General features: G+C 40.9%; 2 protein-coding genes across 6 annotated transcripts; both read right to left on the reverse strand.

Annotated features, from left to right (window-relative positions):
• Positions 1-25,899: 25,899 nt before the first annotated feature.
• Positions 25,900-39,312, reverse strand: LOC125962991 (spindlin-2). Of its 4 annotated transcripts, none has more exons than XM_049704646.1 (2): positions 39,174-39,312; positions 25,900-26,848 (listed from the first exon to the last, which is right to left on the reverse strand). In XM_049704646.1, exon 2 carries the CDS (start codon positions 26,844-26,846, stop codon positions 26,070-26,072), a length of 777 nt encoding a protein of 258 aa, XP_049560603.1. In that variant the 5' UTR covers positions 26,847-26,848; positions 39,174-39,312; the 3' UTR covers positions 25,900-26,069. The 4 variants fall into 4 exon arrangements, with proteins under 4 accessions (XP_049560603.1, XP_049560605.1, XP_049560602.1 ...); XM_049704648.1 differs by lacking the exon at positions 39,174-39,312 and adding an exon at positions 39,021-39,131; XM_049704645.1 differs by lacking the exon at positions 39,174-39,312 and adding an exon at positions 27,454-27,884.
• SPIN2B (spindlin family member 2B) lies at positions 37,631-39,313 on the reverse strand. Of its 2 annotated transcripts, none has more exons than XM_033410202.2 (2): positions 39,174-39,313; positions 37,631-38,579 (listed from the first exon to the last, which is right to left on the reverse strand). In XM_033410202.2, the coding sequence occupies exon 2, from the start codon at positions 38,575-38,577 to the stop codon at positions 37,801-37,803; it is 777 nt and encodes a 258-aa protein (XP_033266093.1). In that variant the 5' UTR covers positions 38,578-38,579; positions 39,174-39,313; the 3' UTR covers positions 37,631-37,800. The 2 variants fall into 2 exon arrangements, with proteins under 2 accessions (XP_033266093.1, XP_049560601.1); XM_049704644.1 differs by lacking the exon at positions 39,174-39,313 and adding an exon at positions 39,021-39,131.
• Between the last annotated feature and the right edge of the window lie 32,776 nt (positions 39,314-72,089).

Consider the following 72,089-nt stretch of genomic DNA (forward strand, 5'->3'; position numbering starts at 1 on the left):
GGGATCCCACCTCTGAAGCCCGAGTGTCATCTCTCAGCCCCTGCCCGCCCTGGCTGGTGAGCAGACAAGCTTCATGGGCTGGTGAGTGGTGGTCGGCACCATTCCTCTGTGCAGGAATCTCTCTGCTTTGCCCTCCGCACCCCTGTTGCTGTCCTCTCCTCCGGGGCTCTGAAGCTCCCCCACTCCGCCACCCACAGCCTCCACCCGTGAAGGGGCTTCCTAGTGTGTGGAAACCTTTCCTCCTTAACAGCTCCCTCCCAGTGGTGCAGGTCCTGTCCCTATTCTTTTGTCTCTGTTTATTCTTTTTTCTTTTGCCCTACCCAGGTACATGGGGGAATTTCTTGCCTTTTGGGAGGTCTGAGTTTTTCTGCCAGTGTTCAGTAGGTGTTTTGTAGGAGCTGCTCCACATGTAGATGTATTCCTGATGTATTTGTGAGGAGGAAGATGATCTCTGCATCTTACTCTTCCGCCATCTTGAAGCTCTTCCCATTGGAAGACTTTTGATTATTGGTTCAATTTCCTTAGTAATAATTGTTTTATTCAGATTTTTATTTCTTCCTGATTGTGTCTTGGTAGATTGCTTGAAGATTGCTTGCAAGAATTTTTCCATTTCTTCTAGTTTGTTCAATTTGTTGTTGTAGTTGTTCATAGTAGCTTCTTCAAATCTTGTATTTCTTGCTATTAGTTGTAATGTCTCCTCTTTCTTTTTTAATTTTGTTGTCTAGTGTCCTCTATATTTTTTCTTTTGTCAGTCTATCTAAAGTTTTGTCAATTTTGTTTAGCTTTTCAAAGAATCAACTTCTATTTTTGTTAATATTTTCTACTGTTTTTGTTTCCTCTTTTACTTATTTCTGCTCTGATATTTATTACTTTCTTCCTTCTGCTAACTATGGGCTCAGTTTGCTCTTTTTCTAGTTCCTTGTGGCATAGATTTATGTTGTTTATATGAGATCTTTCTTGTTTCTTAATGTAGACATTTATTGCTGTGAACTTCCCTCTTGAGCTGCTTTTGCTGCATCTCATAATTTTGAGTATGTTGTGTTTTAATTTTCCTTTGTCTCTAGATATTTTTAAATTTCCCCTTTAATTTATTCTTTGATTCACTGGTTGTTCAGGAGATTGTTGTTTAATTTGTATATATATATATATATTTTTAACATCTTTATTGGGGTATAATTGCTTTACAATGGTGTGTTAGTTTCTGCTTTATAACAAAGTGAATCAGTCATACATAAACATATGTTCCCACATGTCTTCCCTGTTGCGTCTCCCTCCCTCCCACCCTCCCTATCCCACCCCTCCAGGCTGTCACAAAGCACCGAGCCAATATCCCTGTGCCATGCAGCTGCTTCCCACTAGCTATCTACCTTACTGCGTTTGTTAGTGTGTATATGCCCATGACTCTCTCTCGCCCTGTCACAGCTCACCCTTCCCCCTCCCCATAACCTCAAGTCCGTTCTCTAAGAGGTCTGCATCTTTATTCCTGCTTTACCCCTAGGTTCTTCATGACATTTTTTTCTTAAATTCCATATATATGTGTTAGCATACGGTATTTGTCTTTTTCTTTCTGACTTACTTCACTCTGTATGACAGACTCTAGGTCTATCCACCTCATCACAAATAGCTCAATTTCGTTTCTTTTTATGGCTGAGTAATATTCCATTGTATATATGTGCCACATCTTCTTTATCCATTCATCCGATGACGGGCACTTAGGTTGTTTCCATCTCCGGGCTATTGTAAATAGAGCTGCAATGAACATTTTGGTACATGACTCTTTTTGAATTTTGGTTTTCTCAGGGTATATGCCCAGTAGTGGGATTGCTGGGTCATATGGTAGTTCTATTTGTAGTTTTTTAAGGAACCTCCATACTGTTCTCCATAGTGGCTGAACCAATTCACATTCCCACCAGCAGTGCAAGAGTGTTCCCTTTTCTCCACACCCTCTCCAGCATTTATTGTTTCTACATTTTTTGATGATGGCCATTCTGACTGGTGTGAGATGATATCTCATTGTAGTTTTGATTTGCATTTCTCTAATGATTAATGATGTTGAGCATTCTTTCATGTGTTTGTTGGCAGTCTGTATATCTTCTTTGGAGAAATGTCTATTTAGGTCTTCTGCCCATTTTTGGATTGCGTTGTTTGTTTTCTTGTTATTGAGCTGCATGAGCTGCTTGTAAATTTTGGAGATTAATCCTTTGTCGGTTGCTTCATTTGCAAATATTTTCTCCCATTCTGAGGGTTGTCTTTTGGTCTTGTTTATGGTTTCCTTTGCTGTGCAAAAGCTTTGAAGTTTCATTAGGTCCCATTTGTTTATTTTTGTTTTTATTTCCATTACTCTAGGAGGTGGGTCAGAAAGGATCTTGCTTTGATTTATGTCATAGAGTGTTCTGCCTATGTTTTCCTCTAAGAGTTTGATAGTTTCTGGCCTTACATTTAGGTCTTTAATCCATTTTGAGCTTATTTTTGTGTATGGTGTTAGGGAGTGATCTAATCTCATACTTTTACATGTACCTGTCCAGTTTTCCCAGCACCACTTATTGAAGAGGCTGTCCTTTCTCCATTGTACATTACTGCCACCTTTATCAAAGATAAGGTGTCCATATGTGCGTGGGTTTATCTCTGGGCTTTCTATCCTGTTCCATTGATCTATCTTTCTGTTTTTGTGTCAGTACCATACCGTCTTGATGACTGTAGCTTTGTAGTATAGTCTGAAGTCAGGGAGCCTGATTCCTCCAGTTCCTTCTTTCGTTCTCAAGATTGCTTTGGCTATTCGGGGTCTTTTGTGTTTCCATACAAATTGCAAAATTTTTTGTTCTAGTTCTGTGAAAAATGCCAGTGGTAGTTTGATAGGGATTGCATTGAATCTATAGATTGCTTTGGGTAGTAGAGTCATTTTCACAATGTTGATTCTTCCAATCCAAGAACATGGTATACCTCTCCATCTATTTATATCATCTTTAATTTCTTTCATCAGTGTCTTATAATTTTCTGCATACAGGTCTTTTGTCTCCTTAGGTAGGTTTATTCCTAGATATTTTATTCTTTTTGTTGCAATGGTAAATGGGAGTGTTTTCTTGATTTCACTTTCAGATTTTTCATCATTAGTATATAGGAATGCCAGAGATTTCTGTGCATTAATTTTGTATCCTGCCACTTTACCAAATTCATTGATTAGCTCTAGTAGTTTTCCGGTAGCATTTTTAGGGTTCTCTATGTATAGGATCATGTCATCTGCAAACAGTGACAGCTTTACTTCTTCTTTTCCGATTTGGATTCCTTTTATTTCCTTTTCTTCTCTGATTGCTGTGGCTAAAACTTCCAAAACAATGTTGAATAATAGTGGTGAGAGTGGGCAACCTTGTCTTGTTCCTGATCTTAGTGGAAATGCTTTCAGTTTTTCACCATTGAGGATGATGTTTGCTGTGGGCTTGTCATATATGGCCTTTATTATGTTGAGGAAAGTTCCCTCTATGCCTACTTTCTGCAGGGTTCTTATCATAAATCAGTGTTGAATTTTGTCAAAAGCTTTCTCTGCATCTATTGAGATGATCATATGGTTTTTCTCCTTCAATTTGTTAATATGGTTTATCACATTGATAGATTTGCGTATATTGAAGAATCCTTGCATTCCTGGAATAAACCCCACTTGGTCATGGTGTATGATCCTTTTAATGTGCTGTTGGATTCTGTTTCCTAGTATTTTGTTGAGGATTTTTGCATCTATGTTCATCAGTGATATTGGCCTGTACTTTTCTTTCTTTGTGACATCCTTGTCTGGTTTTGGTATCAAGGTGATGGTGGCCTCGTAGAAGGAGTTAGGGAGTGGTCCTCCCTCTGCTATATTTTGGAAGAGTTTGAGAAGGATAGGTGTTAGCTCTTCTCTAAATGTTTGATAGAATTCGCCTGTGAATCCATCTGGTCCTGGGCTTTTCTTTGTTGGAAGATTTTTAATCACAGTTTCAATTTCAGTGCTTGTGATTGGTCTGTTCATATTTTCTATTTCTTCCTGATTCAGTCTTGGCAGGTTGTACATTTCTAAGAATTTGTCCATTTCTTCCAGATTGTCCATTTTATTGGCATAGAGTTGCTTGTAGTAATCTCTCATGATCTCTTTTATTTCTGAAGTGTCAGTTGTTACCTCTCCTTTTTCATTTCTAATTCTATTGATTTGAGTCTTCTCCCTTTTTTTCTTGATGAGTCTGGCTAGTGGTTTATCTATTTTGTTTATCTTCTCAAAGAACCAGCTTTTAGTTTTATTGATCTTTGCTATTGTTTCCTTCATTTCTTTTTCATTTATTTCTGATCTGATTTTTATGATTTCTTTCCTTCTGCTAGCTTTGGGGTTTTTTTGTTCTTCTTTCTCTAATTGCTTGAGGTGCAAGGTTAGGTTGTTTATTCGAGATGTTTCCTGCTTCTTAAGGTGGGCTTGTATTGCTATAAACTTCCCCCTTAGAACTGCTTTTGCTGCATCCCACAGGTTTTGGGTCGTTGTGTCTCCATTGTCATTTGTTTCTAGGTATTTTTTGATTTCCTCTTTGATTTCTTCAGTGATCTCTTCATTATTAAGTAGTGTATTGTTTAGCCTCCATGTGTTTGTATTTTTTACAGATCTTTTCCTGTAATTGATATCTAGTCTCATGGCGTTGTGGTCAGAAAAGATACTTGATACAATTTCAATTTTCTTAAATTTACCAAGGCTTGATTTGTGACCTAAGATATGATCTATCCTGGAGAATGTTCCATGAGCACTTGAGAAAAATGTGTATTCTGTTATTTTTGGATGGAGTGTCCTATAATTATCAATTAAGTCCATCTTTTTTAATGTATCATTTAAAGCTTGTGTTTCCTTATTTATTTTCGTTTTGGATGATCTGTCCATGGGTGAAAGTGGGGTGTTAAAGTCCCCTACTATGAATGTGTTACTGTCGATTTCCCCTTTTATGGCTGTTAGTATTTGCCTTATGTATTGAGGTGCTCCTATGTTGGGTGCATAAATATTTACAATTGTTATATCTTCTTCTTGGATCGATCCCTTGATCATTATGTAGTGTCCTTCTTTGTCTCTTTTAATAGTCCTTATTTTAAAGTCTATTTTGTCTGATATGAGAATTGCTACTCTAGCTTTCTTTTGGTTTCCATTTGCATGGAATATCTTTTTCCATCCCCTTACTTTCAGTCTGTATGTGTCTCTAGGTCTGAAGTGGGTCTCTTGTAGACAGCATATATAAGGGTCTTGTTTTTGTATCCATTCAGCTAATCTGTGTCTTTTGGTGGGAGCATTTAGTCCATTTACATTTAAGGTAATTATCGATATGTATGTTCCTATTCCCATTTTCTAAATTGTTTTGGGTTCGTTATTATAGGTCTTTTCCTTCTTTTGTGTTTCTTGCCTAGAGAAGATCCTTTAGCATTTGTTGTAAAGCTGGTTTGGTGGTGCTGAACTCTCTCAGCTTTTGCTTGTCTGTAAAGGTTTTAATTTCTCCATCAAATCTGAATGAGATCCTTGCTGGGTAGAGTAGTCTTGGCTGCAGGTTTTTCTCCTTCATCACTTTCAGTATGTCCTGCCACTCCCTTCTGGCTTGTAGGGTTTCTGCTGAGAGATCAGCTGTTAACCTTATGGGGATTCCCTTATGTGTTATTTGTTGTTTTTCCCTTGCTGCTTTTAATATGCTTTCTTTGTATTTAATTTTTGACAGTTTGATTAATATGTGTCTTGGTGTATTTCTCCTTGTATTTATCTTGTATGGGACTCTCTGTGCTTCCTGGACTTGATTAACTATTTCCTTTCCCATATTAGGGAAGTTTTCAACTATAATCTCTTCAAATATTTTCTCAGTCCCTTTCTTTTTCTCTTCTTCTTCTGGAACCCCTATAATTCGAATGTTGGTGCGTTTAATGTTGTCCCAGAGGTCTCTGAGACTGTCCTCAGTTCTTTTCATTCTTTTTTCTTTATTCTGCTCTGCAGTAGTTATTTCCACTATTTTATCTTCCAGGTCACTTATCCGTTCTTCTGCCTCAGTTACTCTGCTATTGATCCCATCTAGAGTACTTTTAATTTCATTTATTGTGTTGTTCATCATTGCTTGTTTCATCTTTAGTTCTTCTAGGTCCTTGTTAACTGATTCTTGCATTTTGTCCAATCTATTGTCCATTCTATCTCCAAGATTTCGGATCAACCTTACTATCATTATTCTGAATTCTCTTTCAGGTAGACTGCCTATTTCCTCTTCATTTGTTAGGTCTGGTGCATTTTTATCTTGCTCCTTTATCTGCTGTGTGTTTTTCTGTCTTCTCATTTTGCTTATCTTACTGTGTTTGGGGTCTCCTTTTTGCAGGCTGCAGGTTCGTAGTTCCTCCTGTTTTTGATGTCTGTCTCCAGTGGCTAAGGTTGGTTCAGTGGGTTGTGTAGGCTTCCTGGTGGAGGGGACTAGTGCCTGTGTTGTGGTGGATGAGGCTGGATCTTGTCTCTCTAGTGGGCAGGTTCACGTCTGGTGGTGTGTTTGGGGGTGTCTGTGGCCTTATTATGATTTTAGGCAGCCTCTCTGCTAATGGGTGGTGTTGTGTTCCTGTTTTGCTAGTTGTTTGGCATAGGTTTTCCAGCACTGTGGCTTGCTGGTCGTTGAGTGAAGCTGGGTGCTGGTGTTAAGATGGAGGTCTCTGGGAGATTTTCGCCGTTTGATATTATGTGGAGCTGGGAGGTCTCTTGTTGATCAGTGTCCTGAAGTTGGCTGTCCTACCTCAGAGGCAGAGCCCTGCCTCCTGGCTGGAGCACCAAAAGCTTTTCATCCACAGGCTCAGGATAAAAGGGAGAAGAAGTAGAGGGAATTAGTAGAAGTATGAGGAAAGAAAGAAGGAAAGGAGGGTAGGAAGGAAGGAAGAAAGAAAGAAAGAAGCAAAGAAGGAAAGAAGGCAAGAAGGAAAGAAAGGAGGGAGGGAGGGAGGAAGGAAGGAAGGAGGGAAAGAAGGAAAAAAGAAAGAAGGAAGATACAGTAAAAATAAAATAAAGTATAATAAAGTTATTGAATTAAAAAATTCTTATTTAGAAAAAAAAAAAAAAGGGACGGAAAGAACCTTAGGACAAATGTTGGAAGCAAAGCTATACAGACAAAATCTTACACAGAAGCATACACATACACCCTCACTAAAAGAGGTAAATGGGGAAAAATCCTAAATCTTGCTGTCAGAGACCACCTCCTCAATTTGGGATGATTCGTTGTCTAAAGGAGGGAAGGAAGGACGGAAAGAAAGAAAGAAAGAACGAAGGTAAAGTATAATAAGGTTATTAAAATTAATTATTAAGAAAAAGAAATTTAAAAAAAACCATGGACGGATAGAACCCTAGGACAAATGGTGGAAGCAAGACTATACAGACAAGATCTCACACAGAAGCATACACATACACATTCACAAAAAGAGGAAAGGGGAAAAAATCATAGATCTTGCTCCTAAAGTCCACTTCCTTAATTTGGGATGATTGGTTGTCTATTCAGGTATTCCACAGATGCAGGGTACATCAAGTTGATTGTGGAGCTTTAATCCGCTGCTTCTGAGGCTGCTGGGAGAGATTTCCCTTTCTCTTCTTTGTTCTCACAGCTCCAAGGGCTAAGCTTTGGATTTGGCCCTGCCACTGCGTGTAGATCGCTGGAGGGCGTCTGTTTTTTGCTCAGACAGGATGGGGTTAAAAGAGCCGCTGATTGGGGGCTCTGGCGCACTCAGGCCGGCGGGGACGGAGGGGCACAGAGTGCGGGGCGGGCCTGCGGTGGCAAAGGCTGGCGTGACTTTGCACCAGCCTGAGGCGCGCTGTGCGCTCTCCCGGGGAAGTTGTCCCTGGATCCCGGGAACCCGGCAGTGGCGGGCTGCACAGGCTCCGCGGAAGAGGGGTGTGGAGAGTGACCTGTGCTCGCACACAGGCCCCTCGGTGGCGGCAGCAGCAGCCTTAACGTCTCCCGCCCGCCTCTGGGGTCCGCGCTTTTAGCCGCGGCTTGCGCCCGTCTCTGGATTCCGCGCTTTCAGCCGCGGCTCGCGCCCGTCTCTGGATTCCGCGCTTTCAGCCGCGGCTCGCGCCCGTCTCTGGGGTCCGCGCTTTCAGCCGCGGCTCGCGCCCGTCTCTGGGGTTCGCGCTTTTAGCCGCGGCTCGCGCCCGTCTCTGGAGTTCCTTTAAGCAGCGTTCTTAAACCCCTCTCCTCACGCCCCAGGAAACAAAGAGGGAAGGAAAAGTCTCCTGCCTCTTCTGCAGGTGCAGGCTTTTCCCCGGACTCCCTCCCGGCTAGCTGTGGTGCACTAACCCCTTCAGGCTATGTTCAAGCCGCCAACCCCAGTCCTCTCCCTGCGCTCCGGCCTCAGCTCGCAGCCCCGCCCGCCCCGGCGGGTGAGCAGACAAGCCTCTCGGGCTGGTGAGTGCCGGTCGGCACCGATCCTCTGTGCGGGAATCTCCCCGCTTTGCCCTCCGCACCCGTTGCTGTGCACTGCTCCGCAGCTTCGAAGCTCCCCCCCACCGCCTCCCGCAGTCTCCGCCCGCGAAGGGGCTTCCTAGAGTGTGGAAACTTTTCCTCCTTCACAGCTCCCTCCCACTGGTGCAGGTGCCGTCCCTATTCTTTTGTCTCTGTTTTTTCTTTTGCCCTACCCAGGTACGTGGGGAGTTTCTTGCCTTTTGGGAGGTCTGAGGTCTTCTGCCAGCCTTCAGTAGGTGTTCTGTAGGAGTTGTTCCACGTGTAGATGTATTTCTGGTGTATCTGTGGGGAGGAAGGTGATCTCCACGTCTTACTCTTCTGCCATCTTCCGCCTTCTCCTAATTTGTATATATTTTTATGTTTTTTGGTTTTCCTCATATTTGTGATTTCTAGTTTCATAATGTTGTGATCAGAGGAAATTCTTGGTATAATTTCAATCTTGTTGAACTTGCTAGACTTGTCTTGTGGTCTAATATGTGATTTACCCTAGAAAATGTTCCATGTGTGCTTGAGAAAAATGTCTATTCTGCTGTTGTTGGAACGAATGTTGTATATATGGCTATTACCTCCAGTTGATCTATGGTTTTCTTCATATCCATTGTTTCCTTATTGATTTTCATTCTGGATGATTTATCCATTGTCGAGAGGAGGTATTAAATTCCTCAACTATTATTGTATAGCTTTTAATATCTCTTTTGATCCCTGTTAGCTTTTGTTTTATATATTTATGTGCTCCAATGTTTGGTTCATAAATATTAACAACTGTGATATGTTCTTGAAAGACTGACACCCTTATTCTTGGAGAAGGTCATTAAGAGGACATGAGCATTGATTGACCCACAAGGTAGACTCAGATATCAGAGGCTCCTTACTCCAACTCTGTCATTTGAAATGTATATTCCGCCCACTGTTCTCACACTAGGAGACATTTCAAAGGTGCAGCCTTGAGAGAGTAATGTTTTGTTGAGGACATCTGGATTGTATATATGACTGAACCCTATTAAGATCTCTATATAAACTTTTAAGATTTTGGTGCACAGGTATGGAGATCTACTAATCTTGCAGCCATGCAGGACAAGCCTCATATATAAGTTCACTTGTTATTAAATCTGCTACCTACCAATCTGGAGTGGTCTTCCTTTTTCTTCAGCCTCTCCTTGCCCTCTCTGTATAGGGGCCAGTTTTGAATTTTACCTGGGTAATTTCTGAGGATGTGAACCAACAATTGGTGAACGAGTCAGGAAACTGAAAATATGGGTTTTGGGAAAGAGGCGTCTGTGGTGGAAATACCAAGTTGGTTATCAACCTCTATGTGGGGATGAATGACCTGCATTTTTGATGCTTGTGAATATGGGTAAGCCCCAAAATGTCAGTTTATTTAATGCATTATGGAACTGTGCATCACACACTGTGGCAAAGGAGGAAAGTGAATGGCTGCTGTAGTGGACTGGCCTCCACTGTGGACAGTTTGGCTGGCCACTAATGCCCAACTAGATGCTGAGGCTCCAGTTAGAGAGTTGTAAGAAGAGTTGAGGATAGAGAAGGAGGTGTGGTTGTTCACTATTCTGCCAGATTCAGGGTGAGCCGACAAAGTGGGATAGCAACAAATTAAGTTGGAGACCTTAGCATGCTGTTTTGCAAAGCTAGGAGGGTGCAATCTGCTGTGGCTTAAGGTCTGAGTGCTCGTGAGAAAGCCTGATTGCAACACTAGGAGTCAGACTCCCTGGGAAAGTGATGGGAGGAAACAGCAAGATGCTGTGGTGATTAACAGTGAAACGTATGAAATGCCTCATGCCATCAGATCCCTAATACAGAGGAAAGCAAAAGCACAACAACTCCAACCAGTAATGCAGCCCCCAATTCAAGAAACATTCATGATAAGAGAATATATGTACACTGAGCTTATTGATATAGCTGCTAATTTCCAAAAAAAGGCCAGGGATAATATCCAGGCATGGATAGTGAAGTATAGGGTATGGCAGGTGATGGCATTCCTCTGACTAGGCAGGAGGCAGAGAAAATGAACAACATTACCACCCACCCTGCCCACCATGCAGCACCTGTATGGCACTCAGGGAGTTCAAGGGACTCACTCCCTTATAGGTTGGATTATTGTAGCCTGCAGGGAAGCTTGGCCCAATGAGGGGAATCTTTTGGGCATGTGGGATCCTGAAAGTCTATAGAGGAGTTAAAACAAATTCTTAGGGAGTTGGAAATCAGATAGGCCATCTATGCCTCTGTCTTTGAAGGTCCTTATTGAGCCATATTCACTGCAGAAATGCAAGCCAAGATACTCCAGTCCTCCTCCAGTACCTGGTATGGCATACTGATATCCAGGCTGAGCCCAGTCATAGGACAAAACATTTATGATTCGGGGCAGTCCACTGTTGATCTGAGGGACAATGAAAAATCCCAGGAATGCGTAGGGCCTGTGGGAGAGATCTGGGACAGAAATGGAACTCATTAAGCTGATATAACAATATAAAAATTAGCTGTTAAGGATCTGGTAAGAATAACCTGCAAGCAAATGTGGTTTGACATAATTGCAATTAGGATCCCACCTGAAAAGATAGGTTGGCAACCCAACACTGTATTGCCCAGCCTGCAAAGCATTAAAACCTGAACAACAGTTCAGACCTGCCCCACCTGCCCCTACCATCCCTATTATCCCACCTGCTCCAGCAGAGGCCTCAGGAATACAGTCTTATTTGTGGTAAGTGCCTCCCGCACACTGGGTATAGGATGCAGGCCAATACTGCCTCCAAGTGAGGGCTGTTGGGGGCAACTGGAGGCCCATGTTGAGCCCACTATTGACTGTGCGCCAAAAAACAAACACAAGGTGACAGATTTGGGTGATACTGGGGCCAAATATACTCTAATATGTGGTAATCCTCAGAAGAAGTTTTCTGGCCCCCTCAACACCACTGAGTGTTAAGGAGGGCAAATGGTTGTAGTCAGGGAGGTACCTTTGATACTGAGAACTGAGCATTCTCCCGTATGAGAATATAAGGTTTTTATCTTTCTTATACCAGAGAACATACTGATATTCTACATGGTCAAACTCTGTAAATCTTTATCAGTGAATTCTGCCTCCAATTAACAGTAATCAAACCAGTGCTGAGGGGGAAATATCAACCGGGAACCAGAGAAGAGTGGTAACTGTCAAACAATAAAAATTGCCCGGGGGGCATAAAGAAATAGAAGAGATTATCGAAGGACTGCATTGAGTGAGTATTGTACACCCTGTCCATAGTGCTTTCAACAGCCAGATATATTTGTTTTTTTTTAAAAAAGGGCCAGATGGCTCATGGAAGATGACCATGGACTACTGAGAAATGAACAAGGTGGCTGTCCCCAACATTGCCACTGTTTTAGATATGTTGGCTATGGTTCTATGAGTGTACCATGCTCTACTGGACTTCGCAAATGCTTTTATTCAGTATACCTCTGGCTGCTGAGTCACAAGATCAATTTGTCTTCGCATGGGAGAGACAACAATGGACCTTTCAAGAGATGGTAGCCCAAGATTTTTCCCTGTTCTCCTTCCCCACATCTGTAAAATGGGATTATTACATTGATAATATAACATTAACATGTGAAGAATTGCATCTGCTGCAAGACACTCTGCAGACTTCGCTGGAACATCTGCAAGCAAGAAGATAGACAGTGAACCTGCAGAAAATTTAAAGCCCAGGCTCCACCATAAAGTTTCAGGGAGCTGTATGGTCAGATAAGATGTGTATTATCTGAGAAGCTGTGATTGACAAGTTGAAAACTTTTCCAACTCCTAAGAATGTGAATGAGGTGCAAGCTTTTGTAGGGATTTAGGGGTTTTGGAGGACTTTTATTCCTCACCTGGCACACTGCCTCTGTCTTTTATACCTCCTAGTGAAGAAAGAGTATGTGTAGAGCATGTGTGGGACTGGAGATCAGAGCAGCAAGCCACCTTTGAGAAGGCACAAATACTAGTGAAGCAGATTAAAGCTCTGGGCATCTCCCAAGTAGGGTTAGTGTTTGAATTAGCTGTATCTGTGGCTCTGGAAGTCACAGGTTAGTCACTGCAGCAGAGACAACAGAAGGAGAGAGTACCCCTAAGATTTTGGCCCCAGCTCTCAAAGGGGGAAGAAACTTGATATATGCACATATAGCAACAGCTCCTAGCAGTGTATGTAGCTCTCCTCCAGGTACAACCTCTCATAAAGGAACAGCAAATATGCCTTGGTTTTTGTGAACACTGTGTCTGACCTAACCCAAGTTTTCCCCTCTCACCATGCAAACCAGGCTGACATCATTAGGGAATTAGAGAAGCTGAGTACCACGTAAAGATACCCTCACTGACCCTCAGGGGTCACATTTCAAAGGTCATGATGTGCAAGACTGAGCAAAAGAGCATGACATTGAATGGAGGTTTCATATCCCCTCTAACCTGCAAGCAGCAGGGTTAGTAGAAAGGAAGAATGAAATTAAAGTAGCAGATTAAATTACTAACAGGAAATACAACCTTGGCCGGGTAGATTAAAGTATTATCCCAAGCTTTAACACATTAGAATGATCAAACAGTAGGGCCTATTGCCCCATATGCCAGACTGGGAACCCCTGCTCAGATGCCCAATACTGTAAAGGTATTGAAATCACAGGAGATAGCTATTGCCCCAACACTTACCATGGGTCAAATGTGCTATGCTGCTAAGAACACCAAGCCTCATCATGCCTGGGAAAGTTGTTATCTACTGGAATTCACAATAGGATGTTCCATCAGGATGGGTAAATTTATGTGACCCCCCGCGTGAGGAGAAACTACTCAATCTGCACTGGGATCTCTTTGTCCTGCTGCAAGCTGGACATGTTGAAATGCACTATGCCTATAATGGAACATGAACCATTGAAAGAGGGGAGAAGGTGACAGTCCTGGTCTGGCATATCCCATGCCCCAGTCATGTCTTCACACCTCACAGTGCTGGATCCCTTGGCCAACATGCATGGTATGCATAACCAGGCCAAATTCCTAAAGCTTCAGCCACATTAACATCAAGGATTAGGCTACAAATACATAGTCTTTCCTTGGTATCTGCAGGGGAATTTGTTCCAGGACCCCAGGGAATACCTAACTCCACAAATGCTCAAGCACCTTATATAAAATGTTGTAGTAAGTCAGCCCTTTGCATTTGAGGATGTAGAACCCATGAATATGGAGGGCTGACTATAACTTTTAACAGAAGGGGAAGAACTTTCCATACAATATATGCCTTTTCAACCTTACAGTTCTGCTGCTTCTGTGGTTTCCAGTCACAGGATGGACACATGAAGAGAAAATACCTTCCTACAGTGGGCCCACTCATACGCTCAGCAAAGGAATTGATCCACTATTGGGTATGCAGGCAGCCACCCGTCTCTAACCCATCAGGATAGCCATGTGGGGTATCAGCATTCCAGGGAAGGAATTGGAAGGCACTAAAGGAGTGCATTAAGAAAGAACAAGCTAGGACTTGTACCCTCTCTTTATTTTTTTAACATCTTTATGGGAGTATAATTGCTTTACAATGTTGTGTTAGTTTCTGCTGTATAACAAACTGAATCAGCTATATGCATACATATATCTCCATAACTTCTCCCTCTTTCATCTCCCTCCCACCCTCCTTATCCCACCCCTCTAGGTGGTCACAAAGCACTGAGCTGATCTCCCTGTGTTATGCGGCTACTTCCCACTAACTATTTTACATTTGGTAGTGTATATATGTCAGTGCCACTCTCTCACTTCGTCCCAGCTTACACTTTCCCCCCACCATGTCTTCAAGTCCATTCTCTATGTCTGCGTCTTTATTCCTGTCCTCCCCTCAGGTTCTTCAGAACATTTATTTTTGATTCCATATATATGTGTTAGCATACAGTATTTGTTTTTCTCTTTCTGACTTACTTCACTCTGTATGACAGTCTCTATGTCCATCCACCTCACTACAAATAACTAAATTTTGTTTCTTTTTATGGGTGACTAATATTCCATTGAATATATGTGCCACATCTTCTTTATCCATTCATCTGTCATTGGACCTTAGGTTGTTTCCATGTCCTGACTATTGTAAATAGTGCTGCAGTGAGCATTGTACTACATGACTCTTTTTGAATTATGGTTTTCTCAGGGTATATGCCCAGTAGTGGGATTGCTGGGTCATATGGTAGTTCTATTTTTAGTATTTTAAGGAAACTCTATACTGTTCTCCATAGTGGCTGGATCAATTTACATTCCCACCAACAGTGCAAAAGGGTTTCCTTTTCTCCACACCCTCTCCAGCATTTATTGTTTGTAGATTTTTGGATGATGGCCATTCTGACTGGAGTTATGTGATACCTCATTGTAGGTTTGATTTACATTTCTCTAATGATTAGTGATGTTGAGCATCCTTTCATGTGTTTGTTGGCAATCTATATATCTTCTTTGAAGAAATGTCTGTTTAGGTCTTCTGCCCATTTTTTGATTGGGTTGTTTGTTTTTTTAATACTGAGCTGCATGAGCTGCTTATATATTTTGGAGATTAATGCTTTGTCAGTTGCTTCATTTGCAAATATTTTCTCCCATTCTGAGGGCTGTCTTTTCATCTTTTTATGGTTCCCTTTGCTGTGCAAAAGCTTTTCTGAGGGCTCTCAGAGTGTTCTGCGTATGTTTTCCTCTAAGAGATACTGTTTGTTTTTATCTTTTAAACTAGAGTTGTAAATGAAGTACGGACCACCATTACCATATTAGATAATCTAACTTTTACTCTATATTTACGATTACCATTAATTTTTTCACTACTTTATTATGTCTGTGTGATCTTAATAAATGCCCTTTTACTTACACTCAGAGGAATCCCTTTAGCATTTCTTGTAAGGCAGGTCTTGTGGTGATGAGATCCCTCAGCTTTTGTTTGTTTGGGAATGTCATTATCTCACATTCATTTCTGAAGAACTTCTTGCCTGGTAAAGAATTCTTTGTTGATAGTTTTTCTTTTAATATTTGAATATGTCATCCCATTCTCTCCTGACCTTAAAAGTTTCTGCTAAGAAATCCACCCACAGTCTTTGGGGGGGTTCCCTTATGTATAACTTATCTCTTTTCTCTTCTTCCAAAAAAATTCTTTGTCTTCAGTTTTAACAATTTAATTATCATATGTCTCAGTGTAGCTCTATTCAAGTTCAACCTATTTGGGGCCTTTTCGGCCTCATAAATCTGGATGTCCATTTCTCTCCCCAGGTTTAGAAAGCTTTAGCCATTATCCTTTTTAATATCCTTTTTGTCCCTTTATTTTTCTCTTTTCCTTGTGGAATTCCCATAATGTGGACATTGTTTCTTTTGTCTGTGTCCCATAAGTCACACCAGATTTCTTCACTTTTATATTCTTTTTTCTTTTTGCTCTTCTGACTGAATAATTTCAAAAGTTCTGCCTTTTAGGTCACTGATTCTTTCTTTTGCATGTTCAAGTCTGCTTTTGAAGCTCTCTATTGAATTCCTCATTTCTGTCATTTATTTTTGAGCTCTAGGTTTTCTGTTTTTTTAGTAGTGTCTATTTCTTTGTTGAACTTCTCATTTTGTTCATTGTTATCTTAATTTCATTTATTTGTTTGTGTATTTTTGTAGTTCATTAAACTTCTTTATGAGATTTATTCTGAATTTTTTTTACTTGATAGTTCATAAATCTCCATTTCTTGGAAATAAAAACAAAAATATACAAATGAGACCTAATGAAACGTAAAAGCTTTTGCACAGCAAAGGAAACCATAAACAAGATGCAAAGACAACCCTCAGAATGGGAGAAAATATTTGCAAATGAAGCAACTGACAAAGATTAATCTCCAAAATATACAAGCAGCTCATGCAGCTCAGTATTAAAAAAACAAACAACCCAATCAAAAATGCACAGAAGACCTAAACAGACATTTCTCTAAAGAAGATATACAGATTACCAACAAACATATGAAAAAATGTTCAACATCATGAATCATTAGAGAAAGGCAAATCAAAACTACAATGAGGTATCATCTCACACCAGTCAGAATGGCCATCATCAAAAAATCTACAAACAGTAAATATTGGAGAGGGTGTAGAGAAAAGGGAACCTTCTTTCACTGTTGGTGGGAATGTAAATTGATACACCTACTATGGAAAACAGTATGAAGTTTCCTTAAAATACTAAAAATAGAACTACCATATGACCCAGCAATCCCACTACTGGGCATATACCCTGAGAAAACCATAATTCAAAAAGAGTCATGTAGTACAATGCTCACTGCAGCACTATTTACAATAGTCAGGACATGGAAGCAACCTAAGGTCCAACGACAGATGAATGGATAAAGAAGATATGACACATATATACAATGGAATATTAGTCACCCATAAAAAGAAACGAAAGTGAGTTATTTGCAGTGAGGTAGATGGACCTAGAGTCTGTCATACAGAGTGAAGTAAGTTAGAAAGAGAAAAACTAATACTGAATGCTAACACATATATATGGAATCTAAAAAAAAAGTTATGAAAAACCTAGGGGCAGGAAAAGAATAAAGATACAGATGTAGAGAATGGACTTGAGGACACAGGGAGGGGGAAATGTAAGCTGGGATGAAATGAGAGAGTAGCATTGACATACATCTAGTATGTAGAATAGTAGCATACATTTGGTAGTATTTACTACTAAATGTAAAATGGATGACTAGTGGGAAGCAGCTGCATAGCAGAGGGAGATCAGCTTGGTGCTTTGTGACCACCTAGAGGGGTGGATAGGGAGGGTGGGAGGGAGACGTAAGAGGGAGGGGATATGGGGATATATGTATAAGTATAGCTGATTCAGTTTGTTATACAGCAGAAACTAAGACAACATTGTAAAGCAATTATACTCCAATAAAGATGTTTTTTAAAAGTCTCCATTTCTTTAAGTCAGTTACTGGAGATTTATTAGTTTTCTTTGGTGTTGTCATGTTTTTCTGATTGTTTGCGATCCTTGATTCCTTTTGTTGGTATCTGTGTGTTTGAGTTAGCAGTCTCCTCTTTTAGATTTTATAGGTTCTCTTTGAAAGAGACAGTTCTCCTGTCAGTTCAGTTTGGGTTTCTGTATATATATCTGTGGTAATGACCTTGGGCAGGTGGGGCTTGCTACCAAGATCTGTTTTTGGGTGAGCCCACTGCCAAGCTCTGACGACAAGACAGGGTGATGCTGATTGAGAAAAGTTGTATATGAACTCTGGCTTGATTAACTGTCTAAGCAAGGCTGTAGGCTGGGCTCTGCAGTTGCCTGGGTTCTCTGCTCAGGCTTCCTAGATCAACAGGACTGAGTACTATACTCAGTAGTAGGTGGGGTTATGAAGTAGTTTCCCTGCCTGCTGTGGCAGCTGAACAGGCTCCAGGTTCTGCATGGCTCATTGTTTGGGAACCTGAATTAGGCAAGACTGTGCACTGAATTCCCAGGCCAGACATGGCCACCAGTTTTGCTCTGAAGTTGGGGAAAATCACAGGCTGTGGTCTCTGTTCAACTGCAACAAAAAGCAGGGCTGTTGGATGGGCTAGAGAGCTTCCTGTGTGCTCTGTTATGTTCCCTTGCTGGGAAGACTGAATGCTGTATTCAACAGTGGGTGGGGCTATGAATTTGTTTTCCTGCCTGGGCAGAGTGGGAGAACTAGCTCCAAAGCCAGCAAGACTCTTTGTTTGTGGTCTTGACTCAAGCTGACCCATGCCCCAATTCCCTGGCTGAACTGAGACACTGACTGTTCTCTGTGGATGATCAGCTCTGCCTGCTGTGTTCTCTGATCAAGCGTTGCTGGGCTACCCAGCATTCCAGGTGTTCTGGCCAGGCTTTCTTTTTGGGTGGGGCTGGGAGTTACATTCAGCAGCACGTGGGGCTATGAATTAGCTCCTCTGCCAGATGGTGCAGGGAAGCTGGCTCCAAGAAGCCTCCCAGGTGCTCCCACTTATTCTTCCTGGTCAGGGAATGGCCAGGAGCTACACTCAATCATGGGCTGGGCTATGACTATCTCCCTACCTGGGCAGACGGCGGGCAGAGCTCCAGATCCTGCAAGGCTCTTTGTTTGAGAGCTTCAATCAAGCAGTCCTGCACCCAGCCAAGTTCCCTGGCCAGACTGCACTACAGTGTTTTCTGCAGATGAGAAAAGCTGCTTGCCGGGACGATTACATGGGTGCTATGGGAGGAAATCAGTCTGCCAAGACCCATGTGCTGGTTGTTGCAAGCCCCCCTCCTTCTCCATCACAACTAGATTCTCAGTGGCCAAGCCACACACATTCCTCCACAATCCCTGTGAGGCAAGACCGGAGTGGGGACAACCAAGAAGCAACTCATAACGCTGGGACCTGGATGCCTAACCTGGGCTCTCTTTCTCTCCGGAGGAACTGTAGTCTTGGGGAGATCTCTCAGTGTGGTGCAGTGCCAGCCTGGGGGACTGGCAATGCAGTCAGCATGTACCCACTCCTAATCTTCTAGTGTGGACTGTTTTGATCTCTGTGGTACAGGAGGGGTTCTTCAGTTTCATCCCATGTTCTATTATTTTCTCAGTGGTGTTTTGTCCATGACTAGTTGTTCTTCTTGTGAGTGGGAGTGAAGTTAGGACAATCGGTCACCATCTTGGTAATATCACTCCTCTGATTCCATGGTTTGAAGCCTCATAGAGGCGTGTATTTAGTCTGCAAGTCTGTAACTTTCCATGTGAGAGACCAAACAACTAGGCTATTGTCAAAATGTTGAGTCATTAAAAATAGGACAAACTTCATCTAGGGGAGTATTACAAAGACCTGTGAAAATGCCCTTGAGTCTGGACACTGAGGAGTGTGACCACCATCTGCTTTCAATTCTGCTGAGCTGGTAGTGAGATTGAACATATGTAGCAGCACAGCAGACACCCAACATGTTTCAGCTTATCCAAACCATCAGTGAACCAGGCCTAGGGATTTAGTTGAACCTCTAAATGAATAAAGGCCTCAGCCAGTAGTTTTACTTCAGGTGGCAGAGTGGTTGATAGAGTTTCCCTGAAGGTGTAATAACCACTTCTTCACGTAAAGTCCATATGCCGTCAGGGTGAGGCCAGGTAAAGGGAACAAGAGGCTAGAGAGACACAAGGCCTCCATGGTTTAGTTGTTCAGTTTTGAAAATAGATGCTTTTCAATAGGGATATATCTAACATACATATATAACATACATATCAAGGAGAAGATGAGTCCAAAGTCCCAAGGCACATCTTCAGGCAGAGAATGTTCCCCCTTGCCAGAGACTCCAGTTGTAAAATCATCAGTTACAGAGCATTAAATCTCAAATTGGTCAGTATGAATATAGGGCCCTAAAGATATAAAGCATGACACAGCTTGCTGGACAGTTTCCATAGCAGAATGTTGTTTTGGGCCCCACTCAAAAGATGCTAATTTATGGGTTAGCTAATATAAAGGACAAAGCAGAATGCCCAAACAATCACAAACTGTTTCCAATATCCGAGAGATCCAGCTTGGTGACAGACCTCCTTTTTAGTGGTGGGGGACTGAATAGACAACAAATTTTCCTTGACTGCCTAAGGACTCAGTATCGTGAATCTGTCTGCAAAGTCCTAAGAAACATTACTAGGCAAGCAGCCAACTGAATTTTGTTGAAGATTTTCAGCCACTCTTCCTAGGAAATTTATCATAATACCACAACCAACACAAAACTGAAGCTTCTGAAGGTCAGCCATCAGGACATCATGTATATAGGTGAAAACTTTACAAATCAGAGTCTATAAGCACTTACACTAATTTCTGACCTATCTGATTTTCACAAATGGCAATGAAGTTTAGGTAACCCAGAGGAATACTACAAAACATGTATGAGATGCCCTGTCACATAAATGTGAACAGATCTTGATCCTCAGGTGCCAGTAGTATGGGAAAGAAGGTGCTGCCAATGTTCAAAATAGTGTGTGTAATGGATTCAGTTAGAGTCACATTGTATGCAATTGCTGAGACTATAGAAGAAACAATTGAATTTATTTGACAATAATCCACTATAAGCCTCCAGCTCTTCTTAAACTTTTACACTGGGCATACATGGCTGTTCTGTAGAGATCCTGCATTTCTTTCTTCCCCTGCTTCCTTTAAGTATTTAATCAGGGCTGTAAATATCTTTATTCCTCCTGGGATTCTATACTCTTTGTGTGAAACCACCCAGGATGATCCAGAGCGGCTGGTGGCAGAGCAATTCATGTTTCCCACTTAATACTTCTCTACATGTGGCTGAGTTTCATCTAGCACTTATGGGACAGGAAAATACAAACATCTTTTCCTACTATATGTTTAGATGTGGAGGTAACACCGAGATTGCAAAAAATTGGCCCCAAATGTTTCATTCACAAGGTCATATTCAAGTTTTTCCTATTCTAAAGCTGGCCAAAACCTACGTCCCAAATCTGGATGCTGTTCCCCTCCACGGGTCCTGTAGAATAGTGACTTGGGCATCCATATCTAACAGAGCCATAAAAGTTTGATTCTCTCCCTTCACCAAAATTCTCCAGCCTACTCAGATGAATGCATTTGGCATCTGATCTCCATTGGGGACAGAGAGGACTCATTGTCATCTCTAATTATTTTTCTACGTATAGCAGCTGTGGTTGAGTAGCCCAGCTGTTTACATTCTTCATTTACAATCATTATCTGTCCAGTGCTCTCATCTCCCAAGCCAGCTACCAAAAGTTCTAAGGCTTCTCGTTTGTGCCTGGGGTGCTTGTGATTTCCTTCCTTTAACCTGGGTCATTGTGTGTTTCTGTCACTATTATCTGAAAGGATACAAAAACTTTTGCTTACCTAGGATCAATCTTAGTACTATTTGTTACAATGTAGTGGGCCTGAGGTTAATAACCAGATTAAGGAGGAAGTTGTCTCACCAGGAGTTGAATTATCAAGAAATAATGCATGATTCCAGCTTGTCTTTGAAGCTACTTCCTGGTATTCATCCTGCAATAATTTCCTCAATTCCTCCTTGTTAACAGTTTATTATTCACAGCAACAGCCATAGTCAGACTGATAAGCAGTTTTACTGAATCCCTGAGTCCCACTTAACACAGGGTGATAGGAAGTGGGCATGGGACACATGTATACACAGTAGATTGCATTAGAGGAAAGGAAACTAGTTTAATTAACTTAATCTTTTATAATGGGCAGTGAACATGCCTTCCTCTTGTTCTGGAAGGAGACATTATATTTATTATATTGCAGTAAGCATTCCTGCTCATTGCTACAGAGGGAACCACTATCCCATCTCACAAAGATGTTTGTTATTCCAACATCCTTGAAAGGAATGTGGCAAACCAAAACCATTCATTACCTTGCTTGCAAAATGTACAGAGATCCGTACAATACTGTCCTCCAACAATGTATAACAGTCAAATTGTTGGAAATATGCCATCTTCAAACTCACTAGGTAATGGCAAACTTATCTCCAACTGAACTCCCACCAACAGTGGATGGGATCTCCCACTTTTCATCTGGATGACAACAAATATTTTTGAACTTCAACATGCTGTTCATCTGATGCATATAAAAGCGTATGTGATTTCAATTTCCATTTTTCTGATTCCTAGTGAGACATAAAGCCAAGATATATTTACTAAGCAACTACCACGTGCTAGATATTATTTTAAGTATCTGTGATACCTCAGTGAAAAAAAAAAGGAAGGAAAATCAAATACTTATGGACCTTATATTCTGTCAAGGAGAAAAAATGTTATTAACTAAATAAACTATATAGCATGTTAGAAGATATGTGGATGGAAAGGATAGAGTAAGGTAATGGGGAGTGATTAAGATAATGCAGGCTTACTGACCATATGATCTCCTATTTTGGAAATGTCTGTTCATAATTTTTGCTAAGTTCTCTATGGGCTGTTTGTTTTATTCTTATTGAAAATATTTTTATTTATTTCTTGTATTTTCACTATCCAAGTTAGTAGCCTAATCTTATTTTGTCCCACTTTGTATAGCATGATTTTTTCAAATTAGGGGATTCATATTTTAATATAATAATATTTATCAAAATTTCCATCAAAATCTGTCAATTTTTTAGTTTTAAAATAAATTTTCACCAATTCCATTGGAAAAAATACATTCTATTCAATTTTATTTTAAAATTTTATAAATGCTATTTCCTAAATTGAATATTAACTTTTTAATCATTTGGAATTTATTTTGTATGCAACGTATGATGAAGGGATTGGAGTGTATTTACTAGCATATGGAAAATAGATTAATACTGCACGGTTTATTGAATAAAATGTCTTTTCTCATTCATCTGAAATGTCACCTCTATTATGATTTCAGTTTCTTATATTCAAATCTCTTTCTAGGTCTCTCCTCTGTTTCACTGAAATATTTGATGTTCCTTTCTCCCTCCTTGTACCCCATTACAGACTATACTCCAGAGTCACCAGTGATCCTGTTAAAATATGAGACAAATCATGCTGTGCTTCTGCTGAAAATACACGAATGACTCTCCATCACACACAGTGTAAAAGTCAAATTCCATTCTAGGCCCTCTGAGTCTCCAAGCTATCAGCTTCTCCCAGATCCCCATCACTTCTCTGAACTCACTTCCTGAAATTCTCTACCTTGCTCACTCAGCTCCAAGCTATATGCTTCTCCCAGGTCCACATCATCTCTCTGAACTCACTTTCTGATATTCTCTACCTTGCTCATTTGCTCACTCAGCTCCAGCCATGCTGGTATCCTCAGTGTTCCTTGAAATGCCAGGCCTACTTCTGCGTTGGGACCTCAGCACTTGCTGTCCCACTACTGGGAATGCTCCTTCCGCAGACAGACACAGGGCCACTTCTCTCATTGCCTTCAGGTCTTTACGCAATAACCAGGCTCTCTGTGAGGCCCTCTGTTCAGCCTCCTCCCTGGAATTTCAGCCCCCCTGTTCTTTGCTTTATTTTTTCCTTCCTAACTCTCATCACTTGGAAAATACTTTATATTTTACCTATTGTCTCTTGGCTACTGTCTGTCTCCCACACTAATATGAAAGTTCCATGAAGATAAGATTATTTATTTCTTTTGCTTATAACCATATCATAAGGACCTGTGTCTAGAAGACTGCCTGGCACAGAGACCACCTGAACTAAGTATTGGTGAGATGAAGATAGAGCAAATAAATTAAAAAGCAAATGGGGTTAAAGTAAGCCAAAGGGGGGCTAGGCAGTTTTCCCTGGGTCTAGCCCCAAAACTACCAATGCAAGTGCCTCTAGGAGACAACTGGGCATTTTATTAGAGCGAAGCAGGCCAACTGGGGGTGTGGCCCCATTGAGAGAGCATTCTGAGTCTAAAATGGCTGAGCCCTTCCTCAGAGCCAGCTGCTTGTATCCTTGTTGGAATGTGGGCCCTAATCCTTGGTCTATTGTTTTTGTTTTTATTTTTTCAGGTAAGCCAGAAATGTGGATTTTTGAAATGTGAAATCCCCCAAATGTCTAAGTAGCTAATTTTAAAATGGAGAATGATAAAAACATGACGATCAAGCAAAATATGACAGCGGGCTGAAATTGGCCCATGAGTGGCCTGCAGGTGTTTGCTAGACTGAATTATGTGCTGTATGAAAGAAAACTTATCCCTGTTCTGGTGAGGTGGGCTTGCCTTGTGTAATTCTCGAGGCAAACAGTTTCAGGCTGTGTTGGGTGGACACAACTCCTGGAAGGTTCCAACTCCTGGAAGCTCCCTGCCTCTCCCTCTCCCTGCTATGCCTGGAGTTAAGGAAACCTGGGCATTGGGTAGTCACCAGAACTGTTTCTTTGAGGGTAGGGATATATTTCAGTGAAGTGTGGAGTGGGAAAACCAGAGAGAGGGTTTTGAAGGAAACTTCCACAGCTGGACCAGGGAAAGGAAAGAAGGAGAGAAGGACAAAGACTCATGTGTTGGGACATTGTATCTCTGAGGGAATTTATTGGGGGTTACAACATCCTCTCCCCACCAACCACCTATGTGGTACCATACAGTCGAAGGACTTAGTTATACAAAGTCACAACTCCCCGCCCAACTGCGCATGCCATCTATCTCACCTGGAAATAGAGCTGCACAAATTTCCATCACAGCTCCCCGTGTGCATGAAGTGGGCAAGACAGGTCAGGAGGTACCTGTGAAAGGCCAGTAGCCACTGGCTTTGTCGGGATATAGCCAGAATGGGGCTTCTAGAGGCAGCAGACCTCCATCTGGTGAAGCACTGGGTGGAGCCACCTGTGGTTTCAACAACTGCTGAAAGAAGCATGGACAGTCAAGTATTCCCCACACCCGAGAGAGAAACATTAAGCTCAGTGCTCCGATGCCCCTCCTCTGTAAGGAGGCCAGGTATAATCCAGGAGGAGGAAGAACAGTGAGGAGAGTGCTGTACCTGGGTTTAGCAAGTTTCCATTTTTCTGGATAAAATGCTTTCCAAATGCAAGGTGGCACATCTCTTAAGTTCTGAGCACCCCACTTACCTGGTCCCCTTAAGAATCGTTTATTCAGTGTAGGCGAAGGGAACCAAGACCTTCAGGTCTGAGATTTACTGCTCTTGGGTCCTCTGGAAAATACGAGGAAGCTGCCCACAGGCCCCTGCCTATGGAGTGCCATGTTAGTGTGTTTAGGCTGAGGGTTTGGGTTCTGCTCAGCGGGTGTGGCATGAACTCCCTGATATTATAAAAGGCTTTTAGGTATAAACTTGGCTCCTGCTTAACTCTTGAGACATTCCTGTCAAAATGTCCTAGGGAAGCTCCAATCCACCTGGTTTCTTTGACAGTTGCCACCTTCTTTGGGCACAGAGCTAGGGAGGGCAATTTGGATACTGCCAGAAGTCCTATTTTTCCTTGGGTCTTCCCATCTCTCATGGATCCTACTCCCCATATCTTGTTGTCTGTATTCTCACTCCCTCTGTCAGTCTTTCATCTTAGAATTCCTCTTTCCTCGATGTCCCTCCCCTTCTGGCCCCTCACTCATGCATAGAACTCCATTTGCGTATCCTTTTAGCCTCTCCCCAGATCTCTGCCAACTTCATCTTTCTCTCCCTTGCTCTGGATCTCTTCTAAACGTCCTTGTGTCCCTCTCTACTCAATTTATTCTGTCTGTTTTCCTCTAAGTCTCAAGATCTCACTCTCCCTCTGTTATTCTTCATCCCCTCCCAGTTGTGTGCCTCCCCCTCTTAGGTCATCCCGCCCGCTAGGGAGCCTCTCCATTTTTGACCCCTCCCCACCTCCTGCTAAGCAGCCACCTCCCCTTCTCCCTTCCCCCACAGCTCATCTCTAGTTCCTTCTCCTCCCCCCTCCCTAGACCAGACCAGCTAAGTCCTATTCCATTTTTAGATGACTGATTATGATACTAGCTGAACTTTATTCACAGCCTGAATTTACAGCTGTTCCTTCCTTTCATGCCCTAGCCACCAAACACACCCAATCATTTCAACATGACAAATTCCTTACACACAGCGTGTCATGGCCACATAAATTTGTATTTTTCAGGACAAAACAACAGTTATGCTGGCAAAGATGTCGGATTAACAGGGACCCTAAAACTTTCAATACACTGAAAAGTAACATTATTTTGCATGTCTACAAAGTACACATTTGTTTTCACAAATGTGGCAAAGTTTACCCTAACAGTTAGGACTTTTTCACCAAATCATAGACATAGATATGGAAATCATCATCAAACTTGATGAAATACACAGAGGGTTTGGCTTCCACTTGGTGAATGACCATGCCGATCCGTTTGGAGCCATCTTCTTTGGTATATTCCACATGTTTACCTATCAGGCCATCTACAACTCCTCCTGGCTCCCTCTCTGCTGGAGGAGACTCACCGGACTCTGGCATGATACGGAGGTCTCCTTCTTTATAATCATCTAGAAGCTGGTACATGTACAAGACAGGATCTTTCTCATAGGTAATATAAAACCAGGCTTTCATGATAGGTGCTTGGGCCAAGACCATTCCTCTCCATTCATCCTTAGAACCATGCTCACCCTCAAACATATGTTCCACAGCTTTACCAATTATGGTATTTGCAAGGTTTGCATCACTGACTTGAGATGATGCCACCCTGTCAGAAAGAATTTTAAGAGACAAAACTCTTTCATCTCTGTGAAGTTCCAGTCCATAGACACAGTCAATTCCATCATATTTCACCAGATAAAGAGAAGGATTTATAGGCACCTGATCCAGAACGGTTCCTTTCCACTGGGTGATGGGCTCATCGCCTTCCTTCCATCCGTGTGAAATCCTGCAGCCCACGATGTTCCTGCGGGGCTGGGACGAAGGTCTGCCTCTCTGTTTCTTTTGGGAGGCTTTTCTCTTTGTCATGTTTGCAGACCCAGTGGCCCGTCCTGCAACTGCCCTGGTTTGTTGCCCTTCGGCCTCCTGCGAGTTGGGGGTTTTCATGTCTGCAAGGAGGAGGAGAGAAGAGAAGAGAGGAACATTCAATATGCCATAAGGTGAAGTTCTCCCGACAGCGTCGTCTCCATGTACCCTGCGCCAGCGCCTAAAATTTCCCCATGAGCCTGGCAGCAATGCTGGAAATCCTGGCTGTGTGCCTGAAAGTGCTCTCCCTTCTAGGTTCCTTGAGGTTGCGGGAGAAGGCGGCAGCGGCAGTGGTGCTGCCTGGGGTTAGGAGCTCTGCAGGAGGGGGCGGGCTACCTCCTTGTTCAGAGACCCCAGCCTCCGTCACCCGCCACTGGTGCCCACTCTCAATCCCCTGCAAAACCCCTGTCCCTCCACCGCCCTGACCCGCATGCACTGTCCTCCTGCTCTGAGCACCCCAGTCTGCTACCCACACGCCCCCGTCCACCCCCACTCTCTTTCTTGGCCCCCAGCGCCCTCGCCTCTCCGTGCTCACCTTCAATGTCTTGCCTGATTCCTTACGCTATTCCCCTTTCCTACTGCCCATTGCACTCCCCCTTCCCACCCCGGCGCCCGCCTCCACCCCTTATCTCCTGCAGGAGTCCATCCCATCCCCCTTCTCCATCCCAGCGCCCACCAATGGCCTTGCCTTGCCTGGCGTCCACCGCCCCGGATCTCGGGCTTCACGTGTGCAAATCGGGCACCTCGCAGCTTCCTTTGCGGTGAGCCTGCGTCCAAGAAGGATCCGCAGGCTCCGGAGGAGCCGGGTGTTTGCAAGAGCTGGAAGGGGAGGATCCTTAGGCGACGAGCGTGTTTAGGAGGGCGGCGGAGCTGGCGAGTAGGATGGCGGCCGTGTCTTCAGCACTCTGCTCTCGGGCCCTCCGCCTCCCCCTTGGTGGTGGCAGCCCCTCTGCCACATGGGGCTCCCACCAGCCGCTACTGGTGCAGTAGTCTCCTCCCTCTTTCCGTAGCGCAGCTTCCTGCCAGGAGAGAGGCCTCCCCTTCCTGCCAAACACTGCCTGCCCCACCGCAACTCTCAAGCCCACCAGTGCTTTGAGCATGGGTGGTGCTCCTCGTTTCCCGATCCCGCCCCCTTCCCAAATCTGGAGCAGCTGGGCCTACAATCCTCCACCCTTTTGCCCCCTCCTCTCTCCCCCCTCCCTTTCAGGGCCCTTTGGCTCCTGTGCTCACCTCCACCTCCACCCTGTCAGTGGCCCTGCTCCATCTGCTTTCCACCTCCCAGGAATGTGTTTCTTTCTTTTTCCCAGTGCCTTTATGTATTTATTCTTTATACATAAATATGCCTTTCCTGTCATTTACAGGAATTTGTGGTAGGAAGGGAGAAATGTGCTCAGTCTGCCATCTTGACCCAATCTCTGTGTAATCTTTCCTTACTGGTCATTACTGGACTTTACTTCTTAAGGATTTCCCCCCTTTTCTTCTTCTTTTACTTTTACTCTATTGCAAATGAATTCCTTCCACAATGTTAACACTGTGTAAATTTCGGAAAATTGATAGGAAGAAAACAATCAACTGCAATTCTAGCTCCCATTCCCTAGGGCTCCCAGCAATATATTAATACTTGTTATTTGTCTTGCCATTTTCTAGGCTCTTACAAAACTGGGATCATTTTGCATAGGCAAGTTAATGCCCTGATTTTTTCCATATAGAGTATGCATCTTCTAAGGATATTAAACATTTTGAAAACTATTATTTCTCTTATTCGTTAATCAAATATTTATTGAGTACCTACTACATATATGGCCTTTGGTCCATAAAACTCAGTTTTACAGGGACCACAATTTAACTTTTCTGCCATTATTGAACATTGGGATTATGTTTCCACAATAACTGGTAATTTGATCTACTTATCAGAAAAGATAGCTTCAGGAAAAAAATAAGTTTATAAGAAACAATTAGGTAAAATGATGGTTTTATAATTCGTTGCAGAAGTATTCTTTAAGGAAGGCTAGAATGACTTTACAAAATTGAGGAAAATTTTACACTGAATTTATTCTAATATCAACAGATCTATTAAAATGCAAAATGCAGCAAAATAATACAGAAGAAAAAGCAACTGAGCAAACCAAAACCCAGTGAACAACCTGAATGTTTAATAGTTACGTATAGTATCTGAATCAGATGATGGGTTAAATGTTAACAGAGCAGCTAAGATTAAAACAATAAAATAATTACTAAAAGGGAGAGAACATCAATAAAAAATTTTGATTCAATGATCAAAGTATAAAAATGTTAATATCGAGTGTGAAAAAAGAATTTCACATCTAGAGCTGATGCAAATAAAAGTTCATACAATTTTTTATGGATAGCAAATTACAGGTATGCTTTAGTTTGTGGGAGAGTTTATTTAGTTCTGGCTAACTTTTATCCCTAGGATTTTACCCTTGGAGTCCCAAGCAAAAGTGAAGGAGTTTTACCGGGGCTCTGGACTCCAATTTCTGTATCCTTAGCTTCAACAAGAAGTCATAACCTCTCCTGTTCTAAGCCTTTCAGCAGTTCCCTCTAAAGTGGTTACATTTCCTCAAGGGAAAAACATCCACCAAATTCACTGTCTTTTGGACCTGTTCTCTCATATATCTTGGCTTGGTAATTATTTCCTATCTTCTTAGTTCTCAGATACCTTTGAGTTTATTGTTTTAACTTCATCCAGCTTTGATTGTTTAATTAATGAGAAAGATTTTTGAACTGCTTAGTCTATCACTAAAATCCAAAACTCTATATTTATTAAAAAATATGTGTTCAACTATTTGTAATAGCTCCAAACTGGAAATCACCGAAATTTCCATCAACAGTGGACTGCATATGTTGTAGTATATTCATTCATACAATGGAATATCATACAGGATTGAGAATGAGCAAACTACAACTACATGCAACAACTTGAATGAATCTCACGAATATGTTGAAAAAAAAGAAGACAACAAAAGGCCACACATTTTCTTTCCAATTTATTCAAATTTCAAAAATTGTAAATAGTCTATGGCCTTAAAATTTTTTAAAGCAGTTATTCTTGCAAAGATATTTTCCAAATAGATAGTGGCAATTCATATTTCATCGGTAATTGATGAAAGAACACAATGGAGACATTTTTGAACATGTGTAAATGGCAAGAATGGTTCATATGGTTGATGGGCAGCAAAATGTATTGAATTGGAGCATCACGTGGTATTGCAGCCTAGCATTCAATCACACCTCTTCTGATAATAGTGTGCCCATTTTCCTCTTGGGAACAACCTAAGTCTGCCCTTTCAGAGAACTGAAATACTGTCAGAGTGATTGTTTTAAGACTAGGCACCCCACCTAGTCAGAGCCAATGAGGCACAATGATATTTTGCACAAACTCCTGGGTATGAAGTAAGTGATCTTGTCCACTGGACATGAGTTAAGCTGAGAGGATAAGAAGATCAAGCTGCTCTATTCACCTTATCATCATCTGGAGACAGAGGACAAAGCAGCACAGAGAAGAGATCACAGCCAAGGTAAGCAAAAGAGGGAGACTGTTGTCCTAGTGACACATTCTGTACCTGTAGGTGGTCATGGCCACTGACTTCTCAATATTCATCCCACTCTAAAAGGTTACTCTAAGCTAATTGTGATAATGTTATTCCCCCTGCAAGTGATTGGCTTAGCATTTGGCATATGATCTAATCTTGGCCAATTAAGTATGATGATATATGTTGGGGTACTTCTGAAAGAAACTTATTCTTAAGGGAAACAGAAAATGATGTTTCCTTTTCTTTTTTAGGGTGATGCTATTTCTGTATATGACCCTTGGAATCTGTGTAACCAGCCTGAGGGCAAAACCAGCACATTGAATATGGCAGAGGAGGAAATGAGAATACTCTGAGCCCTTTGATCATTTCATTTAGCTGCTGATCATACCATTCCTGGAGTCCTAGTTGTGACTCCAAGTTATGAGATAAGAAACTTCTTTATAGGTACAGCAGTTTGAGTCTGGGTTTCCTAATACTTGAAATGGAAGGTATCTGAAATGGCAAAGAGTCTGTTTAATAAATGTATGTGCATCTGTGCTTTATACATAAAAATACACACATACATAAAAAATAGCAAGGCTTATGTAGGGTTAAGAATAAATGAAATTTGAAGATAGAAGTTAAATTTAAAATTCACAAACTGTTAACATGTAACAACTGTATTTGTTGAGTGACTTTTAATAGAATTTATTTACTTATATAAATTATAATGTATAAAATCTATGAATTGCAACTTAGCAATTTATATACATATCAGTGTAATCAAAATTTTTAAATAATTCAAAACCTATTTTTCTAGCCAGCAAAACAATTGAAATTTTTAATTTCTTAAAAGTTATTTTCAGTGAATTCAACTTTTAACTTTTGCTTGATATGAGAAAATAAGTTTTAACTAGCTGCTAGATATTCATTCATATATCACTGACATTTTTTTCATCATTTTTTTCTTTTCATCATTTGACATAATAAATGATGTGCTAAATAACTTTTGTAGAATTAAATAAATACTATTTTTATTTAATTCTCAAAGCCCAAGTCATATACAAGGACATAGAGGACAAAATATAAAGGCCTTCAATGGCAGCCAATAGGCACACATAGGTCACTTCACAGGATATGACTTCAGGAATGAGCAATGAATTGAAAGCCCTCCAATCACAGCCATTATTTTTGCTAGGATTTTGTAACACTGATCTTGCATATATTTTGTATATTTCTATGTACTCAATGTCAATGTTGCTCATGCTATGTCTAAGAAAACTCAGTGAGAGTAATTAAATTCTAAGGAATAAGATTTTGAGCTTTGGAAGACCACAAACCATTCTAATAGCCAAGATTTTTTTCACCCCCCCCATACCAAGGATCAATTTTCTCCCCTTTGGGGGCAATGTCTTCCTGGCTGAGAATGCATGATCTAGGGCTTGCAGGGTAAAGCAAGAAGATCGGGTTATATATCAACTGCAATAGGAAGCCTTTGGAGAGTTTTAAGCAAGAAGGTGATATAATCTCATTTATATTTTAAAAGATCACTCCAGCTATTATGTGGAGATTTGAAAGGACAGCAAGGAAATCTTCATTCCCAACACCCAATTTAATCAACTTAAGGCCTTATCTTCTATTCTAAATCCTTTAGTTACTGAGATAACACATTTCTCTCCCCAGCTGCCAAAGCATCATGTCATGTGCTTACTGCTTTTGTTTTCAGTTATTTCTTCATCGTTGGCCCTTGGGGATTTGTTTCACAACCTTTAAAGTTCAGCTATATATTTAAAAGGAGACCTGTCATATTTTTAAAAATAAATTTATTTATTTTATTTATTTATTTTTGGCTGTGTTGGGTCTTCGTTGCTGCACATGGGCTTTCTCTAGTTGTGGTGAGCGGGGGCTACTCTTCGTTGCGGTGCGCAGGCTTCTCATTGCGGTGGTTTCTCTTGTTGCAGAGCATGGGCTCTAGGCACACGGGCTTCAGTAGTTGTGGCTCGAGGGCTCTAGAGCACAGGCTCAGTAGTTGTGGCGCACGGGGCTTAGTTGCTCCGCGGCATGTGGGACCTTCCCGGATCAGGGCTCGAACCCGTGTCCTGTGCATTGGCAGGCGGATTCTTAACCACTGCGCCACCAGGGAAGCCCGATCTGTCATATTTTATCTAACATTTTAAAGTGATTTAGCAAAAGAGTTTTCCTCTACCTACATTTTACTCTTTTTTTAAGCCAGTGAGTTTATTAGCCACTCTTTTGGTCAACTAGTGGTGTACTTCTCTTCCTTCATGATGGATACAAGAAGATTATAGGGGAGCCAGAGGAGTCATGCCCACTTCGTGAGGGCCCTCCTTCAATATCTACTGTTTTTTTCTTTAAGGAGTGAACTAGGCAGTTCATGGCTTACTTCAGAATCCTCTCAAATTGATTTGAGGGGATATGGGGATATATGTATATGTATAGCTGATTCACTTTTTGATACAGCAGAAACTAACAAACCATTGTAAAGCAATTATATTCCAATAAAGATGTCGAAAAAAAATGACATTAAAGCCACACTGAAAATATTAATCCTTTAAACTATAACCCATTGCAAATTGTGCCCAGGTATGTTGTACAACATATTAACTGCACAGTGTAAGAAACAGTGGGTGAAATGGGTGAAAGGGGTCAAAAGGTACAAACTTCCAGCTATAAAATAAATGTCATATAGACATAATGTACAGCAAGGTGACTATAATTAATAATACTGTGTTGCATATTGAAAGCTGCTAAGAGAGTAGAGCTTAAAAATTCTCATCACAAGAAAAAAATAGTAACTATGAATGGTGATGGATATTAACTAGACTACTAAAATAATTTTGTAATATATACAAAATCAAATCATTATATTGCACACTTGAAACTAAATAATGTTATATGCCAATTATATGCTTCAATAAAATGAAATATTTTTTGAAAATAAAAATAATTTTTGAAAAAGAGATTTCATTTTGTTTCTTCTACCAAGTACTATGTATAGTGGTTGTCAACTAGGACCCTCATTCCCCTGGCTTCATATCTCCCAGTGACTTCTTTAACTGGTGAGATTAAGAGGTTGGACATGTCAGAAAACTTTTGCATTGTTTTTTGTATTTATCTCTTTTAGGCACAATCTAATTTATTTAAAACATAGAGAAAACTTTGTGGGCCAGTGGCACCTGTAGTTATATCCAGCTTTGCCTGTGACGGGATGAAGTATGAGGAAATACTTGTGTCCTGAGAGCTAAGTATGTCCTCCAAGCCATCTTTTATCAATTATAAAGGAGATATTTTGACCTCTATTTGTGTCATTATTTTGCCTGTCTCTCAAATGGTTACAAACTTGCATGGAGAAAAAGGGCTTTAATTATTGGTCCTTTGGAACCTCAACCAAAAAATTATGATGAGCTGTGGCACAATTTCATTCTGGAAGGGAAGGAACAACCATTATAGGTATGCCATGACCTGACCTTACTTCTTCAAGATAAATACAGGACCTGGGTCATTAGGGGATGTACTGTCATATCTAAGACATGAAAGGAAACTTTTGCCGTTCCAAAGCGGCACTTTGTAGTTGTCTCCTGGGGGAAAGGGTTGGGAGAATCTGACAATATTCCTTTAAATGTAATACATGCCCAAACCAAGACTGATTGTGTAATCCCATAACTGATAATTAATCACTAATATCATACCTACCTCCATTTTAACCCAGAAAGGACAATATCATTTGGGCTAGGGCAAGGGGGATGGAATGTGATCTAGGCAATGCACTTAAAACAATTCTACATTAGTAAATGCATCTATACAAATAAGAAAGTTTAAGACCTGCCCAAAACCAGCCTCCTTTTAAATAACTAATTATGTTAAATTCTGTACTAACTGATTTAAACCCATGATAAACTCTGTTTGGGGTACCTGCTGCTGTTATCATGATAGCAACTTTTACTTCTTACCTGTTTCCAATAGAAGGAGAAGGGAACATTCCAAGGAGGTGAAGCAACATTAGGAATGTATACAGGTTTTCTTGGTCAGTTTCTCAATCTCACTTCATCAGAATTATACACTCAGTCTAAGGAAGGAAGAGCCCAAATGCTTCATCTGTATTTTCATTTGGGAAATTGTGTGTCTCAAGGATATTAGCAAGCCTAGCATTGTAACTGACACCTCTCTTCCACCAAATATCTTGTCTAAGGACAAATCAGGCAAGATACACTGCAAAATATAGACAGAATTAGACCAATTTCACATTGCACTCACTGCTGCCAGAGTGGTTTAAACCATCATATCTGTTACCTGGATTATTGGAATAGTCCCGAATTGATCTCCTGTTTTCCATCTTTGTGCCCCATTACAGACTATACTCCAGAGTCTCCAGTGATCCTGTTAAAATATGAGACAAATCATGTTGTGCTTATGCTGAAAATACTCGAATGGCTCCCCATCACACACAGTGTAAAAGTCAAATTCCATTCTAGGCCCTCCGAGGCTCCAAGCTATATGCTTCTCCCAGATCCACATCACCTCTCTGAACTCACTTTCTGATATTCTCTACCTTGCTCACTCAGCTCCAGCCATGCTGGTATCCTCAGTGTTCCTTGAACATGCCAGGCCTACTCCTGCCTTGGGACCTCAGCACTTGCTGTCCTGCTACCTGGAATGCTCCGTCCCCAGACAGCCACAGGGCCAGTTCTCTCATTGCCTTCAGATATTTACACAAAAACCAGGCTCTCAGTGAGGCCCTCTGTTCAGCCTCCTCCCTGGAATTTAAGTCTCCCTGTTCTTTGCTTTATTTTTTCCTTCCTAACTCTCATCACTTGGAAAATACTTTATATTTTACCTATTGTCTCTTGGCTACTGTCTGTCTCCCACACTAATATGAAAGTTCCATGAAGATAAGGTTATTTATTTGTTTATAACCATATCATAAGGACCTGTGTCTAGAAGACTGCCTGGCAGAGAGACCACCTGAACTAAGTATTGGTGAGATGAAAATAGAGCAAATAAATTAAAAAGCAAGTTGGGTTAAAGTAAGCCAAAGAGGGGCTAGGCAGTTTTCCCTGGGTCTAGCCCCAAAACTACCAATGCAAGTGCCTCCAGGAGACAACTGGGCATTTTATTAGAGCGAAGCAGGCCAACTGGGGGTGTGGCCCCATTGAGAGAGCATTCTGAGTCTAAAATGGCTGAGCCCTTCCTCAGAGCCAGCTGCTTGTATCCTTGTTGGAATGTGGGCCCTAATCCTTGGTCTATTGTTTTTGTTTTTATTTTTTCAGGTAAGCCAGAAATGTGGATTTTTGAAATGTGAAATCCCCCAAATGTCTAAGTAGCTAATTTTAAAATGGAGAATGATAAAAACATGACGATCAAGCAAAATATGACAGCGGGCTGAAATTGGCCCATGAGTGGCCTGCAGGTGTTTGCTAGACTGAATTATGTGCTGTATGAAAGAAAACTTATCCCTGTTCTGGTGAGGTGGGCTTGCCTTGTGTAATTCTCGAGGCAAACAGTTTCAGGCTGTGTTGGGTGGAGAGAATGAACTGGAATTACCAACTTCTTTCAACTCTTGGAAGTTCCCTGCCTCCCTTTTTCCCTGCTATGCCTGGAGTTAAGGAAACCTGGGCATTGGGTAGTCACCAGAACTGTTTCTTTGAGGGTAGGGGTATATTTCAGTGAAGTGTGGAGTGGGAAAACCAGAGAGAGGGTTTTGAAGGAAACTACCACAGCTGGACCAGGGAAAGGAAAGAAGGAGAGAAGGACAAAGACCCATGTGTTGGGACATTGTATCTCTGAGGGAATTTATTGGGGGTTACAACATCCTCTCCCCACCAACCACCTATGTGGTACCATACAGTCGAAGGACTTAGTTATACAAAGTCACAACTCCCCACCCAACTGCTCATGCCATCTATCTCACCTGGAAATAGAGCTGCACAAATTTCCATCACAGCTCCCCGTGTGCGTGAAGTGGGCAAGACAGGTCAGAAGGTACCTGTGAAAGGCCAGTAGCCACTGGCTTTGTCGGGATATAGCCAGAATGGGGCATCTGGAGGCAGCAGACCTCCATCTGGTGAAGCACTGGGTGGAGCCACCTGTGGTTTTAGGCAACTGCTGAAAGAAGCATGGACAGTCAAGTATTCCCCACACCCGGGAGAGAAACAATGAGCTCAATCCTCCGATGCCCCTCCTCTGTAAGGAGGCCAGGTATAGTCCAGGAGGAGGAAGAACAGTGAGGAGAGTGCTGTACCTGGGTTTAGCAAGTTTCCATTTTTCTGGATAAAATGCTTTCCAAATGCAAGGTGGCACATCTCTTAAGTTCTGAGCACCCCACTTACCTGGTCCCCTTAAGAATCGTTTATTCAGTGTAGGCGAAGGGAACCAAGGCCTTCTGGTCTGAGATTTACTGCTCTTGGGTCCTCTGGAAAATACGAGGAAGCTGCCCACAGGCCCCTGCTTATGGAGTGCCATGTTAGTGTGTTTAGGCTGAGGGTTTGGGTTCTGCTCAGCGGGTGTGGCATGAACTCCCCGATATTATAAAAGGCTTTTAGGTATAAACTTGGCTCCTGCTTAACTCTTGAGACATTCCTGTCAAAATGTCCTAGGGAAGCTCCAATCCACCTGGTTTCTTTGACAGTTGCCACCTTCTTTGGGCACAGAGCTAGGGAGGGCAATTTGGATACTGCCAGAAGTCCTATTTTTCCTTGGGTCTTCCCATCTCTCATGGATCCTACTCCCCATATCTTGTTGTCTGTATTCTCACTCCCTCTGTCAGTCTTTCATCTTAGAATTCCTCTTTCCTCGATGTCCCTCCCCTTCTGGCCCCTCACTCATGCATAGAACTCCATTTGCGTATCCTTTTAGCCTCTCCCCAGATCTCTGCCAACTTCATCTTTCTCTCCCTTGCTCTGGATCTCTTCTAAACGTCCTTGTGTCCCTCTCTACTCAATTTATTCTGTCTGTTTTCCTCTAAGTCTCAAGATCTCACTCTCCCTCTGTTATTCTTCATCCCCTCCCAGTTGTGTGCCTCCCCCTCTTAGGTCATCCCGCCCGCTAGGGAGCCTCTCCATTTTTGACCCCTCCCCACCTCCTGCTAAGCAGCCACCTCCCCTTCTCCCTTCCCCCACAGCTCATCTCTAGTTCCTTCTCCTCCCCCCTCCCTAGACCAGACCAGCTAAGTCCTATTCCATTTTTAGATGACTGATTATGATACTAGCTGAACTTTATTCACAGCCTGAATTTACAGCTGTTCCTTCCTTTCATGCCCTAGCCACCAAACACACCCAATCATTTCAACATGACAAATTCCTTACACACAGCGTGTCATGGCCACATAAATTTGTATTTTTCAGGACAAAACAACAGTTATGCTGGCAAAGATGTCGGATTAACAGGGACCCTAAAACTTTCAATACACTGAAAAGTAACATTATTTTGCATGTCTACAAAGTACACATTTGTTTTCACAAATGTGGCAAAGTTTACCCTAACAGTTAGGACTTTTTCACCAAATCATAGACATAGATATGGAAATCATCATCAAACTTGATGAAATACACAGAGGGTTTGGCTTCCACTTGGTGAATGACCATGCCGATCCGTTTGGAGCCATCTTCTTTGGTATATTCCACATGTTTACCTATCAGGCCATCTACAACTCCTCCTGGCTCCCTCTCTGCTGGAGGAGACTCACCGGACTCTGGCATGATACGGAGGTCTCCTTCTTTATAATCATCTAGAAGCTGGTACATGTACAAGACAGGATCTTTCTCATAGGTAATATAAAACCAGGCTTTCATGATAGGTGCTTGGGCCAAGACCATTCCTCTCCATTCATCCTTAGAACCATGCTCACCCTCAAACATATGTTCCACAGCTTTACCAATTATGGTATTTGCAAGGTTTGCATCACTGACTTGAGATGATGCCACCCTGTCAGAAAGAATTTTAAGAGACAAAACTCTTTCATCTCTGTGAAGTTCCAGTCCATAGACACAGTCAATTCCATCATATTTCACCAGATAAAGAGAAGGATTTATAGGCACCTGATCCAGAACGGTTCCTTTCCACTGGGTGATGGGCTCATCGCCTTCCTTCCATCCGTGTGAAATCCTGCAGCCCACGATGTTCCTGCGGGGCTGGGACGAAGGTCTGCCTCTCTGTTTCTTTTGGGAGGCTTTTCTCTTTGTCATGTTTGCAGACCCAGTGGCCCGTCCTGCAACTGCCCTGGTTTGTTGCCCTTCGGCCTCCTGCGAGTTGGGGGTTTTCATGTCTGCAAGGAGGAGGAGAGAAGAGAAGAGAGGAACATTCAATATGCCATAAGGTGAAGTTCTCCCGACAGCGTCGTCTCCATGTACCCTGCGCCAGCGCCTAAAATTTCCCCATGAGCCTGGCAGCAATGCTGGAAATCCTGGCTGTGTGCCTGAAAGTGCTCTCCCTTCTAGGTTCCTTGAGGTTGCGGGAGAAGGCGGCAGCGGCAGTGGTGCTGCCTGGGGTTAGGAGCTCTGCAGGAGGGGGCGGGCTACCTCCTTGTTCAGAGACCCCAGCCTCCGTCACCCGCCACTGGTGCCCACTCTCAATCCCCTGTCCCTCCACCGCCCTGACCCGCATGCACTGTCCTCCTGCTCTGAGCACCCCAGTCTGCTACCCACACGCCCCCGTCCACCCCCACTCTCTTTCTTGGCCCCCAGCGCCCTCGCCTCTCCGTGCTCACCTTCAATGTCTTGCCTGATTCCTTACGCTATTCCCCTTTCCTACTGCCCATTGCACTCCCCCTTCCCACCCCGGCGCCCGCCTCCACCCCTTATCTCCTGCAGGAGTCCATCCCATCCCCCTTCTCCATCCCAGCGCCCACCAATGGCCTTGCCTTGCCTGGCGTCCACCGCCCCGGATCTCGGGCTTCACGTGTGCAAATCGGGCACCTCGCAGCTTCCTTTGCGGTGAGCCTGCGTCCAAGAAGGATCCGCAGGCTCCGGAGGAGCCGGGTGTTTGCAAGAGCTGGAAGGGGAGGATCCTTAGGCGACGAGCGTGTTTAGTAGGTCGGGGGGGGGGGGTGGTGGTAGGCGAGGAGGATGGCGATGGGCGGTGTCTTCAGGGCTCAAAGGCCCTCTGCCTCCTTGTTTGTGGTGGTTGCCTCTCTGGCACATGGGTCTCCCACCAGCCGCTACTGATGCAGTAGTCTCCTCCCTCTTTCTGCATAGGACTAGGCTCTTAGTTTCCTGTTAGTGAAGAGGCCTCCCCTTCCTCCTAAACCCTATGCGGCCAGCCTCCATTGCCCTGGAGCCACTCCTAGGCCGCTCCTCTCCTTTCCAAAATTTAGATCTCTGGAAACTCTAGGTGGTCTTTTCCTCTGCAGGTACTTCCCACCTCCACCCTCTCAGGCTCTCTAGCTCCACCCCTCAGCTGCCCTGCTTGGGTGCCTCTTAATTTTTCACAGGTTCTTCATATTTTTTGCACACACAAGTTCACACAAAACATATATGGATACAGAAATCCTTTATATTCATACACAAATATATTTATGTGCATACATATTTTTCTGTATATTTCTGATATTCATATTCACTGATATATAATCCTAAATACACACCTCTTCCCAATCACATAACACACAGGCATATTTTTTGGTATACGACTACACAGAAATACATATAATAAGAATTTCTCCAACGCATGTGTAGGCTCTTTTAGATTTGGAGACTTAGCTTGGAGAAATAGTGAGTTATTTTAAGCTTAAAGAGTTTTTTTTTTGTGTGACTCCAATTTGTAACAAATATTATCTAGTTTTGCATAAAGTGACATTTATTTTGTATCTTGTTTGTATCCTTTTTGTTACTTATAGTTTTTTTTTCCACCATATCGCGTTATTCTTTAAAATATCACTATTATGGTGTTATATCAGTAGGAAAGCAATCTCAAACTGATTTAAAATAACAGTAATTTATTGGGTAATTATTTGAATAATCTTATAGATGTCAGATTGGGCTTAATCTAAGTGCTCACTGTTATGGGCTGAATCGTTTCCCCTGCAAATTCGTATGTAGAAGTCTTAGCCCCCAATACCTCAGAATGTGAATGTATTTGGGCGTAGTGTCTTTAAAGTGGTATTTATAGTGAAATGGGGTTGCATGGGTAGGCTTTAATGTAATATAACTTGTGTCCTTATAAGAAGAGGTGATCAGAATGCAGACATACCTGGAAGAGCAACCATGTGAAAATAGAGAAGATGGCTATCTGGAACGCCAAGGAAAGTGGCCTCAGAAAAGAGTCAACCCTGCCGACACCTTGATCTTGGCCTCATAGCCTGCAGAACTGGGAGAAAATAAATTTGTTTTGTTTAAGCCACTGAATCTGTGGTACTTTTTTATGACAGCCCTAATAAATGAATGTATTCAATGCTGTCACCAGAAACCTACTTTTGTTCCATCTTCTATTTTCTCTGTGTTGTCAGTTTCATTCTGAAGCTTATGTTACAATATGGCTGTCAGCAACTTTGGGAGTTATATGCTCCCTTATTCATATCCAGTGACAAAGAAAACCTTTTTAGAGCAACTTTTGATCAAAATTTTGCTTTACTTTGATTGGGAACTTCATAGGTCATTTGCCTGTCCTTATACTATGACCAAAGACAATGCTGTGTCCACTTATTTTAGTTTCACTTTATATACTTATTTCAGAAACAATTACATTAACAAAGTGAATCTGTTTGAATAATTGGCTCATGCTAATCAAGTGCCGCTCCCGAAGTTGGGGTTGGGGTCAATCCCACAAAAATTGCATAAGTCCTATACAATGAAGGAGGATTGAAATGGATACTGGAGTAATCAATAATGTCCCCAGAAATTCGACGTTATTACTTTGAAAGACAATCTAAAAGTTTTTATTATTCTAAAATTTGTGTTTCTCTGATACTACTCTTAGATCTATACAACTGCCAAGTAATTGCAGATTTGTTCATATTTCTTTGATGAGGTAGTAATAATTTATCCCCTTTCAAAAATTTTATTCCTAAATTTTTGTAACTTGTTGGTATATTTACATCATCCCCTGTTGTTGAGTTTCGTTTATTGAAAATCTTTCACGGAGAATCAAACGAGCCTCTTTTACAGTTATCCTTTCATATTCATGGTTTTGAATTATCTGACCCCATAAGGGTAACCAGTAGGGTAAGACTAGTATGTTAAATGTTCCAAGGCATCAAAGTTCACTCTGTACTTAGAAACCAACACAAATATCCTCTCCTGAAAACACAGCTTTCTGATTTCCTTTTGTTGAGGGTCACCGTCTTCAAGGGAATCTGGAATAACTAACAAGTCCTAACCGACCTACCTTCTTGGGAATTAAAGTTGATGCAGGAAGAACTTGATAATAGTCCCACTAAGTATCTACAGGAAGGACTTTGGTGTTGTCCTAGAAAATATTTCTCCAGTGCCACTACAGCTAGAAACTATGTAGTGTGCAGGAATGGTCCCTTAAATATCACTGAGGTATTACATTTCCCAACTGTTTTCACTTATCCCACCTTGTGCTTTATCCAAACTACAAAGCTTTTAAGGCCAAATATATTTCTTATATGCTATCTTTTCTTTCATCTTGGCCTTATCTATTCATTTCTCAAACTGACTCCCACATCTTGCCAGTTGCCTTTGAGATCCCATTGACCACAACTTTCAGGTTTCTTGTCCTCCTTTAAAACAGTTATTACACCTCAGATTCACCCAGAAAATCTCAAAACTGACTGCACTTTCTTCATTTTCCATGTATTAACTTGACCATACATCTATTAACAAATTCTGGTTAAATTCCTTGAGCTGAACATTTATAATTGGATTGTATGGAGCTGTGGTACAAACTCAATCTCGAAGAAAGCAAGGACCATTCCACATCTAAGGTTTTTGGTCACTGGCCTAGCACTCTACTTTCTTTTTTTTTTGTTTTGTGGTATGCGGGCCTCTCACTGTTGTGGCCTCTCCCGTTGAGGAGCACAGGCTCTGGACACGCAGGCTCAGCGGCCATGGCTCACGGACCCAGCCGCTGCGCGGCATGTGGGATCTTCCTGGACTGGGGCACGAACCTGTGTCCCCTGCATCAGCAGGCGGACTCTCAACCACTGCACCACCAGGAAAGCCCAGCACTCTACTTTTAAAATACAAGATTTTAGGCAGCACAGTTACAGTGATCTTTAAGAAAGGGGGAAAGTTATTGATGCCCCCAACTTCCATTTCCTTGTCATATCATATTGAGTTCCTCACTTTCCTTGGTTTGCTGCACTGGGGAATAATGGCAACTTCTCACTATGACTGACACCCAGTAGAGTGTCCATCTAAAGACTGACTTGAGCTGGGATTACTGGCCTGGCTGTGATAATTGAGCAGTCTATTCAGAAGTCCCATTGAAAGAATGTGTAGCCACTTTATGTGGGTTTGTGGACTTTCTCATCAGGGTTCAGTTTCTTACAAAGCTACTTCTCACGATGAAGCTATGACAGGAAAGTACTATCCAAGACAGTATCAATGTTCTCTTTATTTATACATGTGGCCGACACTACATAGACTTCTAATACTCCAGCTTTTTGTTGGGGTGAATGACTCAATGGCTAAAAGTTACAGAAGAGGGGGACATTCTAGAGTTATTCTTTACATATATCTCTAGTTTAAGCTGTGAAGAAAAGGTTGAGTGTTTTTGATGATAATTCTTTAACTCTGATGCATGAAAAACACAGGGCTGATTGACTCCATTATTCTAGATGTATATATATATATTACCTCTTCTTAGATCCTAACTCATATTGACCCATCCCACTGTGGCTTGGGAAATGGGTTGTGCTATGGACTGAATTGTGTCCCCCCCCAAATTTATACATTGATGCCCTAACTCCTGATGTGATGATATTTGGAGATGGGGCCTCTAGGAGATGATATGGGTTAGATAAGGTTACATGCGTGGGGCCTTCATGATAGGATTAGCAAACTTATAAGAAGGGGAAGAGACACTAATGCTCTGTCTATACAATGTAAGGACACAGCAAGAAGGTGTTCTTCTGCAAGCACCTTGATCTTGGATTTCCAGTCTCTAAAATTGTGAGAAGTAAATTTTTGTTGTTTAAGCCACCCAGTCTATGGTATTTTGTTATGGCAGCCCAAGCAGACTAATACATGTTGTGACCTTGGCAGTGAGCCTTGAGCAATTTTCCCTCCAGGTCAACACCTACCCCTTTCCTACACATGTACATCTGCCCTGGATCTTACTCTCTTTCAAACAACAAATTTATTTAAATCCTGCACTAACTGTTATAACTCCTTGTCAAACTCACATTTGTACTTAACTCCCACTGTTGGAAGTACTGGGGGTGGGGGTCTCAGTGTATTAAAACCCTTTTCCCGCTCAATTGTAGGCTATTCCTTGACTTCTATGGCAACAACACAATTGTCTTTGATTTCTGTCTTCTGAGCAGATAAGAGCTTTAGTGCAAACAGAACCTAAGCATTACAGTTCATCCTAATGAGTATAAATAATTCAGTGTACCATGTGCAAGAGTTGGGATGGTGAGCTTTGTGTAACCACACCCCAATTTTTGGGACACTTCAGTTGAATTCAGGGCTTCAGAACTTCTAGATTCTGCAGAAGGAAGAAAAGGCGTTTCTATGGGTTATTGTATAGAGGTAGGGGCATTCACCTACTTTGGGAGCTTTGGCCCAGTGAAATCAATTTCTCAAGAAACAAACTCAGAAGTATTTGGCAACAGGTCAGAGTGGACCTCCTGTATTTGTACCCATAGACTCTGAAGGGCTTCTGGGGAGATTAAGATCAATAGACAGCATCACAGTCTCAGCCAGAGGAGGATCCCCACAGGCCTTGGACCCATAGGTCCATTTCAATAGGGTTTGCCTGTGATGTCAGAGACTCTACAGGAAAATGATAGTAGCATATCAACTCAACTGTTAGGGGTGCCACTGACTCTAGTCTTCCTACAAGTATTGTTAGCAGCAAGTATGTGAAAGTGATTGTGGTCTATACAGATAGAATTTCAAAGAAATAAAAAGGTTTCTTATTCTTCCTTGGTATTCTAAAGCCATTGGAAAATCCCTTTAAGGGTTACTTTGGCCCTAGATAAGATCTTTGTAATTTCCTCCAGTGCTTATATTCTAAGAGTTCATTTTATTTCATCTGTTAATCATAAAGCAAATTGTTTAAAATGATAAGTTAAATTGTGAATTGACAAGTATTCAAGGGTAATGAGTTTAAACGGTTATTAGAAAAGATTTCATTGAGCTAATGTGACAATAACTGCATATATTGGGATTTCTAATTAAAATATGTTCTTATACAATAATTGCCTACATTGTGATCCTTGTTAAAATAACTGTAAAAATAATCATAAAATAAGAAATAATTGCCTAAAGTAGTTTAAATTGCTTTTTGAAGTACATTCAAAATATTTATAAATGACTGGCTCCCCTTGGAGCTGCACTATAGAATCTTTCCCTAAGTGATAATAGTTAATGCCCTAGTCCTAGACTGCAGATTGTACAGCCTAAGCCTTCCTAGAACTCAAACTTTAATGTGTCTATGAATGGTCTAGGGGTATTATTAAAATGAAGATTCTGATTAAGTACATCTGAAGTAGGGCCTGAGATTCTGTATTTCTAACAAGTTCCCAGGTGATGCCCATGCTGCTGGTACACGGACTACACTTTGAGAAGCAAGGGGTAAAATTTCCATTAAGTAACTTCTTGGCCAAACAAAACTGGGGTAAAATACCTCCTAAGGAGCCTCAGTTAATGAGGCTTTTCTTTTCTCAGTATGAAACGAAGACAGTTCTGGGAACTATAAAAAACTAGAAGAGCTTATTACCTGTGTTTTTCTAATGACTGTACCAACATCTAGGATACTAATATGCTTTATTTTATAAAACTCAACATATTATTTGAGGACATAAGTTGTAGGTGTGGTAGATATCTACAAATGAAATTCACTAAGCTTGAATATATTGCTTCAAAAATTTTGTCTCATGTGTCCACAAGGAGTATTCTGAAATACTAATGTACCCACTCACAACTTTTAGGGTGATATCTAAATGTTTTCATTACAAATGTATGTAATTGCAAAGGATATAACTTCCTTTGTACTGTTACTGCTGAAATTTTTAAATGAGATTGTTACATTGCTCTTTTAAGTGGATCCAATGAAATAAAATACTATAACTATTTGACATCTGCCATCATCCATTTTTTAAAAATGCACATATTTTAATATTGGAAATTTAAAATAATTTTTTGAACTTGAATAGAAATTTTATATTTTACATATAAATTTATATATTTATATTTATAAATTTATATATTTATAAATTTATATGTATATATCCTATATTCATCACAAAATTTTATCCTAATATATATTTTCATGCATAAACATTTTTACACTCTGGTATTGCTTTTCAATAGAAACATATATACATGTTGAAGTTAAAAGTTTTTAAAATTCCCCAGTGATCAAAAGAGACTGAGTTAAATTTTTCTTCCAGATTGAATTATTAAAATTATTGTTAGTATACAAATACTTACAATAGCATAAATGTATAATAAATATACATCATTAAAGAAAAAGATAAACATTTAGTGGAAAAGCATCTCCAATGCAGTCTGTGCTTATTTTTCCCCACGCAATTAGTTTGTATGCTCATTAATGAATATTATTTATTTCTAGAATGAGACAAAATTCAGAACCAATACTAGATCTATTTCTCATTTGTATAAATCTAAGTGCAGGGAAACTTCTTTACATAAACACATAGATGGGACCAAAAGGAATTTTGATATAACAATACCACTCAATACTCTAAATTCTAAGCTACATGACCAAAAACACAGTAATGATTCATAAAAATTACTTTTTAAAAAATATATCAGTGGGACAACTTAAGGGCTTCCTTTGATGTCGTTGAAAGCAGTTAATTGTAAACCGCCTGACTTGCAAAAGTATTTGTTATACACTCATTAGAGTCAGTCACAGTCTCAACAAATAAAGATTTTTTTTTTAACATCTTTATTGGGTTATAATTGCGTTACAATGGTGTGTTAGTTTCTGCTTTATAACAAAGTGAATCAGTTATACATATACATATGTTCCCATATGTCTTCCCTCTTGCGTCTCCCTCCCTCCCACCCTCCCTATCCCACCCCTCCAGGCTGTCACAAAGCACCAAACCAATATCCCTGTGCCATGCGGCTGCTTCCCACTAGCTATCTACCTTACTACGTTTCCTAGTATGTATATGTCCATGACTCTCTCTCGCCCTGTCACAGCTCACCCTTCCCCCTCCCCATAACCTCAAGTCCGTTCTCTAGGAGGTCTGCATCTTTATTCCTGCCTTACCCCTAGGTTCTTCATGACATTTTTTTTTCTTAAATTCCATATATATGTGTTAGCATATGGTATTTGTCTTTTTCTTTCTGACTTACTTCACTCTGTACGACAGACTCTAGGTCTATCCACCTCATTACAAATAGCTCAATTTCATTTCTTTTTATGGCTGAGTAATATTCCATTGTATATATGTGCCACATCTTCTTTATCCATTCATCTGACGATGGACACTTAGGTTGTTTCCATCTCCGGGCTATTGTAAATAGAGCTGCAATGAATATTTTGGTACATGACTCTTTTTGAATTTTGGTTTTCTCAGGGTATATGCCCAGTAGTGGGATTGCTGGGTCATATGGTAGTTCTATTTGCAGTTTTCTAAGGAACCTCCATACTGTTCTCCATAGTGCCTGAACCAATTCACATTCCCACCAGCAGTGCAAGAGTGTTCCCTTTTCTCCACACCCTCTCCAGCATTTATTGTTTCTACATTTTTTGATGATGGCCATTCTGACTGGTGTGAGATGATATCTCATTGTAATTTTGATTTGCATTTCTCTAATGATTAATGATGTTGAGCATTCTTTCATGTGTTTTGATTTGCATTTCTCTAATGATTAATGATGTTGAGCATTCTTTCATGTGTATATCTTCTTTGGAGAAATGTCTATTTAGGTCTTCTGCCCATTTTTGGATTGGGTTGTTTGTTTTTTTGTTATTGAGCTGCATGAGCTGCTTGTAAATTTTGGAGATTAATCCTTTGTCGGTTGCTTCATTTGCAAATATTTTCTCCCATTCTGAGGGTTGTCTTTTGGTCTTGTTTATGGTTTCCTTTGCTGTGCAAAAGCTTTGAAGTTTCATTAGGTCCCATTTGCTTACTTTTGTTTTTATTTCCATTACTCTAGGAGGTGGGTCAGAAAGGATCTTGCTGTGATTTATGTCATAGAGTGTTCTGCCTATGTTTTCCTCTAAGAGTTTGAAAGTTTCTAGCCTTACATTTAGGTCTTTAATCCATTTGGAGCTTATTTTTGTGTGTGGTGTTAGGGAGTGATCTAATCTCATACTTTTACATGTATCTGTCCAGTATTCCCAGCACCACTTATTGAAGAGGCTGTCCTTTCTCCACTGTACATTCCTGCCACCTTTGTCAAAGATAAGGTGTCCATATGTGCGTGGGTTTATCTCTGGGCTTCCTATCCTTTCCATTGATCTATATTTCTGTTTTTGTGCCAGTACCATACTTTCTTGATTACTGTAGCTTTGTAGGATAGTCTGAAGCCAGGGGCCCTGATTCCTCCAGCTCCTTTATTCGTTCTCAAGATTGCTTTGGCTATTCGGGGTCTTTTGTGTTTCCATACAAGTTGCGAAATTTTTTGTTCTAGTTCCGTGAAAATTGTCAGTGGTAGTTTGATAGGGATTTCATTGAATCTATAGATTGCTTTGGGTAGTAGAGTCATTTTCACAATGTTGAATCTTCCAATCCAAGAACATGGTATATCTCTCCATCTATTTGTATCATCTTTAATTTCTTTCATCAGTCTCTTATAATTTTCTGCACACAGGTCTTTTGTCTCCTTAGGTAGGGTTATTCCTAGATATTTTATTCTTTTTGTTGCAATGGTAAGTGGGAGTGTTTCCTTGATTTCAATTTCAGATTTTTCATCATTAGTATATAGGAATGCAAGAGATTTCTGCACATTAATTTTGTATCCTGCCACTTTACCAAATTCATTGATTAGCTCTAGTAGTTTTCTGGTAACATCTTTAGGATTCTCTATGTATAGTATCATGTCATCTGCAAATAGTGACAGCTTCACTTCTTCTTTTCCAATTTGGATACCTTTTATTTCCTTTTCTTCTCTGATTTCTGTGGCTAAAACTTCCAAAACTATGTTGAATAACAGTGGTGAGAGTGGGCAACGTTGTCTTTTTCCTGATCTTAGTGGAAATGCTTTCAGTTTTTCACCATTAAGGATGATGTTGGCTGTGGGCTTGTCATATATGGCCTTTATTATGTTGAGGAAAGTTCCCTCTATGCCTACTTTCTGCAGGGTTTTTATCATAAATGGGTGTTGAATTTTGTCAAAAGCTTTCTCTGCATCTATTGAGATAATCATATGGTTTTTCTCTTTCAGGTTTTTAATATGGTTTATCACATTGATAGATTTGTGTATATTGAAGAATCCTTGCATTCCTGGAATAAATCCCACTTGATCATGGTGTATGATCCTTTTAATGTGCTGTTGGATTCTGTTTGCTAGTATTTTGTTGAGGGTTTTTACATCTATGTTCATCAGTGATATTGGCCTGTAGTTTTCTTTCTTTGTGACATCTTTGTCTGGTTTTGGTATCAAGGTGTTGGTGGCCTCGTGGAAGGAATTTGGGAGTGTTCCTCCCTCTGCTATATTTTGGAAGAGTTTGAGAAGGATAGGTGTTAGCTCTTCTCTAAATGTTTGATAGAATTTGCCTGTGAAGCCATCTGGTCCTGGGCTTTTCTTTGTTGGAAGATTTTTAATCACAGTTTCAATTTCAGTGCTTGTGATTGGTCTGTTCATATTTTCTATTTCTTCCTGATTCAGTCTTGGCAGGTTGTGCATTTCTAAGAATTTGTCCATTTCTTCCAGATTGTCCATTTTATTGGCATAGAGTTGCTTGTAGTAATCTCTCATGATCTTTTTTATTTCTGCAGTGTCAGTTGTTACTTCTCCTTTTTCATTTCTAATTCTATTGATTTGAGTCTTCTCCCTTTTTTTCTTGATGAGTCTGGCTAGTGGTTTATCTATTTTGTTTATCTTCTCAAAGAACCAGCTTTTAGTTTTATTGATCTTTGTTATTGTTTCCTTCATTTCTTTTTCATTTATTTCTGATCTGATTTTTATGATTTCTTTCCTTTTGCTAACTTTGGGGTTTTTTTGTTCTTCTTTCTCTAACTGCTTGAGGTGCAAGGTTAGGTTGTGTATTCGAGATGTTTCCTGCTTCTTAAGGTGGGCTTGTATTGCTATAAACTTCCCCCTTAGAACTGCTTTTGCTGCATCCCACAGGTTTTGGGTCGTTGTGTCTCCATTGTCATTTGTTTCTAGGTATTTTTTGATTTCTTCTTTGATTTCTTCAGTGATCACTTCATTATTAAGTAGTGTATTGTTTAGCCTCCATCTGTTTGTATTTTTTACAGAACTTTTCCTGTAATTGATATCTAGTCTCATGGCGTTGTTGTCGGAAAAGATACTTGATACAATTTCAATTTTCTTAAATTTACCAAGGCTTGATTTGTGACCCAAGATACGATCTGTCCTGGAGAATGTTCCATGAGCACTTGAGAAAAATGTGTATTCTGTTGTTTTTGCATGGAGTGTCCTATAAATATCAAGTCCATCTTGTTTAATGTGTCATTTAAAGCTTGTGTTTCCTTATTTATTTTCGTTTTGGATGATCTGTCCACAGGTGAAAGTGGGGTGTTAAAGTCCCCTACTATGAATGTGTTACTGTCGATTTCCCTTTTTATGGCTGTTAGTATTTGCCTTATGTATTGAAGTGCTCCTATGTTGGGTGCATAAATATTTACAATTGTTGTATCTTCTTCTTGAATCGATCCCTTGATCATTATGTAGTGTCCTTCTTTGTCTCTTCTAATAGTCCTTATTTTAAAGTCTATTTTGTCTGATATGACAATTGCTACTGCAGCTTTCTTTTGGTTTCCATTTGCATGGAATATCTTTTTCCATCCCCTTACTTTCAGTCTGTATGTGTCTCTAGGTCTGAAGTGGGTCTCTTGTAGACAGCATATATAAGGGTCTTGTTTTTCTATCCATTCAGCCATCTGTGTCTTTTGGTGGGAGCATTTAGTCCATTTACATTTAAGGTAATTATCGATATGTATGTTCCTATTCCCATTTTCTAAATTGTTTTGGGTTCGTTAGTATAGGTCTTTTCCTTCTCTTTTTTTCTTGTCTAGAGAAGTTCCTTTCGCATTTGTTGTAAAGCTGGTTTGGTGGTGCTGTACTCTCTCAGCTTTTGCTTGTCTGTAAAGATTTTAATTTCTCCATCAAATCTGAATGAGATCCTTGCTGGGTAGAGTAGTGTTGGTTGCAGGTTTTTCTCCTTCATCACTTTCAGTATGTCCTGCCACTCCCTTCTGGCTTGTAGGGTTTCTGCTGAGAGATCAGCTGTTAACCTTATGGGGATTTCCTTGTGTGTAATTTGTTGTTTTTCCCTTGCTGCTTTTAATATGCTTCCTTTGTATTTAATTTTTGGCAGTTTGATTAATATGTGTCTTGGCATATTTCTCCTTGTATTTATCCTGTATGGGACTCTCTGTGCTTCCTGGACTTGATTAACTATTTCCTTTCCCATATTAGGGAAGTTTTCAACTATAACCTCTTCAAATATTTTCTCAGTCCCTTTCTTTTTCTCTTCTTCTTCTGGAACCCTTATAAGTCGAATGTTGGTGCTTTTAATGTTTTCCCAGTGGTCTCTGAGAGTGTCCTCAGTTCTTTGCATTCTTTTTTCTTTATTCTGCTCTGCAGTACTTATTTCCACTATTTTATCTTCCAGGTCACTTATCCGTTTTTCTGCCTCAGTTATTCTGCTATTGATCCCATCTAGAGTACTTTTAATTTCATTTATTGTGTTGTTCATCATTGCTTGTTTCATCTTTATTTCTTCTAGTTCCTTGTTAACTGTTTCTTGCATTTTGTCCATTCTATATCCAAGATTTTGGATCATCCTTACTATCATTATTCTGAATTCTTTTTCAGGTAGACTGACTATTTCCTCTTCATTTGTCAGGTCTGGTGCATTTTTGTCTTGCTCCTTTATCTGCTGTGTGTTTTTCTGTCTTCTCATTTTGCTTATCTTACTGTGTTTGGGGTCTCCTCTTTGCAGACGGCAGGTTTGTAGTTCCTGCTGCTTTTGATGTCTGTCTCCAGTGGCTAAGGTTTGTTCAGTGGGTTGTGTAGGCTTCCTGGTGGAGGGGACTAGTGCCTGTGTTTTGGTGGATGAGGCTGGATCTTGTCTCTCTAGTGGGCAGGTTCACGTCTGGTGGTGTGTTTTGGGGTGTCTGTGGCCTTATTATGATTTTAGGCAGCCTCTCTGCTAATGGGTGGGGTTGTGTTCCTGTTTTGCTAGTTGTTTGGCACAGGTTGTCCAACACTGTAGCTTACTGGTCATTGAGTGAAGCTGGGTGCTGGTGTTAAGATGGAGGTCTCTGGGAGATTTTCGCCATTTGATATTATGTGGATTCGGAGGTCTCTTGTTGACCAGTGTCCTGAAGTTGGCTCTCCTACCTCAGAGGCAGAGCCCTGACTCCTGGTTGGAGCACCAAGAGCCTTTCATCCACATGGCTCAAAATAAAAGGGAGAAAAAGTAGAGAGAATTAGTAGAAGTATGAAGACAGAAAGAAAGAAAGGAGGGAAGGAAGGAAGGAAGGAAGGAAGAAAGAAACAAACAAACAAACAAAGAAGGAAAGAAAGGAGGGAGGGAGGGCAGAAGGAAGGAAGGAGGGAAAGAAGGAAAAAAGGCAGAAAGAAAGAAGATACAGTAAAATAAAATAAAGTATAATAAAGTTTTTGAATTAAAAAATACTTATTTAGAAAAAAAAAAGGGACGGATAGAACCTTAGGACAAATGTTGGAAGCAAACGTATACAGACCAAATCTTACACAGAAGCATACACATACACCCTCACAAAAAGAGGTAAAGGGGAAAAAATCATAAATCTTGCTCTCAGAGACCACCTCCTCAACTTGGGATGATTCGTTGTCTAAAGGAGGGAAGGAAGGAAGGAAAGAAAGAAAGAACGAAGGTAAAGTATAATAAAGTTATTAAAATTAAAATTAATTATTAAGAAAAAATTTAAAAAAAAAAACCATGGACGGATAGAACCCTAGGACAAATGGTGGAAGCAAAACTATACAGACAAGATCTCACACAGAAGCATACACATACACATTCACAAAAAGAGGAAAAGGGGAAAAAATCATAGATCTTGCTCTTGAAGCCCACCTCCTCAATTTGGGATGACTCGTTGTCTATTCATGTATTCCACAGATGCAGGTACATCAAGTTGATTGTGGAGCTTTAATCCGCTGTTTCTGAGGCTGCTGGGATTGATTTCCCTTTCTCTTCTTTGTTCTCACAGCTCACAGGGGCTCAGCTTTGGATTTCGCCCTGCCTCTGCATGTAGGTCCCTGGAGGGCGTCTGTTTTTTGCTCAGACAGGACGGGGTTAAAGGAGCCGCTGATTCGGGGGCTCTGGCGCACTCAAGCTGGGGGGGAGGGAGGGGCACTGCGTGCGGGGCGGGCCTGTGGCGGCAGAGGCCGGCATGACGTTGCACCAGCCTGAGGCCCACCGTGCGTTCTCCCAGGGAAGTTGTCCCTGTATCCCGGGAACCTGGCAGTGGCGGGCTGCACAGGCTCCGCAGAAGAGTGGTGTAGAGAGTGACCTGTGCTCGCACACAGGCCCCTTGGTGGCGGCAGCAGCAGCCTTAGCGTCTCCCGCCCGTCCCTGGGCTCCGTGCTTTTAGCCGTGGCTCGCGCCCGTCTCTGAGGTCCGCGCTTTTAGCCGCGGCTCGCGCCCGTCTCTGGAGTTCGCACTTTTAGCTGCGGCTCGCGCCCGTCTCTGGAGCTCCTTTAAGCAGCGCTCTTAAACCCCTCTCCTCGCGCACCAGGAAACAAAGAGGGAATAAAAAGTCTCCTGTCTCTTCGGCAGGTGCAGACTTTTCCCTGGACTCCCTCCCAGCTAGCCGTGGTGCACTAACCCCTTCAGGCTATGTTCAAGCCGCCAACCCCAGTCCTCTCCCTGCGCCAAGAAATATAATTTTAGAGCATTTCTGTCACCACAGAAAGATCCTGATGGACATTTGCAGTCACGTCCCTTTCCCAGTCCAAGCCCCAAACAATTACTAACAATTCTGCCTCTATACAATTTCATTTTCTGAACATTTCATCTAAGTGGAATAAAATAATTTTGGACAGTTTTCATCTGGCTTTTATGTAGCAAACTATTTTAGAAGTTTATATATGTTGTAGCATCTATCATTACATAACTCTTCTTCATAACAGAATGGCAGTTCATTGTGCAGATATACCACACTTCTTTTATCCGTTTACAAATAGAGTTGAATATTTGTGCTGTTTTCAATTTTTGGCTATTATGAGCAAAACACATAGAAATATTTGTGTGGAAATATATCCATTTCTCTTGAGTACATGCCTAGGTGTGGAAATGTTGGGTCATGTGGTAGATCAATGATTGACTTTTTTAGAAAATGTCAATTTGGTACTCATCGCGATTTTATTTATTATTATTATTATTATTATTTTGCGGTACGCGGGCCTCTCACTGTTGTGGCCTCTCCCATTGCAGAGCAGAGGCTCCTGACGTGCAATCTCAGCGAAATGGCTCATGGGACCAGCCGCTACACGGCATGTGGGATCATCCCGACCAGGGCACGAATCCGTGTCCCCTGCATCGGCAGGCAGACTCTCAACCACTGCACCAACAGGGAAGCCCTACTTTTATTTTTTTAACAACTTTATTGGAGTATAATTGCTTTACAATGGTGTGTTAGTTTCTGCTATATAACAGAGTGAGTCAGTTATACATATACATATGTTCCCATATCTCTTCCTTCTTGCATCTCCCTCCCTCGACCCTCCCTATCCCAACCCTCTAGATGGTCAAAACCCACCGAGCTGAAATCCCTGTGCCATGCGGCTGCTTCCCACTAGCTATCTATTTTATGTTTCGTAGTGTATATATGTCCATGCCACTCTATCACTTTGTCACGGCTTACCCTTCCCCCTCCCCATATTCTCAAGTTTATTCTCTAGTAGGTCTGTGTCTTTATTCCTGTCTTACCCCTAAGTTCTTCATGACTATTTTTTTCTCCTTAGATTCCATATATATGTGTTAGCATACAGTGTTTGTTTTTCTCTTCCTGACTTACTTCACTCTGTATGACAGCGTCTATGTCCATCCACCTCACTACAAATAACTTAATTTCGTTTCTTTTTATGGCTGAGTAATATTTTATTGTATATATGTGCCGTATGTTCTTTATCAATTCATCTGATGATAGACACTTAGGTTGCTTCCATGTTCTGGCTATTGTAAATAGAGCTGCAATGAACATTTTGGTACATGACTCTTTTTGAATTATGTTTTTCTCAGGGTATATGCCCAGTAGTGGGATTGCTAGGTCATATGGTAGTTCTATTTGTAGTTTCTTAAGAAACGTCCATAGTGTTTTCCATAGTGGCTGTATCAATTTACATTCCCATCAGCAGTGCAAGAGTGTTCCATTTTCTCCACAACCTCTCCAGCACTTATTGTTTCTAGATTTTTTGATGATGGCCATTCTGACTGGTGTGAGATGTTATCTCATTGTAGTTTTGATTTGCATTTCTCTAAAGATTAATGATGTTGAGCATTCTTTCATGCGTTTGTTGGCAATCTGTATATCTTCTTGGGAGAAATGTCTATTTAGGTCTTCTGTCCATTTTTTGGATTGGGTTGTTTGTTCTTTCTTATTGAGCTGCATGAGCTGCTTGTAAATTCTGGAGATTAATCCTTTGTCAGTTGCTTCATTTGCAAATATTTTCTCCCATTTTGAGGGTTGTCTTTTGATCTTGTTTATGGTTTACTTTGCTGTGCAAAAGCTTTGAAGTTTCATTAGGTCCCATTTGTTTATTTTTGTTTTTATTTCCATTTCTCTAGGAGGTGAGTCCAAAAGGGTCTTGCTGTGATTGATGTCATAGAGTGTTTTGCCTATGTTTTCCTCTAGGAGTTTGATAGTTTCTGGCCTTACATTTAGATACTTAATCCACTTTGAGCTGATTTTTGTGTATGCTGTTAGGGAGTGTTCTAATCTCATACTTTTACATATACCTGCCCAGTTTTCCCAGCACCATTTATTGAAGAGGCTGTCTTTTCTCCACTGTATATTCTTGCCTGCTTTATCAAAGATAAGATGACCATATGTGTGTGGGTTTATCTCTCGGCTTTCTGTCCTGTTCCATTGATTTATATTACTCTTTTTTTTTCCAGTACCATACTGTCATGATTACTGTAGCTTTGTAGGATAGTCTGAAGTCAGGGAGACTGATTCCTCCAGCTGCATTTTTCATTCCCAATATTGCTTTTGATCTTCAGGGTCTTTTGTGTTTCCATACAAATTATGAAATTTTTTGTTCTACTTCTGTGAAAAATGCCAGTGGTAATTTGATAGGGATTGCATTCAATCTGTAGATTGTTTTGTGTAGTAGAGTCATTTTCACAATGTTGATTCTTCCAATCCAATAACATGGCATATGTCTCCATCGATTTGTATCATCTTTAATTTCTTTCATCAGTGTCTTATAATTATCTGCATACAGGTCTTTTGTCTTCTTAGGTAGGTTTATTCCTAGATATTTTATTCCTTTGGTTGCAGTTGTAAATGGGAGTGTTTTCTTAATTTCGCTTTCAGATTTTTCATCATTAGTGTATAAGAATGCAAGAGATTTCTGTGCATTAATTTTGTATCCTGCTACTTTACCAAATTCATTGATTAGCCCCAGTAGTCTTCTGGTAGCATCTTTGGGATTCTCTATGTATAGCATCATGTCATCTGCAAACAGTGAGAACTTTACTTCTTCTTTTCTGATTTGGATTCCTTTTATTTCCTTTTTTTCTCTGATTGCTGTGGCTAAAACTTCCAAAACTATGTTGAATAAGAGAGGTGAGAGTGGGCAAACTTGTCTTTTTCCTGATCTTAGTGGACATGCTTTCAGTTTTTCACCATTTAGGATGATGTTGCCTGTGGGTTTGTCATATATGGCCTTCATTATATTGAGGAAAGTTCCCTCTATGCCTACTTTCTGCAGGGTTTTTATCATAAATGGGTGTTGAATTTTGTCAAAAGCTTTCTCTGCATCTATTGAGATGATCATATGGTTTTTCTCGTTCAATTTGATAATATGGTGTATTACGTTGTTTGATTTGTGTATATTGAAGAATCCTTGCATTCCTGGAAAAAACCCAACTTGATCATGGTGTATGATCCTTTTAATGCGCTGTTGGATTCTGTTTGCTAGTATTTTGTTGAGGATTTTTGCATCTATGTTCATCAGTGATATTGGCCTACAGTTTTCCTTCTTTGTGACATCTTTGTCTGGTTTTGGTATCAGGGAGATAGTGGCCTCGCAGAATGAGTTTGGGAGTATTCCTCCCTCTGCTATATTTTGGAAGATTTTGAGAAGGATACGTGTTTGCTCTTCTCCAAATGTTTGATGGAATTCGCTTGTGAAGCCATCTGGTACTGGGCATTTGTTTGTTTGAAGATTTTTAATCACAGTTTCAATTTCAGTGCCTGTGATTGGTCTGTTTATATATATATATATTTTGCTGTATGTGGGCCTCTCACTGTTGTTGCCTCTCCCGTTGTGGAGCACAGGCTCCGGACGCACAGGCTCAGCGGCCATGGCTCACGGGCCAAGCCGCTCCATGGCATGTGGGATCTTCCCAGACCGGGGCATTAGCCTGTGTCCCCTGCATCGGCAGGCGGACTCTCAACCACTGCGCCACCAGGGAAGCCCTGGTCTGTTCATATTTTCTATTTCTTCCTGGTTCGGTCTCGGCAGGTTGTGCATTGCTAAGGATTTGTCCATTTCTTCCATGTTGTCCATTTTATTGGCATAGAGTTGCTTGTAGTAATCTCTCATGATCTTTAATATTTCTGCAGTGTCACTTGTTACTACTCCTTTTTGTATTCTAATTGTATTGAGTTGTGTCTTGTCTCTTTTTTTCTTGATGAGCCTGTCTAATGGTTTAACAATTTTGTTTATCTCTTCAAAGAACCTGCTTTTAGTTTTATCGATCTTTGCTATCATTTCCTTCATTTCTTTTTCATTTATTTCTGATGTGATATTTATGATTTGTTTTCCTCTGCAAAGTTGGGGTTTTTTTGTTCTTCTTTCCCTAATTTCTTTAGGTGGAAGGTTAGGTTGTTTATTTGAGACGTTTCCTGCTTCTTAGGGTAGGATTGTATTGATATATACTTCCCTCTTTGAACTGCTTTTGCTGCATCTCATAGGTTTTGGGTCATCCTGTCTCACTTATTATTTGTTTCTAGGTATTTTTTGATATCCTCTTTAATTTCTTCAGTGATCACTTCGTTATAAAGTAGTGTATTGTTTAGCCTCCATGTGTTTGTATTTTTACAGATGTTTTCCTTTAATTGATATCAGTCTCATAGCATTGAGGTCGGAAAAGATACTTGCTACAATTTCAGTTTTCTTAAATTTACCAAGGCTTAACTTGTGACCCAAGATATGATCTATCCTGGAGAATGTTCCATGAGCACTTGAGAAAAATGTGTATTCTGTTGTTTTCGGATGGAATGTCCTATAAATATCAATTAACTCCACCTTGTTTAATGTATCATTTATAGCTTGTGTTTCCTTATTTATTTTCATTTTGGATGATCTATTCATTGGTGAAAGTGGGGTGTTAAAGTCCCCTAATATGAATATGTTACTGTCGATTTCCCCTTTTATGGCTGTTAGTATTAGACTTATGTATTGAGGTGCTCCTATATTGTGTGCATAAATATTTACAATTGTTATATCTTCTTCTTGGATCTATCCTTTGATCATTATGTAGTGTCCTCCTTTGTCTCTTTTAATAGCTTTTATTTTAAAGTCTATTTTGTCTTATATGAGAATTGCTACTCCAGCTTTCTTTTTATTTCCATTTGCATGGAATATCTTTTTCCATCCCTTCGCTTTCAGCCTGTAGGTTCCCTAGCTCTGAAGTGGATCTCTTGTAGAGAGCATATATATGGGTCGTGTTTCTGTATCCATTCAGTCAGTCCTTGTCTTTTGGTGGGAGCATTTAATCCATTTACTTTTAAGGTAATTATCAATATGTATGTTCCTATTCCCATTTTATTAATAGTTTTGGGGTTTTTTTTATTGTAGGTGTTTTCCTTCTCTTGTGTTTCTTACCTAGAGAAGTTCCTTTAGCATTTGTTGTAAAGCTGGTTTGGTGTTGCTGAACTCAGTCAGCTTTTGCTTGTCTGTAAATGTTTTAATTTCTCCATCAAATCTGAATGAGATCCTTGCTGGGTAGAGTAATCTGGTTTCCAGGTTTTTCTCCTTCATCACTTTAAATATGTCCTGCCAGTCCCTTCTGGCTTGCAGAGTTCTGCTGTACGTTCAGCTGTTAACCTTATGGGGATTCCCTTGTGTGTTATTTGTTGATTTTCCCTTGCTGCTTTTAATATGTTTTCTTTGTATTTAATTTTGACAGTTTGATTAATATATGTCTTGGCATGTTTCTCCTTGGATTTATCCTGTATGGGGCTCCCTGTGCTTCCTCTACTTGATTAAGTATTTCCTTTCCCGTATTAGGGATGTTTTCAACTATAATATCTTCAAATATTTTCTCATCCCTTTCTTTTTCTCTTCTTCTTCTGGGACCCTTATAATTCGAATGTTGGTGCATTAAATGTTGTCCCAGAGATCTCTGAGACTGTCCTCAGTTCTTTTCATTCTTTTTTCTTTATTCTGCTCTTCAGTAGTTATTTCCACTATTTTATCTTCCAGGTCACTTATCCGTTCTTCTGCCTCAGTTATTCTGCTATTGATCCCATCTACAGTATTTTTAATTTCATTTACTGTGTTGTTCATCATTGCTTGTTTCCTCTTTAGTTCTTCTAGGTCCTTGTTAAATGTTTCTGACATTTTCTGTATTCTATTTCCAAGATTTTGGATCATCTTGACTATCATTATTCTGGATTCTTTTTCAAGTAGACTGCCTATTTCTTCCTCATTTGTTAGGGCTAGTGGGTTTTTATCTTGATCCTTCATTGGTTGTCTGTTTTTCTGTCTTCTCATTTTGCTTATCTTCCTGTGTTTGGGGTTTCCTTTTTGCAGTCTGCAGGTTCGTATTTCCCGTTGCTTTTGGTGTCTGTCCCCAGTTGCTAAAGTTGGTTTAGTGGGTTGTGTAGGCTTCCTGGTGGAGGGTACTAGTGCCTGTGTTCTGGTGGATGAGGCTGCATCTTGTCTTTCTGGTCGGCAGGTCCACATCTGGTGGTGCGTTTTGGGGTGTCTGTGCCCTTGTTATTATTTTAGGCAGCCTCTCCGCTAATGGGTGGGGTTGTGTTTCTGTCTTGCTTGTTGTTTGGCATAAGGTGTCCAGCAATGTAGCTTTCTGGTCATTGAGTGAATCTGGGTCTTGGTGTTGAGATGGAGATCTCTGGGAGATTTTCATCATTTGATATTATGTGGAGCTTGGAGGTCTCTTGTGGACCGGTGTCTGGAAGTTTGTTCCCCCTGCTCAAAGGCACAGCACTGACTCCTGGCTTCAGCACCAAGAGCGCATCCTCCACACAGCTCAGAATAATAGGGATAAAATGTTGAAAGAAAGAAATAAAAATCATAAAATAAAATAAAGTTTTTAAAATAAAAAATAAAACATAATTATTAAGAAAAATATTTGTTTTAAAGTGAAAAAAACCAACAAAACAGAGAAACAAACAAACAGAAAATGGATAGACAGAGCCCTAGGACAAATGGTGAAAGCAAAGCTATACAGACAAAATCTCACACAGAAGCATGTACATAGACACTCACAAAAAGGGGAAAAGGGGAAAAAATAATATATCTTTCTCCCGAAGTCCACCTCCTCAATTTGGGATGATTCATTGTCTATTCAGGTGTTCCACAGATGCAGAGTACATCTAGTTGAGTGTGAAGCGTTAATCCGCTTCTCCTGAGGCTGCTGGTAGAGATTTCCCTTTCTCTTCTTTTTTCGCACACTTCCCGGGGTTCAGCTTTGGATTTAGCTCCACCTCTGCGTGTAGGTTGCCAGAGGGCATGTGTTCTTCATTCAGATAGGATGGGGTTAGAGGAGCATCTGATTTGGGGGCTCTGTCTCACTCAGACCAGGGTGAGGGAGGGGCACGGAGTGCAGGGCGAGCCTGTGGTGGCAGAGCCCAGTGCCACGTTGCACCAGCCTGAGGTGTGCGAGTGTTCCCCAGGGGAAGTTGTCCCTGGATCACGGGACCCTGGCAGTGGCGGGCTGCACAGGCTCCCGGGAGGGGAGGTGTGGATAGTGACTTGTGCTCGCACACAGGCTTGTTGGTGGTGGCAGCCGCGGCCTTAGCGTCTCATGCCCATCTCTGGGGTGCGCACTGTTAGCCGCGGTTCCCGCCTGTCTCTGGAGCTCCTTTAAGCAGTGCTCTTAATCCCCTCTCTTTGTGCACCAGGAAACAAAGAGGCAAGAAAAAGTCTCTTGCGGAAAACAGGAGGGAAGATGGCGGAAGAGTAAGACGCGGAGGTCACCTTCCTCCCCACAGATACACCAGAAATACATCTACACGTGGAACAACTCCTACAGAACACCTACTGAATGCTGGCAGAAGACCTCAGACCTCCCAAAAGGCAAGAAACTCCCCACGTACCTGGGTAGGGCAAAAGAAAAAAAAGAATAAACAGAGACAAAAGGATAGGGACGGCACCTGCACCAGTGGGAGGGAGCTGTGAAGGAGGAAAAGTTTCCACACACTAGGAAGCCCCTTCGCGGGCGGAGACTGCGGGAGGCGGAGGGGGGAGCTTCGAAGCCGCGGAGGAGTGCGCAGCAACGGGTGCGGAGGGCAAAGCGGGGAGATTCCCGCAGAGAGGATCGGTGCCGACCGGCACTCACCAGCCCGAGAGGCTTGTCTGCTCCCCCGCCGGGGCGGGCGGGGCTGCGAGCTGAGGCTCTGAGGCTCGGGTTTCGGTTTCGGACGGAGCGCAGGGAGAGGACTGGGGTTGGCGGCTTGAACATAACCTGAAGGGGTTAGTGCACCACAGCTAGCCGGGAGGGAGTCCGGGGAAAAGCCTGCACTTGCAGAAGAGGCAGGAGACTTTTCCTTCCCTCTTTGTTTCCTGGGGCGTGAGGAGAAGGGTTTAAGAACGCTGCTTAAAGGAACTCCAGAGACGGGCGCGAGCCGCGGCTAAAAGCGCGAACCCCAGAGACGGGCGCGAGCCGCGGCTGAAAGCGCGGACCCCAGAGACGGGCGCGAGCCGCGGCTGAGGGCGCGGACCCCAGAGACGGGCGCGAGCCGCGGCTGAGGGCGCGGACTCCAGAGACGGGCGCAAGCCGCGGCTGGAGGCGCGGACCCCAGAGGCGGGCGGGAGACGTTGGGGCTGCTGCTGCCGCCACCAAGGGACCTGTGTGCGAGCGCAGGTCGCTCTCCACGCCCCTCTTCCGCGGAGCCTGTGCAGCCCGCCACTGCCGGGTTCCCGGGATCCAGGGACGACTTCCCCGGGAGAGCGCACGGCGGGCCTCGGGCTGGTGCAGGGTCACGCTGGACTTTGCCGCCGCAGGCCCGCCCCGCATTCCGTGCCCCTCCCTCCCCGCCGGCCTCAGTACGCCAGAACCCCCGAATCAGCGGCTCCTTTAACCCCGTCCTGTCTGAGCAAAAAACAGACGCCCTCCAGCGACCTACACGCAGAGGCAGGGCCAAATCCAAAGCTGAGCCCCTGTGAGCTGTGAGAACAAAGAAGAGAAACGGAAATCTCTCCAGCAGCCTCAGAAGCAGCGGGTTAAAGCTCCACAATCAACTTGATGTACCCTGCATCTGTGGAATACATGAATAGACAGCCAATCATCCCAAATTAAGGAGGTGGACTTTGGGAGCAAGATCTATGATTTTTTTCTCTATTCCTCTTTGTGTGAAGGTGTATGTGTATGCTTCTGTGTGAGATCTTGTCTGTATAGTCTTGCTTCCACCATTTGTCCTAGGGTTCTATCCGTCCATGGTTTTTTCTTAAAATTTTTTTCTTAATAATCAATTTTAATTTTAAGAACGTTATTATACTTTACCTTCGTCCTTTCTTTCTTTCTTTCTTTCTTTCCTTCCTTCCTTCCCTCCTTTAGACAACGAATCATCCAAAATTGAGGAGGTGGTCTCTGACAGCAAGATTTATGATTTTTCCCCCTTTACCTCTTTTAGTGAGGGTGTATGTATACGCTTCTGTGTAAGATTTTGTCTGAATAGCTTTGCTTCCAACATTTGTCCTAAGGTTCTATCCATCCCTTTTTTTTTTCTTTTTTTTTTCTAAATAAGAATTTTTTAATTCAAAAACTTTATTATACTTTATTTTATTTTTACTGTATCTTCCTTCTTTCTGTTTTTCCTTCTTTCCCTCCTTCCTTCCTTCCTCCCTCCCTCCCTCCCTCCTTTCGTTCCTTCTTGCCTTCTTTCCTCCTTTGCTTCTTTCTTTCTTTCTTGCTTCCTTCCTTCCTTCCTTCCCTCCTTCCTTCCCTCCTTTCCTTCTTTCTTTCCTCATACTTCTACTAATTCCCTCTACTTTTTCTCCCTTTTATTCTGAGCCGTGTGGATGAAAGGCTCTTGGTGCTCCAGCCAGGAGTCAGGGCTCTGCCTCTGAGGTAGGAGAGCCAACTTCAGGACACTGGTCCACAAGAGACCTCCCAGCTCCACATAATATCAAACGGCGAAAATCTCCCAGAGACCTCCATCTTAACATCAGCACCCAGCTTCACTCAACGACCAGCAAGCCACAGTGCTGGACAACCTGTGCCAAACAACTAGCAAAACAGGAACACAACCCCACCCATTAGCAGAGAGGCTGCCTAAAATCATAATAAGGCCACAGACACCCCAAAACACACCACCAGACGTGAACCTGCCCACTAGAGAGACAAGATCCAGCCTCATCCACCACAACACAGGCACTAGTCCCCTCCACCAGGAAGCCTACACAACCCACTGAACCAACCTTAGCCACTGGAGACAGACATAAAAAACAGGAGGAACTACGAACCTGCAGCCTGCAAAAAGGAGACCCCAAACACAGTAAGATAAGCAAAATGAGAAAACAGAAAAACACACAGCAGATAAAGGAACAAGATAAAAATGCACCAGACCTGACAAATGAAGAGGAAATAGGCAGTCTACCTGAAAAAGAATTCAGAATAATGATAGTAAGGTTGATCCGAAATCTTGGAGATAGAATGGACAATAGAATGGACAAAATGCAAGAATCAGTTAACAAGGACCTAGAAGAACTAAAGATGAAACAAGCAACGATGAACAACACAATAAATGAAATTAAAAGTACTCTAGATGGGATCAATAGCAGAATAACTGAGGCAGAAGAACGGATAAGTGACCTGGAAGATAAAATAGTGGAAATAACTACTGCAGAGCAGAATAAAGAAAAAAGAATGAAAAGAACTGAGGACAGTCTCAGAGACCTCTGGGACAACATTAAACGCACCAACATTCGAATTATAGGGGTTCCAGAAGAAGAAGAGAAAAAGAAAGGGACTGAAAAGATATTTGAAGAGATTATAGTTGAAAACTTCCCTAATATGGGAAAGGAAATAGTTAATCAAGTCCAGGAAGCACAGAGAGTCCCATACAGGATAAATACAAGGAGAAATACACCAAGACACATATTAATTAAACTGTCAAAAATTAAATACAAAGAAAGCATATTAAAAGCAGCAAGGGAAAAACAACAAATAACACATAAGGGAATCCCCATAAGGTTAACAGCTGATCTCTCAGCAGAAACCCTACAAGCCAGAAGGGAGTGGCAGGACATACTGAAAGTGATGAAGGAGAAAAACCTGCACCCAAGACTACTCTACCCAGCAAGGATCTCATTCAGATTTGATGGAGAAATTAAAACCTTTACAGACAAACAAAAGCTGAGAGAGTTCAGCACCACCAAACCAGCTTTACAACAAATGCTAAAGGATCTTCTCTAGGCAAGAAACACAAGAGAAGGAAAAGACCTATACTAACGAACCCAAAACAATTTAGAAAATGGGAATAGGAACATACATATCGATAATTACCTTAAATGTAAATGGACTAAATGCTCCCACCAAAAGACACAGATTAGCTGAATGGATACAAAAACAAGACCCTTATATATGCTGTCTACAAGAGACCCACTTCAGACCTAGAGACACATACAGACTGAAAGTAAGGGGATGGAAAAAGATATTCCATGCAAATGGAAACCAAAAGAAAGGTAGAGTAGCAATTCTCATATCAGACAAAATAGACTTTAAAATAAGGACTATTAAAAGAGACAAAGAAGGACACTACATAATGATCAAGGGATCGATCCAAGAAGAAGATATAACAATTGTAAATATTTATGCACCCAACATAGGAGCACCTCAATACATAAGGCAAATACTAACAACCATAAAAGGGGAAATCGACAGTAACACATTCATAGTAGGGGACTTTAACACCCCACTTTCACCCATGGACAGATCATCCAAAATGAAAATAAATAAGGAAACACAAGCTTTAAATGATACATTAAACAAGATGGACTTAATTGATATTTATAGGACACTCCATCCAAAAACAACACAATACACATTTTTCTCAAGTGCTCATGGAACATTCTCCAGGATAGATCATATCTTGGGTCACAAATCAAGCCTTGGTAAATTTAAGAAAATTGAAATTGTATCAAGTATCTTTTCTGACCACAACGCCATGAGACTAGATATCAATTACAGGAAAAGATCTGTAAAAAATACAAACACATGGAGGCTAAACAATACACTACTTAATAATGAAGTGATCACTGAAGAAATCAAAGAAGAAATCAAAAAATACCTAGAAACAAATGACAATGGAGACACAACGACCCAAAACCTGTGGGATGCAGCAAAAGCAGTTCTAAGGGGGAAGTTTATAGCAATACAAGCCCACCTTAAGAAGCAGGAAACATCTCGAATAAACAACCTAACCTTGCACCTCAAGCAATTAGAGAAAGAAGAACAAAAAACCTCAAAGCTAGCAGAATGAAAGAAATCATAAAAATCAGATCAGAAATAAATGAAAAAGAAATGAAGGAAACAATAGCAAAGATCAATAAAACTAAAAGCTGGTTCTTTGAAAAGATAAACAAAATAGATAAACCACTAGCCAGACTCATCAAGAAAAATAGGGAGAAGACTCAAATCAATAGAATCAGAAATGAAAATGGAGAGGTAACAACTGACACTGCAGAAATAAAAGAGATCATGAGAGATTACTACAAGCAACTCTATGCCAATAAAATGGACAATCTGGAAGAAATGGAAAAATTCTTAGAAATGCACAACCTGCCAAGACTGAATCAGGAAGAAATAGAAAATATGAACAGACCAATCACAAGCACTGAAATTGATACTGTGATTAAAAATCTTCCAACAAAGAAAAGCCCAGGACCAGATGGCTTCACAGGCGAATTCTATCAAACATTTAGAGAAGAGCTAACACCTATCCTTCTCAAACTCTTCCAAAATATAGCAGAGGGAGGAACACTCCCAAACACCTTCTACGAGGCCACCATCACCTTGATACCAAAACCAGGCAAGGATGTCACAAAGAAAGAAAACTACAGACCAATATCACTGATGAACATAGATGCAAAAATCCTCAACAAAATACTAGCAAACAGAATCCAACAGCACATTAAAAGGATCATACACCATGATCAAGTGGGGTTTATTCCAGGAATGCAAGGATTCTTCAATATACGCAAATCTATCAATGTGATAAACCATATTAACAAATTGAAGGAGAAAAACCATATGATCATCTCAATAGATGCAGAGAAAGCTTTTGACAAAATTCAACACCCATTTATGATAAAAACCCTGCAGAAAGTAGGCATAGAGGGAACTTTCCTCAACATAATAAAGGCCATATATGACAAGCCCACAGCAAACATCATCCTCAATGGTGAAAAACTGAAAGCATTTCCACTAAGATCAGGAACAAGACAAGGGTGCCCACTCTCACCACTCTTATTCAACATAGTTTTGGAAGTTTTAGCCACAGCAATCAGAGAAGAGAAGGAAATAAAAGGAATCCAAATTGGAAAAGAAGAAGTAAAGCTGTCACTGTTTGCAGATGACATGATCCTATACATAGAGAATCCTAAAGATGCTACCAGAAAACTACTAGAGCTAATCAATGAATTTGGTAAAGTGGCAGGATGCAAAATTAATGCACAGAAATCTCTGGCATTCCTATATACTAATGATGAAAAATCTGAAAGTGAAATCAAGAAAACACTCCCATTTACCATTGCAACAAAAAGAATAAAATATCTAGGAATAAACCTACCTAAGGAGACAAAAGACCTGTATGCAGAAAATTATAAGACACTGATGAAAGAAATTAAAGATGATACAAATAGATGGAGACACATACCATGTTCTTGGATTGGAAGAATCAACATTGTGAAAATGACTCTACTACCCAAAGCAATCTATAGATTCAATGCAATCCCTATCAAACTACCACTGGCATTTTTCACAGAACTAGAACAAAAAATTTCGCAATTTGTATGGAAACACAAAAGACCCCGAATAGCCAAAGCAATCTTGAGAACAAAAAAAGGAACTGGAGGAATCAGGCTCCCTGACTTCAGACTATACTACAAAGCTACAGTTATCAAGACGGTATGGTACTGGCACAAAAACAGAAAGATAGATCAATGGAACAGGATAGAAAGCCCAGAGATAAACCCATGCACATATGGACACCTTATCTTTGATAAAGGTGGCAGGAATGTACAGTGGAGAAAGGACAGCCTCTTCAATAAGTGGTGCTGGGAATACTGGACAGGTACATGTAAAAGTATGAGATTAGATCACTCCCTAACACCATACACAAAAATAAGGTCAAAATGGATTAAAGACCTAAATATAAGGCCAGAAACTATCAAACTCTTAGAGGAAAACATAGGCAGAACACTCTATGACATAAATCACAGCAAGATTCTTTCTGACCCACCTCCTAGAGTAATGGAAATAAAAACAAAAATAAACAAATGGGACCTAATGAAACTTCAAAGCTTTTGCACAGCAAAGGAAACCACAAACAAGACCAAAAGACAACCCTCAGAATGGGAGAAAATATTTGTAAATGAAGCAACCGACAAAGGATTAATCTCCAAAATTTACAAGCAGCTCATGCAGCTCAATAACAAAAAAACAAACAACCCAATCCAAAAATGGGCAGAAGACCTAAATAGACATTTCTCCAAAGAAGATATACAGACTGCCAACAAACACATGAAAGAATGCTCAACCTCATTAATCATTAGAGAAATGCAAATCAAAACTACAATGAGATATCATCTCACACCAGTTAGAATGGCCATCATCAAAAAATCTAGAAACAATAAATGCTGGAGAGGGTGTGGAGAAAAGGGAACCCTCTTGCACTGCTGGTGGGAATGTGAATTGGTTCAGCCACTATGGAGAACAGTATGGAGGTTCCTTAAAAAACTACAAATAGAACTACCATATGACCCAGCAATCCCACTACTGGGCATATACCCTGAGAAAACCGAAATTCAAAAAGAGTCATGTACCAAAATGTTCATTGCAGCTCTATTTACAATAGCCAGGAGATGGAAACAACCTAAGTGCCCATCATCGGATGAATGGATAAAGAAGATGTGGCACATATATACAATGGAATATTACTCAGCCATAAAAAGAAACGAAATGGAGCTATTTGTAATGAGGTGGATAGACCTAGAGTCTGTCATACAGAGTGAAGTAAGTCAGAAAGAAAAAGACAAATACCATACGCTAACACATATATATGGAATTTAAGAAAAAAAATGTCATGAAGAACCTAGGGGTAAGGCAGGAATAAAGACTCAGACCTCCTAGAGATCGGACTTGAGGTTATGGGGAGGGGGAAGGGTGAGCTGTGACGGGGCGAGAGAGAGTCATGGACATATACACACTAACAAATGTAGTAAGGTAGATAGCTAGTGGGAAGCAGCCGCATGGCACAGGGATATTGACTTGGTGCTTTGTGACAGCCTGGAGGGGTGGGATAGGGAGGGTGGGAGGGAGGGAGACGCAAGAGGGAAGAGATATGGGAACATATGTATATGTATAACTGATTCACTTTGTTATAAAGCAGAAATTAACACACCATTGTAAAGCAATTATACCCCAATAAAGATGTTAAAAAAAAGAAAAGAAAAGAAAAGAAAAAGTCTCTTGCCTCTTCTGCAGGTCCATACTTTTTCCTGGACTCCCTCCCGGCTAGCCTTGGTGCACTAACCCCTTCAGGGTGTGTTCACGCCGCCAGTCCTCTCCCTGCAATCCAACCGAAGCCTGAACCTCAGGTCCCAGCCCCCGCCCACCCCAGCGGTGAGTAGACAAGCCTCTCGGGCTGGTGAGTGCTTGTCGGCACCCATCCTGTGTGCGGGAATCTCTCCAGTTTGCCCTCCACACCCCTGTTGTTGTGCTCTCCTCCACGACTCCAAAGATTTCCCCCCTCATCGTGATTTTGGTTTGCATTTTCCTAATGGCTAATGATATTGAATGCTATTTCCAAGGCTTATTGGCCATTCACATATTGTCTCTGGTAAAATTTACTTCAAAATCGTCTGCTGATTATTCCACTATATGATTTGACAACAATTTCAATTATTAATTAATTTTTTATTGAGGTATAATTGACACAAAACATTATATTAGTTTCAGGTATACAGCATGATGATTTGATATTTATATACATTGTAATGGTAAAATGATTACTTTCCATAATAACTCTGGTTAACATCCATCATCCTATTTTATATATATAATACATATTATATATATATATATATATATATCTCACATCTTTTATCCATTAATTTGTCAGTAGACACAGATTGCTTTCATATATTGGCTATTGTAAACAATGCTGCAATGAACATGGGAATCCTTATATCTTTCTGACATTGTGTTTTTGCTTTGTTCTAAGAAGTGGAATTGCTGGGTTATATGGTGCTTCTATTTTTAGTTTTTTTTTTTTTAATAAAACCTCTATACTGCTTTCCATGTGGCTGCACCAATTTACATTCCCTCTAACAGTGCAGAAGGGTTCCCTTTTCTCTACATCCTCACCAACACTTGTTATTTTTTGTCTTCTTGATAATAGCCATTCTGACAGTTTTGAGGTGATATCTCACTGTGGTTTTGAATTGCATTTCCCTGATAAGTAGTAATGTTGAGCATCTTTCCTTGTACTTGTTGACCATCTGTACACCATCATTGGTAAAATGATTACTCAGACCCTGTGTCCATTTCTCTCTCTCTTCCTTTTTTTTTTTTTTTTACTTTCTTCATTTTTTTAAAACATCATTTTTGGAGTATAATTGCTTTACAATGTTGTGTTAGTTTCTGCTGTACAACAAAGTGAATTAGCTATATGTATACATATATCCCCATATCCCCTCCCTCTTATGTCTCCCTCCCACCCTCCGTATCCTAACCCTCTAAGTGGTCACAAAGCACCGAGTTGATTCCCCTGTGTGATGCAGCTGCTTCCCACTAGCTATCTATTTTATATTTGGTAGTGTATATACGTCAATGCTACTATCTTACTTCATCCCAGCTTACACTTCTCCCTCCCTTTGTCCTCAAGTCCATTCCCTATGTCTGTGTCTTTATTCCTGTCCTGCCCCTAGGTTTGTCAGAACCGTTTTTTTTTAGATTCCATATATATGTGTTAGCATACGGTATTTGTTTTTCTGACTTACTTCACTCTGTATGACAGTCTCTATGTCCATCCACCGCACTACAAATAACTCAATTTTGTTTCTTTTTATGGCTGAGTAATATTCCATTGTATATATGTGTCACATCTTCTTTATCCAGTCGTCTGTTGATGGACACTTAGGTTACTTCCATGCTCTAGCTATTGTAAATAGTGCTGCAATGAACATTGTGGTACATGACTCTTGTTGAATTATGGTTCTCTCAGGGTATATGCCCAGTAATGCAATTGCTAGGTCATATGATAGTTCTATTTTTAGTTTTTAAAAGAACCTCCAAAATGTTCTCCATTGTTTTGTTTTCTTGCTACTGAATTATATGAGTTCTTCATATGTTTTGGATATTAACCCTTTTATTATATATATATGATTTGCAAATATTTTCTCACATTTGTTAAGTTGCCTTTTGCATTTTGTTGATGGTTTAACAATTTTTAAGTGACTCAACTTTATTCAGCATTTTGAAAGTGTCCAAGATAATTTCCAAAGATTCAGCACTATATTTTTGAGTTGGTTTCATACACAGTTTTATTATATAAAACAATAAGTAAAGATGGAAGATATAGAAGTTGAAAACAACATACAGGTGACTCATGGAAGGCATATAATTCAATTTGTGGGAAAAGAAGTATCTTGACCATACTAAAGCACAGCTTAGGAGCTATAAACATCAGGAAATATGTTAAGGACAGATCATTTAAGACAACCTCTTCTGTAAATTCAGGATGTTTTACCTTAAGAGTCATGACTACCAGCATATCAAGGAACTCCTATTGAAATCTTGAGAAATCTTGCCATAGCTAAGATCACTTTGTCTCAATTTTCTGTTAAACATTGTCACTGCCAATTCACACATCCTGTTCCAGCAGTAGTCTAATATCTATACTACTTTAAGTTTTTCTCCCCTAACCTAGTTTGCACTGTTTCACTCCCTCTCACATCTTTCATTTGTTTTTCTTGGAAATCTATTTTATGATCAACAAATTCCACAGTATCCTTTAGTTCTTCTGTAACTATTCTGTCCACCTTATATTTTAACTGACGCCTGACTCTTACTTGGAGATATCATAACTTCTAGCATTTTATTCAAGTTTAAACATTTTTACTATTAGATTTGATAAATGCAAAATTTTCAAAATGCTATGAGAACTTCTAAACTTCAATTACTTCAATTGCTGTTCTATGTATGGATGGGCCAGCAGTAACTTGTGGACCACACTTTGAGTCGCATTGGGTTATCACATATGTGGAATCTAAAAAATAAAACAAACAAATGTATATAGCAAAACAGAAATGGACCCACAGATATGAAAATAAATTAGTGGTTACCAGTAGGGAGAGGAAGGAGGAGGCACAATATAGGGGTATGGGATTAAGAGATGTAACTACTATGTACAAAATAGATAAGGAACAAGGATATATTGTATAGCACAGGGAATTATAGCCATTATCTTGTAACAACTTATAATGGAGTATAAACTATTAGTAAAAATACTGAATCACTATGCTGTGCATCTGAAATGAATATATTGGAAATAAACTGTACTTCAATAAAAAATAAAAATAAATTTAAAACTTCACTTTTAGAATTTTGTAATAATTATAGATTCACTGGAAGTTGCAGAGAACTGTACCAAAGTGTCACATTCATTCTTCACTCAGACTCACCTAATGTTAAAATTTTGACAGAGTGATGTCCCCAAAATGACAACACAGGTTATTCTCAACTTTTATCCGCTTCACAAGAAGGACAACTAACAACTATTCAGGGACAACATTTCACAGAAAACACTAGGGGTGAAACTGAAGCTCTTACTTGCATCACAGAAACC

The sequence above is a fragment of the Orcinus orca genome, chromosome X (genome assembly GCF_937001465.1).
Source record: "Orcinus orca chromosome X, mOrcOrc1.1, whole genome shotgun sequence".
In the NCBI taxonomy this organism is placed as follows: Eukaryota; Metazoa; Chordata; class Mammalia; order Artiodactyla; family Delphinidae; genus Orcinus; species Orcinus orca.

Bases quoted from the DNA above. Each gene is read 5' to 3' on its own strand.
- SPIN2B (XM_033410202.2), bottom strand. From the start codon at position 38,577: ATGAAAACCCCCAACTCGCAGGAGGCCGAAGGGCAACAAACCAGGGCA.
- LOC125962991 (XM_049704646.1), bottom strand. From the start codon at position 26,846: ATGAAAACCCCCAACTCGCAGGAGGCCGAAGGGCAACAAACCAGGGCA.